Consider the following 72,089-nt stretch of genomic DNA (forward strand, 5'->3'; position numbering starts at 1 on the left):
GGGTAGTGGCCAGGCTATCAATGATAAGTAGGCAAGGACAGAAATGTCTCCAAGAGAAAGCTATCAATTTACTATTCTTAACTACACTTTCCTGACTTTTATTAGAATGTTAGAAAAAATCCCATTGGGTGGTGTACTTTCCCTTGCATCTTAAGTGGGGCATCCCATTAATTGCTGCTCATATCTCATGAGCTCTGGAGTAGCCTTACTGTCCAATACAATGTTAAAAATAGAAAACATAGATCAAATGCTACCACTTGGTCCAAGTTATTAACATTTAAAAAAAACATATAATACCAGTTATGTCATGCCCGAAACCATTTCATCATTTCAAATTTATCTCAAATCGAAACAGCAGTATTGTTATACTGACAGGTTTTGTCAATGTTCAATTTTATTTTTCCCACAAACCTTTCTCTTTATACACAGCGATCATCCCCGTTAACTTCCATTAGATTTTCCTTTCCCGAGTGTTTGAATTGTACTTAAGAGACCAAGGAGTTAATTTGTCAAATCATAATAACACCCAATATCTTTAATATTTAGCAATTCAAAAGTGGTTCCTTGCTGAACTAAGAAAACACCTGTCAGTGTAAGGGATTAACTTGTTTCTAGGTTTATAAGAACGCAGAGCAAACATTATCTGACGTCATTATGTCACTTCACATAATTTCTTTTTTTAAATAAACCTTTCCCGATAGAAAACCTTTTTCTCACAGTCTTTTACCTTCAAAACTTCCTCTCATGATTTGACACGTCAATTTCAATTTCAATTTCAAAAACAAGTGACAGTTTACAAAGTGTCTTAATGTTACAGACATCAGTGCTCACAATCCAAATGCTCGCAATTCATTTCCAAGGTTACGTCCATATCTTATTTTGACTCCCACAAATGGCATTGCTGTCTCTCATCAGAGAAAACAGCATTTTAGAATGTTTCAAATTTTTGATTATTTCCTTTAAAAAAGTTTCCAAACCCAAGATTTTCCAATACAAGCACAAGGCGAATCAGCTCAAATATCTCAAAATTCTACTTTAAATACTGCCAATCTTGTTTTAAATGTCGTTTACTGAACTAGAAATGTTCACGTAATTTAAAATAAAATAATCCAAACAACCAAACACCATTTCTTATTTTTCCTCGCAAAAATCCTTATCAACATAGGGTATTCCATTTTTTTTCAATGTGGAAATCTTATGTCCGGAATTAGGGACATTCACACTTTGAATTAGGGGTGCGTGCAATAAAGGTGCAGCAGTTATAATGGGTGACTTTAATATGCACATAGATTGGGCTAACCAAACTGGAAGCAATACGGTGGAGGAGGATTTCCTGGAGTGCATAAGGGATGGTTTTTTAGACCAATATGTCGAGGAACCAACTAGGGGGGAGGCCATCTTAGACTGGGTGTTATGTAATGAGAGAGGATTAATTAGCAATCTCGTTGTGCGAGGCCCCTTGGGGAAGAGTGACCATAATATGGTGGAATTCTGCATTGGGATGGAGAATGAAACAGTTAATTCAGAGACCATGGTCCAGAACATAAAGAAGGCTAACTTTGAAGGTATGAGGCGTGAATTGGCTGGGATGGATTGGCGAATGATACTTAAGGGGTTGACTGTGGATGGGCAATGGCAGACATTTAGAGACCGCATGGATGAACTACAACAATTGTACATTCCTGTCTGGCATAAAAATAAAAAAGGGAAGGTGGCTCAACCATGGCTATCAAGGGAAATCAGGGATAGTATTAAAGCCAAGGAAGTGGCATACAAATTGGCCAGAAATAGCAGCGAACCTGGGGACTGGGAGAAATTTAGAACTCAGCAGAGGAGGACAAAGGGTTTGATTAGGACAGGGAAAATGGAGTATGAGAAGAAGCTTGCAGGGAACATTAAGACAGATTGCAAAAGTTTCTATAGATATGTAAAGAGAAAAAGGTTAGTAAAGACAAACATAGGTCCTCTGCAGTCAGAATCAGGGGAAGTCATAACGGGGAACAAAGAAATGGCGGACCAATTGAACAAGTACTTTGGTTCGGTATTCACGAAGGAGGACACGAACAACCTTCCGGTTATAAAAGGGGTCGGGGGGTCTAGTAAGGAGGAGGAACTGAGGGAAATCCTTATTAGCCGGGAAATTGTGTTGGGGAAATTGATGGGATTGAAGGCCGATAAATCCCCAGGGCCTGATGGACTGCTTCCCAGAGTACTTAAGGAGATGGCCTTGGAAATAGTGGATGCATTGACAGTCATTTTCCAACATTCCATTGACTCTGGATCAGTTCATATGGAGTGGAGGGTAGCCAATGTAACCCCACTTTTTAAAAAAGGAGGGAGAGAGAAAACAGGGAATTATAGACCGGTCAGCCTGACATCGGTAGTGGGTAAAATGATGGAATCAATTATTAAGGATGTCATAGCAGTGCATTTGGAAAGAGGTGACATGATAGGTCCAAGTCAGCATGGATTTGTGAAAGGGAAATCATGCTTGACAAATCTTCTGGAATTTTTTGAGGATGTTTCCAGTAGAGTGGATAAGGGAGAACCAGTTGATGTGGTATATTTGGACTTTCAGAAGGCGTTCGACAAGGTCCCACACAAGAGATTGATGTGCAAAGTTAGAGCACATGGGATTGGGGGTAGTGTACTGACATGGATTGAGAACTGGTTGTCAGACAGGAAGCAAAGAGTAGGAGTAAATGGGTACTTTTCAGAATGGCAGGCAGTGACTAGTGGGATACCGCAAGGTTCTGTGCTGGGGCCCCAGCTGTTTACACTGTACATTAATGATTTAGATGAGGGGATTAAATGTAGTATCTCCAAATTTGCGGATGACACTAAGTTGGGTGGCAGTGTGAGCTGCGAGGAGGATGCTGTGAGGCTGCAGAGCGACTTGGATAGGTTAGGTGAGTGGGCAAATGCATGGCAGATGAAGTATAATGTGGATAAATGTGAGGTTATCCACTTTGGTGGTAAAAACAGAGAGACAGACTATTATCTGAATGGTGACAGATTAGGAAAAGGGGAGGTGCAAAGAGACCTGGGTGTCATGGTACATCAGTCATTGAAGGTTGGCATGCAGGTGCAGCAGGCGGTTAAGAAAGCAAATGGCATGTTCGCCTTCATAGCGAGGGGATTTGAGTACAGGGGCAGGGAGGTGTTGCTACAGTTGTACAGGGCATTGGTGAGGCCACACCTGGAGTATTGTGTACAGTTTTGGTCTCCTAACCTGAGGAAGGACATTCTTGCTATTGAGGGAGTGCAGCGAAGGTTCACCAGACTGATTCCCGGGATGGCGGGACTGACCTATCAAGAAAGACTGGATCAACTGGGCTTGTATTCACTGGAGTTCAGAAGAATGAGAGGGGACCTCATAGAAACATATAAAATTCTGACGGGGTTAGACAGGTTAGATGCAGGAAGAATGTTCCCAATGTTGGGGAAGTCCAGAACCAGAGGTCACAGTCTAAGGATAAGGGGTAAGCCATTTAGGACCGAGATGCGGAGGAACTTCTTCACCCAGAGAGTGGTGAACCTGTGGAATTCTCTACCACAGAAAGTTGTTGAGGCCAATTCACTAAATATATTCAAAAAGGAGTTAGATGAGGTCCTTACTACTAGGGGGATCAAGGGGTATGGCGAGAAAGCAGGAATGGGGTACTGAAGTTGAATGTTCAGCCATGAACTCATTGAATGGCGGTGCAGGCTAGAAGGGCCGAATGGCCTACTCCTGCACCTATTTTCTATGTTTCTATGTTTCTATGTTTCTATGAATTAACCAGAATTTCACCATGGCCACAATGAAAGTTGGGTTTTCATAGGTTAATTAACCTCAATAATTCCAATCAAAATTCAGACCAATATCTTATCAACTAAATACAATACAGCACAGATAATATAAAATAAAATAACAGAATAAGTTACATCACTTATCATATTCTTCTTCCTTCAGATGCCTTTCCAATTGACTGCAAAAATACTGAACATAACTGGAGAAACATTAGTTTTTGTATTTAACATACATCATGCACATTCTACACAAAAATAAAAAGAGGGCAGAGCTTCTGTTAGCTTGTAGTTCTGAGAAATTCATGCAGGCTTTTTTTCAAAAGGGGCAGGATCTTTCTCTTCTCCTTTCTTTATCTCATTCATAGAATAAATTTAGTATCTTTCAACCCAATGTAATCAATGATTATGTTTTTTGACAAGTAAGTGGGCATCTTGGGTTTGCAATAACCACATTGAAAAGACAGTGCTTTGTTACGATTCAGATTAATTTAAACCGAGACCATACATTTTTATTTAAACCATATAAGAAAATTGCAAAGTTTTACTGTAATCCGATTATAACATTCAAATTCATTTTTTTTAGCAACTTTAACTTCAAGGCTGAAGTTTATCTTTGTTAAACAAACCATCTTTTGTGCATTTCATAGCTGCATAAATCATAATGAAAATAAATCCGCACCTGCATTTCTAACTTAAAATGTAATTCAATTCTAGCTACATAATGACCATTTTAACACTCAAGTTATTCACACTTTGGTAAAACTTCCCACATCCATGACAAAAGGGTTAACCAGCTAGCTTTTGCACAGAAAAGTGTGTAGAGCTTAAACAAACATAACAGACACATTCTTTTAAAGACAGAAATTCACATAAACCTTTCACTTAACAAAGCTAACCTTTCTCTTTCTCGGCACAAAAGCTGCAGCTTCTGTGTCAGTTCCATTTTCTCTTTATATTTAGTATTCTCAGCAAATTATTTTCTGCTTTCCCACTCTATCTCCTACACTCTCTCCTGTACTTTATGCTGTTTCTCAAGTCTCCCCACTTCGCACAGAGGTGGGTTGTCTTAGCTTGATTCTAACTGGCTTCTTTAAGATTCTGCAGCACCGAGCCTACCTGGACTGCTTTCTGTTGTTGTATTGGAGGCAAGTTGGCCCTGCAGATGGTCAATCTGATTCTGTTGTTCAAGCATTCTATCCTTCTGCTTGAGGATAACAACACTATCTCTCTCCAGGCAGTACATCGCTGCAAATGCAATCAAACCTATTGCTTTATCTGCTTTCCATTCTTAGCCTTAACCTCCTTTTCGATGACCACAGCCTCCAAAGATACTTCCTTTCAAAGATTCCCTTTCGGCATCTTGGTTTACTGAAGAGATATTATTGTATAATTTAAACTAACTCTCCCTCTCACGAGGTTAACCCCACAAGAATTAATTGTTTGCCCCAACAAAACCCATGATGCTGCTGCCTTATTTACAATAAACCTGGTTTCAGTTGTGGTCAAAGACCCTTCGTGGTCGCCAGTTATAAGGTCTGTAAGATCTGGCAGAAGAGACTTTTCCGTGACTACAACAAACCATGCTGGGTACAGGTATATTTTTTATAAGCGCATCAGATTTTATTAAGTGGTTTACTTCCAGTACAAAGAAATAATACTTAACAATGCGATAGTCGACAGTCTGTTTGCTTGAAACCTCAATGGAAACCCACTGCGTGATTGCAGCATGGTCTCTTGCTATGTTTTGTTGTCTATACTTCTCTTCTAGTCTTCCTCTGTGTTCGCGCAGCCTTCGGGGTTCAATAGCTGCTTCTCTTATACTTTTTTCCATTTCAAGTGCTGTGATATCATGCAGCTGTCTGCGCACAACTATATCTCATTCTAACAATCCCACATCTGACCTTCAATAGCACAGTCTACCATTATCTTGCTATCCTCCCTTTTTGCACAAGGAACCATTTCTCTCTGAGAACTTTTACACAGATAATCTCGTATTATTTAGCATTACTGATAAGAAAATTATACATGAAGCAGAAGTTTATCTTTAATTAATAACTGTCCTTGGTTATAAGCTGGATTCTAACAGAGTATTCTCACTAATTCAGCACATTACAGCAGCCAACACAATATTGGCTCAATTTACCATGATGCTTTTCTTCTCAGTTTTTACCAAGGATAGCTAAACTTACACATATTTTAGTAACTTTTTTCATCTAACAGTTAAACAAAAGCATTATAAAAACACTTACAAAATTGGTGGGCATAGTCTATAGGCCCCCTAAGGGTAGCAACTCTGTTGGTCAGAGCAAAAACCAGGAAATAGTGGGGGCTTGTAAAAAGGGAACAGCAATAATCATGGGTGATTTTAATCTCCATATTGATTGGACAAATCAAATTGGTCAGGGTAGCCTTGAGGAAGAGTTCATAGAGTGCGTAAGAGATGGGTTCCTTGAGCAGAATGGAATGGAACCAACCAGGGGGCAGGCTATCTTGCAGCTGGTCCAGTGTAATGAGACTGGATTAATAAACAATCTCCTAGATAAGGATTCCCTCGGAATGAGTGATCATAGCATGAGTGAATTTCAAATTCAGATGGAGGATGAGAAATTTGGATCTCTAACCAGCGTACTAAGCTTAAATAAAGAAAACTATGAAGGCATGAGGGCAGAGTTGAGTAAAGTGGACTGAGAAAATAGATTAAAATGTAGGATGGTTGATGAACAGTGGTGTACATTTAAGGAGATATTTCACAACTCTCAAGAAAAATATAATCCAGTGAGGAGGAAAGGGTGTAAGAGAAAAGAAAGCCATCCGTGGCTAACTAAAGAAATAAAGGACAATATCCAATTAAAAACAAGGGCATACAAAGTGGCCAAAACTAGTGGGAGGACAGAAGAATGGAAAACTTTTAAAAGCCAGCAACGAACGACTAATAAAATTATTAAAGGGAAGATAGACTATGAAAGTAAACTAGCACAAAATATAAAAACAGATAGCAAGAGTTTCTATAGGTATATAAAAATGAAAAGAGTGGCTAAAGTAAATGTTGGTCCCTTAGAGGACTAGACCGGGGAATTAGTAATGGGGAACATGGAGATGGCAGAAACTCTGAACAAATATTTTGTATCAGTCTTTATGGTAGAGGACACTAACAATATTCCGACAGTGGGTAGTCAAGGGGTTATTGGGGGGGAGGAACTTAACATAATCACAATCGCTAAGGAGGTTGTACTCAGTAAGATAATGGGACTAAAGGCAGATAAATCTCCTGGACTTGATGGCTTGCATCCTAGGGTCTTAAGAGAAGTAGCGGTAGGGATTGTGGATGCATTGGTTGTAATTTACCAAAATTCCCTGGATTCTGGGGAGGCCCCAGCAGATTGGAAAAGTGCAAATGTAATGCCCCTAGTTAAAAAAGGAGGCAGACAAAAAGCAGGAAACTATAGATCAGTTAACCTAACATCTGTGGTTGGGAAAATTTTGGAGTCCATTATTAAAGAAGCAATAGCAGCACATTTGGAAAAGCAAAATTCGATCAGGCAGAGTCAGCATGGATTTATGAAGGGGAAGTCATGTTTGACAAATTTGCTGGAGTTCTTTGCGGATGTAACGAACAGGTGGATAAAGGGAAAACAGGAGATGTGATATATTTGGACTTCCAGAAGACATTTGACAAGGTGCCACATAAAAGGTTACTGCACAAGATAAAAGTTCACGGTGTTGGGGGTAATATATTAGCATGGATAGAGGATTGGCTAATGAACAGAAACCAGAAAGTAGGGTTAAATGGTTCATTCTCTGGTTGGCAACCAGTAACTAATGAGGTACTGCAGGGATCAGTGCTGGGACCCTAACTATTTACAATTTATATTAACGACGTGGAAGAAGGGACTGAGTGTAACATAGCCAAATTTGCTGATGATACAAAGATGGGAGGAAAAGCAATGAGTGAGGAGGACACAGAAAATCTGCAAAAGGACATAGACAGGCTAAGTAAGTGGGCAAAAATTTGGCAGATGGAGTATAATTTTGGAAAATGTGAGGTCATGCACTTTGGCAGAAAAAAATAAAAGAGCAAGATATTATTTAAATGGCGAAAGATTGCAAAGTGCTGCAGTACAGCGGGATCTGGGGATACTTGTGCATGAAACACAAAAGGATAGTATGCAGGTACAGCAAGTGATCAGGAAGGCCAATGGTATCATGGCCTTTATTGCAAAGGCGATGGAATATAAAAGCAGGGAAGTCTTACTACAGCTATACAAGGTATTGGTGAGGCCACATCTGGAATACTGCATGCAGTTTTGTTTTTCATTTTTACGAAAGGATATACTTGCTTTGGAGGCAGTTCAAAATGGTTTACTGGGTTGATTCCGGGAATAAGGAAAGTTCATTACTTATGAGGAAAGTTTGAGTAGGTTGGGCCTCTACTCATTGGAGTTCAGAAGAATGAGAGGCGATCTTATCAAAACATATTAGATTATGAGGGGCTTGACAACATGGATGCAGAGAGAATGTTTCCACTGATGGGGGAGACTTGTACTAGAGGGCATGATCTTAGAATAAGGGGCCGCCCATTTAAAACAGAGATGAGGAGAAATTTCTTCACTCAGAGGGTTGTAAATCTGTGGAATTCGCTGCCTCAGAGAGCTGTGGAAGCTGGGACATTGAATAAATTTAAGACGTAAATAGACAGTTTCTTAAACGATAAGGGGATAAGGGGTTATGGGGAGCGGGCGGGGAAGTGGAGCTGAGTCCATGATCAGATCAGCCTTGATCTTATTGAATAGCGGAGCAGGCTCAAGGGGCTGTATGGCCTACTCCTGTTCCTCTTTCTTATGTTCTTAACTTCAAGTAACATATCCCACTATCTGCACCACTAGTCCCACACACAGCTAAATGCAGCACACACACATCACTCACTTACTAACAATCTCTACAGAACATGACTCATGCCTCACATTCATAGCTTCATCTCACCCACACAAACTTACCACTGCTGCAATCTTCACACCGACATCACACATCTTGCAGAGTCAGCCAGCTATTCAACCATAACAGGCATATCATCCAACGCTTTGCACCACATTCACTGACAAACTTCTCTTTCTCTTGCAGACCTAGGTGGCACATAACAATTGTGAGAAGTACCAGACAGGCGGAGGGGAGGCATGTCTTCAGAATCTCACTGAGTTGGAGGAGACGGTGCTGGAGACGATTGGAGGGGCCATCAATGATGCTGTGGCAACCGGCGAGGTTGAAAGCATTGCTAATGATGGTAGGTTCATAACTAATCCGTCTTCTCACATCCCACTTCCTTCCCCTCATGGCAGAAACTTCTCTCACTTACAAGCTGCCGATACTGTAAGCATTTTGTTTTCCATGCCTGCCCTCACCACAATCCAACCATTGAGACTTTCTCCTTTCAGATACCCAAGAACTGGCCTAGTCCAGGCTGTCCCCGATATAGTAGAGGAGGAGAGTAAGGGAGAAGATTGTCACTCGATCTGACACTCCCAGACATCAGATCAGAAAATGGAACTGCACGTATTTTAGAGCAGAGTATAGAGGCAGGATCTGCAGGTGGTGAGTCACAGGCACGAGTGTGCTGCAGACAGGGCAGCGGCAAAGGGTAGCTCAACTTCCAGCTCCCTGGAGGGCAAAGTCACGCAGGAGTTCTGCTGCACAGAACTTTGATGATGACATCGATGGGGAGGCATTACGAAACAGGGTGATGGGCATGCACACAGAAATGCTTGGGGTAATGGCAGGGAGCCATTTTTATGTGTCAAGCTGCATGGAGGAGTCTGCCTCCAACATTGCACAGGACTTTGCATGGAGCCTGGGCCCTATGATTTCCAGGATGGAAGTAATGGGCAACGCCAGTAGAACACTTATGGACCCATCAGCAATGCTGGCTGTGATGGGCAATATTGCTGCTTCCATTGCAGCAAAAACAGAAGTGATCCAGCATCTGTATGCTGCACTGGACGCTCAGACAGCTTTCAAGCATGCTCTGTTTGCTGCCACGCAAGCGCAAACTGCTGCCATTAAGGCTGTGTTTAAGTGTGTGGAAATTGGCTCACTGGGTCTCACAGCTGTGCAGCAAAATGCAGGGAATAGATAGACGTTTCTGCAGCCGCAATCAAGACTCCAGGATGGTATGTTGCCTCCCTGGTGCAAGGGTCAAGGATATCTCGGAGCGGTCGCAGGACATTTTGAAGGGGGAGGGTGAACAGCCAGCTGTTGTGGTGCATATAGATACCAACGATATAGGTAAAAAACAGAATGAGGTCCTACAAGCTGAATTTAGGGAGCTAGGAGTTAAATCAAAAAGTAGGATCTCAAAGGTAGTAATCTCAGGATTGCTACCAGTGCCACGTGCTAGTCAGAGTAGGAATCGCAGCATAGCTCAGATTAATACGTGGCTTGAGGAATGGTACAGAAGGGAGGAATTCAAATTCCTGGGACATTGGAACCAGTTCTGGGGGAGTTGGGACCAGTATAAACTGGACAGTCGGCACCTGGGCAGGACCGGAACCAATGTCCTAGGGGGAGTGTTTGCTAGTGCTGTTGGGAAAGGGTTAAACTAATATGGCAGGGGGATGGGAACCTATGCAGGGTGACAGAGGGAAGTAGAATGGGGGCAGAAGCAAAAGATAGAAAGAAGAAAAGTAAAAGTGGAGGGCAGAGAAACCCAAGGCAAAAATCAAAAAGGGCCACATTGCAGCAAAATTCAAAAAGGGCAAAGTGTGTTAAAAAGACTAGCTTGAAGGCTCTGTGCCTCAATGCGAGGAGTATTCATAATAAGGTGGACGAATGAACTGCACAGGCAGCAATTAATGAATATGATATAACTGGCATCACGGAGACATGGCTCCAGGGTGAACACGGGTAGGAACTCAACATCCAGAGGTATTCAACATCCAAGAAGGATGGACAGAAAGGAAAAGGAGGTGGGGTAGCATTTCTGATTGAAGAGGAAATTAACGCAATAGTAAGGAAGGACATTAGCTTGGATGATGTGGAATCTGTATGGGTGGAGCTGCGGAATACCAAAGGGCAGAAAATGCTAATGGGAGTTGTGTACAGACCACCAAACAGTAGTAGAGAGATTGGAGACAGCATCAAACAAGGAATTAGGGATGCATACAATAAAGGTACAGCAGTTGTCATGGGCGACTTTAATCTACATATAGATTGGGCTAACCAAACTGGTAGCAACACAGTGGAGGAGAATTTCCTGGCGTGTATTAGGGATGGTTTGCTGGACCAACATGTCGAGGAACCAACTAGAGGGCTGGCCATTCTAGACTGGGTGATGTGTAATCTGTCTTGGTAGTCTGTCATATCCAACAAAGACATTGATGTGCTAATCATCAATAGCTTGTGTCTTCAAGTGGCTGTATTGGCCAATTCTGGATGCACTTCGTCTCTTGCATGTCAGACAAGTGAAGTTCAATGTGCCTGATGCTGACAGTACTGCCACCTGATGTCGTCTATCTCTAGTGTCCCGCAAGCATTGACATCGGCTTTCTTTGAAGGTCTGGCAGGCAGTCCTGAGGGTTGGCCACTGGATTTTATTAGCTGCTGAATTCTCGAGGTCCTTTGGTCGGATGCCACAGTACTGGAGGTTAGCCTTGATGCAATCTTTGTAGCACTTGCAGGGGCGCTGCTGGTGTCTTTGACCTTCACAGAGCTCGCCGTGAAGAAGCTGACGAGGGATCCTTGAATCATCCATGCGGATGACATGTCCAGCCCACCGGAACTTGGCTCACATGATCATCACCTCGATGTGTAATGAGAAAGGACTAATTAGCAATAATATTGTGCGAGACCCCTTGGGGAAGAGTGGTCATAAAATGGTAGAATTCTTTATTAAGATGGAGAGTGACAAAGTTCATTCAGAGACGAGGAACCTGAACTTAAGGAAAGGTAACTTCGATGGTATGAGACGAGAATTGGCTAGAATAGACCTGCAAATGATACTTAAAGGGTTGATGGTGGATAGGCAATTGCAAACATTTAAAGATCACATGGATGAATTTCAACAGTTGTATATCCCTGTCTGGAGTAAAAATAAAATGGGGAAGGTTGTTCAACTGTGGCTAACAAGACAAATTAAGGATAGTGTTAAATCCAAGGAAGAGGCATATAAATTAGGAAGAAAAAGCAGCAAACCTGAGGACTGGGAGAAATTTAGAATTCAGCAGAGGAGGACAAAGGGTTTAATTAGGAGGTGAAAAATAGAGTATGAGAAGAAGCTTGCCGGGAACATAAACACTGACTGCAATAGCTTCTATACATATGTGAAGAGAAAAAAATTAGTGAAGACAAATATAGCTCCCTTGCATTCACATTCAGGTGAATTTATAATGGAGAACAACGAAATGGCAGACCAGTTGAACAAATACTTTGGTTCTGTCTTCATGAAGGAAGGCACAAATAACCTTCCGGAAGTACCAGGGGACCGAGGGTCTAGTGAGAAGGAGGAACTGAAGGATATCATAATTAGCCGGGAAATTGTGTTAGGGAAATTGATGGGATTGAAGGCCGATAAATCCCGGGGCTTGATAGTTTGCATCCCAGAGTACTTAAGGAAGTGGCTCTAGAAATAGTGGATGCATTGGTGATCATTTTCCAACAGTCTATCGACTCTGGATCAGTTCCTATGGGCTGGAGGGTAGCGAATGTAACATCACTTTTTAAAAAAGGAGGGAGAGAGAAAACGGGTAATTATAGACCGGTTACCCTATAATCATTAGTGGGGAAAATGTTGGAATCAATTATTAAAGATGAAATAAGCGCATTTGGAAAGCAGTGACAGGATCGATCCAAGTCAACATGGATTTATGAAAGGGAAAGCATGCTTGACAAATCTTCTGGAATTTTTTGAGGATGTAACTAGTAGAGCAGACAAGGGGGAACCAGTAGATGTGGTGTATTTAGAATTTCAAAAGGCTTTTGACAAGGTCCCACACAAGAAATTGGTGTGCAAAATTAAAGCACATGGTATTGGGGATAATGTACTGACATGGATAGAGAACTGTTTGGCAGACAGGAAACAGAAAGTTGGGATAAACAGGTCCTTTTCAGAATGGCAGGCAGTGATTAGTGGGGTATCGCAGGGCTCAGTGCTGAGACCCCAGCTCTTTACAATATACATTAACAATTTGGATGAAGGAATTGAGTGTAATATCTCCAAGTTTGCAGATGACGCTAAACTGGGTGGTGGTGTGAGCTGTGAGGGGGACGCTAAGTAGCTGCAGGGTGACTTGGACAGGTTAGGTGAGTGGGCAAATGCATGGCAGATGCAGTATAACGTGGATAAATGTGAGGTTATCCAATTTGGGGGCATAAACACGAAGGCAGAATATTATCTGAATGGCGGCAGATTAGGAAAAGAGGAGGTGCAATGAGACCTGGGTGTCATGGTACATCAGTCATTGAAGGTTGGCATGCAGATACAGCAGGTGATGAAGAAGGCAAATGGTATGTTGGCCTTCATAGCTAGGGATTTTGAGTATAGGAGCAGGGAGGTCTTACTGCAGTTGTACAGGGCCTTGGTGAGGCCTCACCTGGAATATTGTGTTCAGTTTTGTTCTTCTAATCTGAGGAAGGACGTTCTTTCTATTGAGGGAGTGCAGCGAAGGTTCACCAGACTGATTCCCCGGATGGCTGGACTGACATATGAGGAGAGACTGGATCGACTGTGTCTTTATGCATTGGAGTTTACAAGGATGAGAGGGGATCTCATAGAAACATATAAAATTCTGACGGGACTAGACAGGTTAGATGCAGGAAGAATGTTCCTGATGTTGGGGAAGTCCAGAGCCAAGCGACACAGTCTAAGGATAAGGGGTAAGCCATTACGACTGAGATGAGAAGAAACTTCTTCACTCAGAGAGTTGTTAACCTGTGGAATTCCTACCACAGAGAGTTGTTGATGCCAGTTCATTGGATATATAAATAAGAACATAAAAATTAGGAACAGGAGTAGGCCATCTAGCCCTTCGAGCCTGCTCAGCCATTCAACAAGATCATGGCTGATCTGGCCATGGACTCAGCTCCACTTACCCGCCCGTTCCCCATAACCCTTACTTCCCTTATTAGTTAAAAATCCATCTATCTGTGACTTGAATACATTCAATGAGCTAGCCTCAACTGCTTCCTTGGGCAGAGAATTCCACAGATTCACAACCCTCTGGGAGAAGAAATTCCTTCTCAACTCGGTTTTAAATTGGCTCCTCCGTATTTTGAGGCTGTGCCCCCTAGTTCTAGTCTCCCCAACCAGTGGAAACAACCTCTCTGCCTCTATCTTGTCTATCGCTTTCATTCTTTTAAATGTTTCTATAAGATCACCCCTCATCCTTCTGAACTCCAACAAGTAAAGACCCAGTCTACTCAATCTATCATCATAAGGTAACCCCTCATCTCCGGAATCAACCCAGTGAATCGTCTCTGTACCCCCTCCAAAGCCAGTATATCCTTCCTTAAGTAAGGCGACCAAAACTGCACACGGTACTCCAGGTGCGGCATCACCAATACCCTATACAGTTGCAGAAGGACCTCCCTGCTTTTGTACTCCATCCCTCTCGCAATGAAGGCCAACATTCCATTCGCCTTCCTGATTACCTGCTGCACCTGCAAACTAACTTTTTGGGATTCATGCACAAGGACCCCCAGGTCCCTCTGCACTGCAGCATGTTGTAATTTCTCCCCATTCAAATAGTATTCCCTTTTTTTGTTTTTTTTCCCAAGGTGAATGACCTCACACTTTCCGACATTGTATTCCATCTGCCAAACCTTAGCCCATTCGCTTAACCTATCTAAATCTCTTTGCAGCCTCTCTGTGTCCTCTACACAACCCGCTTTCCCACTAATCTTTGTGTCATCTGCAAATTTTGTTACACTACAATCTGTCCCCTCTTCCAGGTCATCTATGTATATTGTAAACAGTTGTGGTCCCAGCACCGATCCCTGTGGCACACCACTAACCACCGATTTCCAACCTGAAAAGGACCCATTTATCCCGACTCTCTGCTTTCTGTTCGGCAGCCAATTCTCTATCCATGCTAATACATTTCCTCTGACTCAAGAGGAAGTTAGATATGGCCCTTACGGCTAAAGGGATCAAGGGGTAAGGAGAGAAAGCAGGAAGGGAGTACTGAGGTGAATGATCAGCCATGATCTTATTGAATGCTGGTGCAGGCTCGAAGAGCTGAATGGCCTAATCCTGCACCTATTTTCTACGTTTCTATGTGTCTATGCTCCAATGGATGGATAGGAATGCTGAGGCGCTGCCCTGGGGGTGTGGCAGAGGTGCCAATGTGCAAGAATCTATTGTACTCTGAGGATGGCAGCATTCCTATTCCCACCCCTGCCATTCCATCACGGCTCTTGCTGCAGCCTGGCAGCCTGTCAGTCCAGACTGCAGCCGCTCATGCCGAAGTGGTGCATTCAGACCTCTGCCTTCTAGACACTGAGCTGCAAGAGGTTGTCCTCCAAGGCCATCTGCAGTGTCCCCCATGGAAACTCAGCAGCCTTCCATCAGCCATGCTGCAACCACTAGGGTAGCACTGCTTTGGGGCTCTAGAGTAGACAAAGGAATACGAAAGACAGACACTGAAGGATTGGACAAGAGTGATTAGTTGACCTTGTTATGTTGTTTTGGATTGATTAATTTATAAATTTTGTTTTGGAATGTTTATTTTCTGATAACTCTCATTTCAGATTTGTGCCCAAGACGATGCTGTGATGTTCCACGACAGGGGGATGGTAAGGTGGGGAAGTGCTAAGCAATGAAGATCTGGGGTTTCATTCAGGAGAACCAGATACTGAAGCCGTGCGTACGGCACCCATCCAGAATGGGGATCTGCTGCCTGTCTCTTCCCTTCCTCCTCCTCCCCATCCTCCTTCTCTTCCTCCTCCTCCTTCTGAAGTGGTTGCAGAACCCATGGTGACAACATCTGTGCCTTCAAAATGGCCAAATTGTAGATACAGCAGATCGCCATGACATTTTGCACTGACTCTGATGTGCACTGGAGGGCTCCTTGTGAGCCGTCATGGCATTCTCCATCGTGATATGTTAGGTGTGTTTGCACATCACCTGCACGTTAAGTGAGTAGTAACCTTTGAGTTTCTGATACGTCTCAGGATTAATATACGGGGTCCGCAAAGCCACATGTGAGTATTAGATGGTGCCCTGCACCATGAGGAATCCTGAAATCCCATTAAAGCTACATGCATGAAACTTCTGCTTCTCTCTGTTCAGAGAGAAGACAATGGAGTCCCTTTTCCTTCAGTACCGAGCCTATGTACTGTCACAGATGCAGCGATGTACAGCGAATTCGGAGATGTTTCTTCAATGTCTCCTGCTGCAGACTGCAAGGATCCAGTGGGGAAGAAAATTTAGGGTTACCTTGACTTGGAGGGCCACTGGCAGTGCGGTCATTGCCCTGCAGTGAGGCTGCAGTTCAGGTTCCAAGAGGTGGCAAAGTTCTATAACTACCTCCTCGATGAAAGGTTCTATGACCACAGCCTTAGGAAAGCAAGGAGCGAGCATGAAAGACTGTTGGCAAGTAAAATCAGGGAACACCCATAGATGTTTTATAAATATATTAAGAGTAAGAAGATAACGAGAGAAAGAATGGGGCCTTTTAGAGGCCATAAGGAAATCTGCATATGGAGGCAGAAGACATGGGTATGATTCCGAGTGAGTACTTTGCATCTGTTTTCACAAAAGAGAGGGGCGATGCAGACTTTTCATGAGGGAGGAGGAGTGTGATTAAAAAATAGTGAGAGAGGAAGCATTAAGCGGCTTAGCAGCTTTTAATGTGGATAAATCCCCAGGCCCGGATGAAATGAACCCCATGCTGTTAAGAGAAGCAAAAGGGGAAATAGCAGAGGCTCTGACCATCATTTTCCAATTCTCTTTGGCTACAGATTTGGTGCCAGAGGACAGGAGGACTACTAATGTTATACCTTTATTTAAAAAGGGAGAAAGGAATGGACCGAGTAATTACAGGCCAGTCAGCCGAACTTCGGTGGTGGGAAAATTATTGGAAAATATCCTGAGGGATGGAATAAATCTTCATTTTGAAAGACAGAGACAGTCAGCATGGATTTGTTAAGGGAAGGTCGTGTCTGACTAAATTGATTGAATTTTTCGAGACGGTAACCAGAAGGGTCGATGAAGGCAGTGCAGATGATGTAGTGTATATGGATTTTAGCAAACTTTTGGTAAGGTCCCACATGGCAGACTGGTCATGAAAGTAAAAGCCCATGGGATCCAGGGCAAACTGGCAAGTTGGATCCAAAATTGGCTCAGAGGCAGGAAGCAATGGGTAATGGTTGATGTTTTTTTTTGTGACAGGAAAGCTGTATCCAGTGGGGTGCCGCAGGGCTCAGTGCTCAGTCCCTTGCTTTTTGTGGTATATATCATTGACTTGAACTTGAATGTTGGAGGTTTGATTCGGACATTTGCAGATGACACTAAAATAGGCTGTGTGATTGATAATAAAGAAAGCTGTGGATTGCAGGATGATATCAGTGTACTAGTCAGATGGGCAGAACAGTGGCAAATGGAATTCAATCCGGATAAGTGTGAGGTAATAAATCTAGGGAGGTCTAACGAGGCAAGGGAATTCACATTAAATGGTAAGACACTGAAAAGTGTAGAGGAACAAAGGGACCTTGGAGTGCAGGTCCTCAGATCCCTGGCGATAGCAGGCCAGATACATAAGGTGGTTAAGAAGGCATATGCAATACTTGACTTTCTTAGTCAAGGCATGAAATACAAAAGCAAGGAGGTTATGCTTGAACCGTATAAAACACTGGTTAGGCTGCAGCTGGAGTACTGTGTACGGTCTGGTCACCACATTACAGGAAAGATGTGATTGCACTGGAAAGGATGCAGAGGAGATTTAAAAGAATGTTGCCTGGACTGGAGAATTTTTGCTATGAAGAAAGATTGGAAATGATGGCTCTGTTTTCTTTGAAACAGAGGAGGCTGAGGGGAGACCTGATTGAGGTGTATAAAATTATTAGGGGCCTGGATAGAGTGGATAGGAAGCACCTGGTTCCATTTGTAGAGGGGTCACCAACCAGGGGCATAGATTTAAAGTAATTGGGGTGAGGTTTAGAAGAGATACAACGGAAATTTTCTTCACTCAGATGGTGGTGGGAGTCTGGACTTCATTTCCTGAAAGGGTGGTATAGGGAGAAACCCTCACAACGTTTAAAAAATATTTGAATGTGCACTTAAAGTGCTGAAACCTGCAGGGCTACGGACCAAGAGCTAGAAAGTGGGATTTGGCTGGATAGCTCTTGGTCAGCCGGCGGGGACAGGATGGGTCGACATGGCTGTAAATTTCTATGATTCTATGAAACAGAGGCTCCCAATACACTGCTCCTGGCTTAAGGGCTGGTAGGAGAAGTGCACTTGAAGACACTAGGTGGGAAATGCCCGGAAGCAAGCCATCCGATTTGTTTTTACTGAAAATGGCTTCAGCAGCCAGCACTAAGGGGGGGGGAGCGGATTTCGCGGCTGCATTGCTTACAATTAGGGTTAGATGAAGCAAGGTGGGAGGAATCTCGTGTGGAGCATAAACACCATCACAGACAAGTTTGGCCAAATGGCCTGTTTCTGTGCTGTTAATTCTGCGTAAATCGCCAGAACAGATACACGTGATCTGGGATTACTGTCTTATCTGAAGGAAAGCTTTGCCAGCAATGCAGCACTCTCTCAGTGTGGTTGATATGTTATCTTAGATTATACGTGCAAACTCGGAAATATCTGCTGAGAACAGCAGGGAAATGAAGTGTTGAACAGATTTCAGGTGCTTGAAATGTCGTGGCGAATAAGGCTGAAATGAGTAAGCAAACATTGCAGAGAATAAAGGAGTGCACAGATATAAGAAAATAAACTGGTGCAATCTGTGGACATTTCATAGAGATAAGGCGAATAGTACAGTGATTATGCCCCTTAAACTCAAATCAAATCAACCAACTCTCAATGCTCGCTGAAAGTCTGTTATTTTCAAGGTATAGCAAATGAACATTGTAGCTTTGCATCAATTTATTATACAGCAATACAATTAGAAACCACAGGCTATCTAATACATAGAAGTAATCATTTGAAGAGGAGTCTCGCCATTGGTCTCCATTTTATATTTAAAGTTGATTGAAAATTAGCATCAATTTCCGTTGCCATTTCCGTTTCTGAATATTTTTCTTTTATGGACTGAACCATGATAATCTGGCAAGGCGATAGGAATTAGGGAGCTAATGAATCTCAAAACAAGCGATCGAATTGATAAATCCATTGAAAATCTGCAGAGTAAAATAACTTCTGTGTAAAACTATTCTAGCGCCAATGTTTGTATTGTATTGATTTAATGTATTTGATACAAGTCACCCTGTGCTATTTGTTAATGTGCTTGTGAAATTTGTCTGTGCTGTATTTGTTAACATGTTCAGATGATTTTGTGCACTAATGTTTAATATGCACGGACGATATGTATTAACATGTTCAGATGGCTTTTTTGTTTGCTGTTTGCTAATCTGTACTGATGACATTTTATTGAGTTTACTGTTTGTTAAATTGTTTATGTAATATTCCTCCTGTGAACTACATTCATGTGACATTTTCTGCATGCTATCTGATAGTTTTGGGCCCCTATTTGTTATGTGGGTGTTGTTGGATTTTATATTTTATAGAGTGTTTGGGTGACACCCTGCTATTTTTCTGATGCATTGGGCTGACACTGTGCGATCTGGGTTGTGACATTTGAGTGAAATTCATGTTAGTACACTTGAGTGAAATTGCTTTTGTGTTATTTCCCAATACATGTGGGTGAACTTTCACTGTGTGCTATTTTTCTTAACTGTTTTGGCTACCATTTCTGCATGATATTTTTTAACACATTAGCTTGTAATTCCTCTGTGTGAAAATGTTCAGCTGGCATTCCTGTTGATGCAATTTCTTAAAACTTTTGAGCGAAATTGCTTGATACACAATTTTCAACAGACCGCCCTGGTATTTGAAATGAAAATTAGGCAGGTTCTGTATTGGGCGGCAGATCCACAACACCAGTTTTACTTTGTAATGTAGTCTATTTAATTTAAACACAAGAATAATATTTCCAAAATGCAGAACTGTTATGTGAACACCTTTATAAATCAGGGTAGACTCTCCAGGGTTGATCTTAATTGTGTGCGATATGTGAAATCAGCAAAATTGAGTTGGCAACCCGTTTTACATCTCTCCCGATTTTTACTTCCATTAACTTCCAATTGGGAGAGTTGGAGTTCCAGACATGGAGGGTTACTAGACTGGTAGAGACATGAGACAAGACATGGGTACTTGTAATGCATTTGTTTTGGCCCTAAATTCGACATTATAACATGGTGAATTGCAAAACTGAATTGGAACAAGTGGAATGTCACCAGAAAAGAATTGCTATTAAACTTCTGGATGGTTGGAACAATTCTGGTAACCTCATTTGTGACAGGGTAGAGAGCCTGCACCCCTAATTGGCATGGCCTACATGGGGCTCTAGTCCACTGTACGTGGTTGAATCTTAGTGCCCTCCTAAGCAGCCGAGAATAGAAAGACCACTGGCATCTTCTTAAGGCAACTAGTGTTTGGACAATAGATGTGGTCTTCGCAATACCAATTGCAGCCCAAAACAAAATGAACAGAAGAGTTTAGAACATATTAAACTTTGCATACATACTAATAATATTGGCCAAGTTCTGAAAGAATAATGCAATTTACTCGTGCTAAGCAGAATTATGACATAAACTCATTCTCATCCATGATACACATGTGGCATCGTTGGCATGTTGTAGGGAGGAGGATTACCATTGAACAGATGAGAATGATTCATTTGTGCAGATGGGTTGCTTTGCATCACAATGACCGGCTGAAAAAGAAACAACGACATGAAGATGTGGAATTTTTTTAAGTTTTAGCACAAAAGGAGGCCATTCAGACCTGTGCAGCTCCATCACCTCTCCAAAGCATTTGGAACCTTTCTCCTGTCACATTCCCTAAATGGCCACTAACGCTTATGCGTGCTCTCTGCCAGAGCTATCAGCATTTATCCCTCAACCAAAAACACTGTAAAACAGAATGGGCCAAAAATTGGGGGCAGATGCCTTGAAGAGAAAACTTTTTTACAAAAATACCTGGTGATCGCGGACGAACATAGACACGCTCCATGGCCTACATGCATAGCAAAGCACAGGGGCCCACATATTGCAGGAGTGTATTTGCTGCCTTGGATCACATCGGCCGGACCAACCAATGAAAATGGTGTATCCCCATTCACAGTAATGGTGAGCTCCGTTTGTGCAGAGATCACCATTTCTATGCATGGGGATACCGCCCAAAACATAAACATTTTAAATAAATAAGAAAAACACTTCACATATTTAAAATTAGTTGAAATTTAATTTAATTAAATGTTTTAGATGAAAAATTATTTTTTATAATTTATTTTGATATGTTTTAATATGGGTAAAACTAAACTTCCTTTAATACACAGGGTTTTTAATATCAAAATTATTTAAAACATTTAATTTTTCTATCTGTCATAGCTGTTATGCTGGTAAAAGGCCTTATGCCTGCTTTTGCCAGGCGTAAGATGTTGAATGGCATTCGCTTGGCAAGAGTTGGGCAAATACACCAAATCTCCGCCAGCAAATGTCCTTCTCTCGGGGATGCGTGGAACTTTCAACATAAATTTTGACAGTTCTCAAGTGCCAGATTGCAGCACATGCACATCGTGTGCCAAGAAACAGCACTTGGAAGGCCTCTGCGGGTGTGTGCGCACAACGTACCCACCCATAGTGACGGCAATTTTAGCACCTTATCTGGTCATTATCACAATGCTGTTGGTGGGCCCTTGTTCTACACAAATTGACTACAGCAGTTACTACATTACAACAGTGACTACACTTCAAAAGTATTTAATTGACTGTAAACTAATTTGAGACCTCCTGGGATCATGAAAAGTGCTATATAAATGCATATCATTCTTTGGCGTCATTCTTCTCCCTTTATTCCCACAAGTATTTGTCCACATTCCTTTCAAAATTTATCATGGACAGAGCTTCCACCATTGCTTTTATGAACCAATAACCTTCTGTATAAAATAATATCCCAAAGTTCTCACTTCATTCCAGGTGATCTGCAATTATGCCCTTTATTTAAGGAGTCACTGACCAGTGTAAATAAATTTCCTCAATTGACCTCATCGGAACCCCACATCTTTTTGAACATTGCGATCAAAGTTCCTCTTAACCTTCCCTATAATGTGACACTAGATAAAGAACTTTCAGCTTCAAGGAAATATATAGTCCATGAGAAGTTAATGAATACATTCACCATCCAATGCATAGCAACACACAGATGAACACAAAGCCAGTTATATATACACTGAAGCATCAAAATGCACATGCATCACTAAACAGCAAACAGGAATGGAGAGGTCAGAAAAACATAGTTGCCTAGGAATTCTGTGCTAAAGACAATTGTTAATTATTTTTATTAAAAACAGTTTAGAAAGAAAAAGGAAAAGAAAGAACTTGCATTTCTATAGCACCTTTCACAACCTCGGGACATTCCAAAGTGTTCTAAGACAATGAAGTAATTTTAAACTATAGTCAACATTGTAGTGTAGGAAATGCTGTAGCCAATTTGTACACAGCCAGTTCCCATCAACTGCAATGTGATAATGACCTGATAAGGTGTTTTTGTGATGTTGATTGAGGGATAAATCTTGACGTAGACGCCAGAAAGAACTCCCCTGCTCTCCTTCAAAATAATGTCATGGGTTTATTTACACCCACCTAAGAATCGAGAGGGGCCTTCGTTTTACTGTCTCATCTGAAAGAACAGCACCTCCAACAGTTCAGCACTCCCTCAGTACTGGCATTGAGAGTGCAAGCCTAGATTTTGTGCTCAAGTCTCTGGATTTGGACATGAACCTAGAACTTTGTGGCTCAGATGGCAAGAGTGCGACCAATTAACCACAGCAAACACCCGATCAGACTGCTATTGAAAAACAGGAAGAGGAAAAAGCAAACCAGTTCAGATTTGATTGGCCAAGTCATCGTTTGCTGCAGCCCACAGCACGTCTTTGGCTTAACTGTTATCTTGTGGAAGTGCTGGGTGGGGGATGGAACATAAAGATTTGGAGAGTTCGATTTTAACTACTCCTGTCGGGTATAAAGCGGATAGTAACACATTGGCTGCCTGTTTTATGTGCCGCCTTTCCATTGAATTCAGTCAGGTCGGGTGTAAAACAGGTGGTCGATCTGTTGACGCCCAATAGTTAAAATCAACCCATGCATGCTTTTCTAAAATAGGAGAGAGCTAACATACATGTATGCATATACAGTGCCAATAGAATCTTAGATCAATAGTTCAATGCATTATTTAGCTTACCACTGGTGTTGTATTGCAACAGTTCATAGCTTTACAGTTAAAGCTTGAAATTGAGATGGATATCGCTGCGTTAAGCAGTGTCAGTACTAAAAGTATGGCCATACATTCAACTGTGCCACTCTGTAAAGTGTAAAACACAAATACATTCAGTTGGACAGCAAGCATTTAAAATATTGCTTAATTATGGCTCAATATGAATATAATTTGACACTCACCTGAAATGGAATGCAGAAAATTGAGAAAGAACAAATTTGTAGATACGAGAGGTTTACAGAATAAAGTACTAAAGCGGGAAAGCAGGAAATGGCACTGATGATGTTCGATGATAGACAACCTTTGACCTGGAAACAGAATAATTACAGAACATATGAGAAAACAGGGAAAGAGGACCATCAAGCCTGCTCCTACTCCCCTGTCCCCAATGGCAGTCAAATATAATGCCTCGGTACTCAGTCATCCTAACTGTTACACTCATAATAAATGGTAAGACTGAGTACTGTGTGTAATGAGCAAGTGTGACCTTAGCTCCTTTATTAAGATTCCAGAGTGCAGTTACCTCGTGGGTGGCCTGCTTATATACTGTGCTCCCAAGGAATGCTGGGACCCCTTGGGACTCCAACAGGTGGGCCTTGGGTGGTCAGGTGTGATGCAGGTTATAAAGCGTTAAATACATAACATCACTCCCCCGTGAAGTCAACAGTACACTTATTTACAAGGTGAGACAATCTGGGGTTTTGCGCTCCCTTGTCGATCGTCTCTATACAAATACTGGTGTGGGTGGGTTGGTCAGTTCTTCACTGGGCTGTTGGGCAGCCGGCCTTGCCGGGTTGCTGGGGATGTTGAGTTCGGTTTTGTGGTCAACTATGATGTCAGTTGCCACTTGTGTGTGTTGGAAGGTCAAAGTTGGTGGCGTCCTCTTCAGGTTGTTCGTAGCTGTTGGTGAACCGCAATTTGATTTGGTCCAAATGTTTTCTGTGCGTTTGTCCATTGGTCAGTTTGACCTGAAACACTCTATTCCCCTCTTTGGCTGTGACCATGCCAGCGAGCCATTTGGGACCATGTCCATAATTGAGCACAAACACAGGATCATTGATCTCAATATCGCGTGACAAATTTGCGTGGTCATGGTACACACTTTGTTGATGCCGCTTGCCCTCCACATGATAATGTAGATTAGGGTGGACAAGAAAGAGCCATGTTTTAAGCACCCTTTTCATGAGCAACTCAGCTGGGGGAATCCCAGTGAGTGAGTGGGGTCTGGTGCGGTAGCTGACCAGTACACAGGACAACCGGGTCTGCAGGGAGCCTTCCGACATGCGTTTCAAACTTTACTTGATGGTTTGAACTGCCCGTTCTGCCTGGCCGTTGGATGCGGGCTTGAACGGGGTAGACATGATATGTTTGATCCCGTTGCGGGTCATGAATTCCTTGAATTCAGCGCTGGTGAAGCACAGCCCATTGTCACTGACTAGGACATCAGGCAAGCCGTGTGTGGCAAACATGGCTCGTAGACGTTCAATGGTGGCCGTGGATGTGCTTACAGACATTATTGCACATTCAATCCATTTTGAGTAAGCGTCCACGACAACCAAAAATATTTTGCCTAGGAATGGACCCACATAGTCTACATGGATTCTCGACCACGATTTGGATGGCCATGATCATAAACTTAGCAGTGCCTCTCTGGGTGCATTGCTCAACTGAGAGCAAGTGTTGCACTGGCGCACGCATGACTTTAAATCTGAATCGATGCCAGGCCACCACACGTGGGATCGGGCTATGGCTTTCATCATGGGTGGGTTTTGTGCAGTTCGCAAATAAATGTGTCTCTGCCTTTCTTGGGGAAGACTACGCGATTGCCCCACAAAAGACAGTCCGCCTGCAGGGACAACTCGTCTTTGCGTCTGTGGAACAGCTTAATTGCTTCCTGCATCTCCACTGGGACAGTGGACCAGCTCCCATGGAGGACACTTTTTTTTTAACCAAGGACAGTAAAGAATCCTGGCTGGTCCAGGTCCTGATCTGCCAGGCCGTAACGGGGGATTTCTCATTCTCAAATGCCCCCATGACCATGAGCAAGTCCGCTGGCTGTACCATTTCCACCCCAGTGGTGGGCAATGGTAGCCGGCTGAGAACATCTGCGCAGTTCTCTGTGCCTGGTCTGTGGCGGATTACATAGTTGTTTGCCAACAGCGTGAGCGGCCATCTTTGGATGCGGCAGAGGCATTGGTATTAATCCCTTTGCTATCCGAGAATACCGATATGAGCGGCTTGTGGTCAGTTTCAAACTCGAACTTGAGGCCAAATAAGTACTGGTGTATTTTTTTTACCCCGTAAATACATGCCAGAGCCTCTTTTTCAACCATGCTGTAGGCCCTTTTGGCCTTTGACAAACTCCTGGATGCATACGCAGCCGGTTGCAAAATCTCCTATTCATTAGCCTGCTGTAACACACACCCGACCCCGCAGGATGATGCATCGCAAACTAACACTAATCATTTACATAGGTTGTACAGGACAAGCAGTTTGTTAGAACACAATAAATTTCTGGCTTTCTTAAAGGCAGCCTCTTGTGAATTCCCCCATACCCAGTCATCTCCCTTGCGAGTAGCGCATGTAGGGGTTCTAGCAGGGTGCTTAACCCAGGTAGGAAATAACCAAAGTAGTTAAGGAGTCCCAGGAACGACCACGGCTCCGTCACGTTCAGTGGTTGTGGCACGTTCTTGATGGCCTCTCTCTTGGCGTCGGTGGGTCTGATGCCGTCTGCTGCAATTCTCCTTCCTAAGAATTCGACGTCCTGTGCCAGGAAAACAAACTTTGAGCGTTTCAACCTGAGCCCCACGAGATCCAACCAACTAAGAACTTCCTCCAGATTCTTCAAATGCTACATGGTGTCATGAGCTGTAACCAATATGTTGTCCTGGAAGACCACTGTGCAAGGAACCAACTTTAGCAGGCTCTCCATGTTCCGCTGGAAGATCGCTCCGGCCGACTGTATCCCGAACAGGCACCAGTTGTAGAGAAACAGACCTTTGTGCGTGTTGATGCAGGTGAGGCCTTTTCGAAGACTCCTCCAGCTCCTGCATCATGTCGGCCAAGGTCAGGTCCAGCTTGGTGAAAGTCTTCCCTCCAGCCAGGGTCGCAAATAGGTCATCTGCCTTAGGTAGCTGGTACTGATCCTGCAGTGAAAAACGGTTAATTGTTATTTTATAGTCCCCGCAAATTCTAACCGTACTGTCCTCCTTGAGTACCGGGACAATCAGATTGGCCCAGTCATTGAATTCCACCGGCACGATGATGCCTTCACGTTGCAGCCTGTCTAGCTCGATTTCCACTTTTTCACGCATCATGTACGGTACCGCCCGAGCCTTGTGGTGGATGGGTCGCGCACGGGGAACCAAATGGATCTGCACTTTCGCCCCCGAGAAACTTCCAATGCCTGGCTCGAATAACGATGGGAACTTGCTTAGAACCTGGGTACATGCGGTGTCGTCAACGGACGAAAGCGCTCGGATGTCGTCCCAGTTCCAGCGGATTTTTCCCAGCCAGCTTCTGCCAAACAACGTGGGGCCATCCCCTGGCACAATCCACAGTGGGAGTTCGTGTATTGCTCCATCATAGGAGACTTTGACTTCAGCACTGCCAATTACAGGGATTAGTTCCTCGGTGTAAGTCCTTAGTTTGGTGTGAGTGGGCCTGAGCTTGGGCCTGTGTGCCTTCTTTCCCCACAGAATGTCAAGGCCTATTTACTCATTATGGACTGACTTGCCCCCGTGTCCAGCTCCATAGATACTGGAGTGCCGTTCAGTTCAACTTTCAACATTATTGGTGGGCATCTCGTTGTGAACGTGTGTACCCCGTACACCTCTGCCTCCTCAGTACGAGTTTCCAATTCAGTCTGATCCACTGTGGATCGATCTTCCTCTGCAATGTGGTGGTTTGCAGGGTTTGCAGCTCGCCTGCACATTTGTTGGAGATGTCCCATTGTTCTGCAACCATTGCATGCATAGTGCTTAAAGCGGCATTGATGGGACCGATGATCACCCCCGCAGTGCCAACAGGGTGTTAACTGCCTCGCATTAACAGATGATGGTGGACACTGGGTCAATTGAGTTCGGGCCACAGCAGCCGGCGTGTACGCTCTGCCATGTACATTTCTGCTCAAAACCGATGTTACTTTATGCACAGTACTGGCTGAAACTTCTTTGTTCTGTGAAATCTGCTTGGTGTTGTCGCTGGTGGACATAAATACCTGTGCTATTGTTATGGCTTTACTCAGATTCAGAGTTTCTACAGGCAACAGTTTGCGAAGGATTGTCTCATGTCCGATGCCCAATAGAAGAAAGTCTCTGAGCTGTTGTTCTAGGAATCCGTCAAACTCACAATGTCCTGCAAGGCGCCTTAGTTCGGCGAAGTAGCTCACCACTTCCTGACCCTCTGATCGTTGACACGTATGGAACCGATATCTCGCCATCAAAACATTTTCCTTAGGGTTTAGGTGCTCCTGGACCAGTGTACACAATTCTTCGCAGGATTTCTCTGTTGGTTTTTCCGGGGCCAGGAGATTCTTCATGAGGCCATAGGTTGTTGCCCCACAGACAGTTAGGAGGATCACCCTTCGTTTGGTGGCGTTCTCATCCCCTTCTTGCTAATTGGCCAGAAAGTATTGGTCGAGTCTCTCCACGAAGGCCTTCCAATCGTCCCCTTCTGAGAACTTCTCCAGGATGCCGACTATTCTTTGCATTTTCGCGCAGTTGTTCGTTACCTCGTCGCCAATTGTTACACTCATAATAAATGGTAAGACTGAGTACTGTGTGTAATGAGCAAGTGTGACCTTAGCTCTTTATTAAGATTCCAGAGTGCAGGTACCTCGTGGGTGGCCTGCTTATATACCGTGCTCCCAAGGGATGCAGGGATCCTTTGGGACTCCAACAGGTGGACCTTCTGGTGGTCAGGTGTGATGCAGGTTACAAAGGGTTAAATACATAACATTAACATCTATACTTCTGGCAGTGTGTCCCACAAACAATAATCCTGCTCCCGCAGCAATACAGGTAACAATCGAATCTATTATATTTTGCTTCTGTACTGGTTAACATGTTCCCATAAAATTGTTTTCTGCACAGTTTTTATCATAGAATCTTAGAATAGTACAGCACAGAAGGAGGCCATATGTCCCATCGTGTCTGTGCCAGCTCTTTCGAAAAGCAAGGCAGTTACTCCCACTCCCCGGCTCTTTCCCCATATCCCTGCAATGTTTTTCACCATAAAGTATTTATCCAATTTCATTTTGAAGACTACTATTGAATCTGTAGGCACCACCCTAACAGGCAGTGTATTCCAAATTACACCACTCATTGCGTAAAGAAGTTTTTCCACATGTCGCCTGTGCTTCTCTTGCCCATCATCTTAAATCTATGATCCCTGGTTAGCAACCCTTCAGTCATTGGAAACAGTTTCTCTTTATTTACTTTATAATGCAGTATTAACTTATTTAATTTATAATAAATCCAGAATTTCTCCATTAATGTACATCAGACATTAACTGAACATAAACACATTAACCAATCTGCTACTGCAGGCAAATAAATACTTATGTCTTCGGGCACCTTTAGATTTAAGAGAAGTAAGGATGACAAAAGGCCACTAGGACCATCCAAATTCATTCGTCCAGTGTATTGCCTCTCCCAAAATGGTATCTAATTGTATTTTGAGTAAGATTTGTCATGTGAAGGTTGATTTCCACAATTATGACAGAGGTCAAACATATGAAAGCTTGTTTATCTTGTGATCTACCTCTGTCCTCAATAGGCCAGCAATTCCAATATCAGGCATTTAAGGTGTAAGGAAATGTTAAGGTGCTCCAACTGCCATGTTTATATAACACATTGCGTCTAAAATTACAGGCCCGCCGAGTCCGTACAGAATACCATGGCCAGGCCCCGCAAAAGCCAGTTTTCAGTGCGCCATGCGCATACACCGAAAACCGGCTTTTCCCATCTGTCAAGTTTAGGTTTGATAGATCGCACGCATCCCCACAGCCTGTACATTCACATGGGTGAGATTAGGCTATTTGCCCAACTCTTGCCCACAGAACGTCCTTAAAACTCTTGCGCCTGGTAAAAGCAGGCGCATAGCCTACTTTTACCAGCATAAGCGTTTTAAAACATATAAAATAAAAAATGAATAACACATTTTTATGTTAAAAACCCTATCCACAAAGGTAAGTTTATCTTAAACCCAATTAAAACATTTTAAACAAAAATCCCCCCAATTTTTTTTTCTAAATCATTTAATGAACATTAATTTCAATTAATTTTAATTATGTGAGGCGTGTTTTTTATTTTTTATGTTGTGTTTAGTGTGGTTGGGTTTTTTTTCTCATTACTAGCAATGAGAATTCGTAGATACAGAGTTCTCATTGCTATTAATCAGAATACTGTACTGATTTGTTGTGCAGTCACACAAGGACGGGAGCGCGTTCCAAAGATTGGGAAGAGAAGGCCCCCCCAGCAGAATCGCAGGTGCCTCCGGGACTACCAGGTAAATTCATTAAAAATTCTCGGGTCAGAGGCGTTCATCCGAAGGAAGCCTCTGATCCGAATATCAGGCCCAGGATTAATGTGGAAAGGGGGAAATGACACTGATAATTTTGGTTGCCAGATAACTTCTAATCGGAGAACAAACACATTACAGAGCACAATAACATTGTAAAACATGGAAGGAGACAAAGGCCATTTGGCCCATCAAGCCCAATCCTTCTCCAGACTACATGTAAACTATTCTATTTTTTTTAAAGAGGAGACATTCAGGTGAAAAACTGAAGTTTTTTTCAAGAATATGAAAGGAACTGACAACACTGATGAAGGCAAATACTCGAAGTGGCAGAATTTTAAAAATCAAAAGGTAATTCGGTGAGTTTCTGGAGTGCGAAATGATTAATTTAAAATGTTGATAAGTTGATGTCAATATATCAAAAAAGACAGGATCTATTGAACATAATGAATGACTTCTGCCTATACTAACAAGTTTTAAGCTGTCATGTATCTAAGGAAGCTGCATGCACTGTTCGATGATTTTGATTGAGTTGGTTGAGAAGTGCAACTCTAATTATTCCAATAAATATTTTTATGCCGACACACATTGCAAGGATAGTAGAGTAGCCATCTTTCTGATGTCACTATAAAGACAACAATGTCAGTTTCAGATTACGAGAGGATGTTACAGAGTGAACTCTGCAGGTAAAATGCAATATACCTATTCTATGGGTAGTTCATTTTGATACTGCGAACCTGAAATGCAATATTTTCCATTCAACAGTGCTATCACTTTTGTTGAATTATGTATTCCTCACGGTGAGGGATATGACTGCTGGCAAATGGAAGACTTTCTATTTCAGGAGTCCAGTGGGCCCATCAAGTACTCATACATTATGCTCGGCACCGGCTAGATGTAGACTGAACTTCTCACTACACTGCCCCTAACAGTCCCAGTTCAGGTACAGCATCAGTTCGATGCAGAATAAAGTTGCCTCTACACTGCCTAATTAAACAGTCCAAGGGCAGGTACAGCACGGGTTAGATACAGAGTAAATATCCCTCTACACTCTCCCATCAAATATTCCTAGGTCAGTTACAGCATGGGTTAAATACAGAGCACAGATTCACCAAATTGTCCCATTGAGCACTTCCGCGTTAAGCAAAGCACAGTTTAGCTGCACCAACTACTCCAACATTGGACAAAATTGTCTTTCCTCATCTATCTGGCTGCATTTGTACCCAAGTTCGAGAGGAGGAAGTACATTGTCTCAACTCATCCATCACTTAAGTGCGCTGACAGAAAGGCAACTTTCATCCACTTTAATTGGCTAGATTTGAATCAAAGACCAAGATGTGGGCCCACTGCTCCATCTTATCCATTTACTCTATTTTATACTGTTCAGGTTGTGCAAAGTCAAATAACAACGGTATAGTGTGAGTTAATAACCAGTAACAACATCCTGTTGGTTTGTCATCCTGAGTGACAATACTATTTGTAAACCAACAATGTCAAAAATATCCTTTGAGCAAGTACCTACCATACAATCAGTTGGTGACTTCTCAACAGCTACAGCAAGGGACCCTGCAATAACAAACTTTAGAAACATTTCACATTAGAGAGAAAACATAGAATAATTGAATAGCCATTGAAATGTGGTACTTTATCTTTTCAACATCTCCGCCACACCCCTCAAGGTACAGACTTGTGTTAGACCTTGTTTCCATACACTCTCTGCCTCCCTCTGGTTCCTCACCAATAGTTATTCTTCCTGTTTGAAGCTTGAAAGAGAGTGAATGGAGGCAGTGGATTGGGCCACAGGGGCGAGGGTGGGGGCTTCACAGCTGAGACTGACCCTGTTGTTACTTGAATATTCTTCCAATTGGAGTTGATGAATAATGATCAGAAGGAGGAACCCAGAAGGGTCTTCCTTTCTCTAGACCTGGGAACTGAGACCATCATAAACTCTCTATTATGGTGCTAGCTGAGATCAGGCAACTGAACACAGGCAGGGAATAGAAGTTAAGGGGGGGGCGGGGGTAGAAATTGGTACTGCCCATTTTCAGGTCTGTAACCAATGTGCATCGAGCATCATCTGAATACTTTCTACATGCTGTTGGCACCTGTAGCACCTCCAACTGATTCATTTGGGGCCATGTGCCGCACTGGCAGAGGCATTGAGGTAAATCCCGGGGTAAGGCGAGGACATGGATGAGGAGATCCAACACCACCTCCAGTGCGCAGCCTTCGGCCGCCTGAGGAAAAGAGTGTTCGAAGACCAGGTGCTCAAATCTACCACCAAGCTCATGGTCTACAGGGCTGTAGTAATACCCGCCCTCCTGTATGGCTCAGAGACATGGACCATGTACAGTAGACAGCTCAAGTCGCTAGAGAAATACCACCAACGATGCCTCCGCAAGATCCTACAAATCCCCTGGGAGGACAGACGCACCAACATCAGTGTCTTCGTCCAGGCCAATATCCCCAGCATTGAGGCACTGACCACACTTGATCAGCTCCGTTGGGCAGGCCACATTGTCCGCATGCCAGACACGAGACTCCCAAAGCAAGCGCTCTACTCGGAACTCCTTCATGGCAAATGAGCCAAAGGTGGACAGAGGAAATGTTACAAAGACACCCTCAAAGCCTCCCTGATAAAGTGTAACATCCCCACCGACACCTGCGAGTCCCTGGCCAAAGGCCGCCCTAAGTGGAGGAAGTGCATCTGGGAGGGCACTGAGCACCTCGAGTCTCAATGCCGAGTGCATGCAGAAAACAAGCGTCGGCAGCAGAAAGAATGTGCGGCAACCTGTCCCACCCTCCCTTACCCTCAATGACTGTCTGTCCCACCTGTGGCAGGGACTGTGGCTCTCGTAATGGACTGTTCAGCCACCTAAGGACTCATGTTAAAAGTGGAAGCAAGTCTTCCTCGATTCCAAGGGACTGTCTATGATGATGATAGTGGGGCAGCTGGTGTAGAGAAATGGATCTGAAGAGTGCTTCTTGAGCCAGGAGGAGTACTCCTGGCTCTACGTCAAGCTGCAGTTTGCTTGGCCGCATCGATGACAAGACGACACGAGAGGAGCAGACTGCTCATTAAGTCCAATTTGGCAGAGGCTTCCTAATACATGGGCAATGTTCTCTCATTAACATATGCGAGGGGTCTTATGCCTGTTTTAGAAACTGAGGACCCAAGTTGCCCCACGGTCCGATCGGGCGTGGAAATCTTCCGGGACAGGGATTTTATCACCTGGCCCTGAAGTCCCACCCCGACACGTACGGCCCTTCATGGAAGTGGGGCACTGTCTCCGGGTCTCCGCTTCCTTGGAAGGGTGATTCCGGAGCGGGACGGAGTGCTGATTCCAACGCTGAGCTCAGTAGGCCAGTGCTATGCGGAGCATCTGCATAGTGCTAATGCGCTACAACGCCCCTCTACTTCATTTAAAAGGGAGCGCCGCTGTGCAATCTGTAGGTCCTTTCGTGGCCAACCACTGCATCACTAGGGATGCGATCGACCGGGCCAGTGTTCTGTTGCCCACAATGGAGTGCTGTGCTGCAATAAGACAGCCCAGTCGATGTGAGGGCAACCATTGTTGAGCCAACACAATAGTCGGCCGACAAATTAAAATGGCATCCGTCCGTGACAGGCTCACGGCCTGCGGGGCAGTTTGCCAATGGGGCGCAAAGGGGTTGGTGCGAGGCGATGACATCATCAGCATGTGTGTGCTGGCCCAAGGCGCTAATCGCGGGGTACGGTGCTTCCGGCACGTCAACCACAAACCTCCGGGGCAATTTCATGGGGGGCGCAATCAGCCCCCTCGCTCGGGCAAAAACTTCATTGCACCTCGTTAACGCCCCAACCCCCTGCCTGAGTCACTAACGTGGCTATAAAAAAGGGCAATTTCGGCTGTTAGTACCGTTCTTTGTAGAAAGTTGGCAACACACAATTTTTGCAAAATGTTCCCACCGAATGGCAGTAAGACATAGAGAGCCTTGCAATGTAATGTTCTTGTATTCATTAGTGGTACTTACTGCAACTCCAGACCACCAGGGTGTCCCAACTACTATAGATATGCCAACGTAGGGATAAAAACTATTTGCTGCACGGATGACTTGTACCGTTCCAATGATTATGCTGATGATACCCGTCAGAATCTCCGTTATCTGCAAGAATCAGAAAATTGTGCCAAATTATAAAAAGGCAGGAGTGGTATAGTTTCAACTTGCCAGCTTGGCAAGTCTGATTTTCACTTCTATTGATTTCTAGCCTGCGCAGTTTATCCCACACATTCCCAACTTGAAAATCCTGAATTTAAAATCCTGAAACCAAAAAAAAAGCATCAGAACAGAATAATTCATAGACCACTTCTAATCTTTATAATTAATATGTGAATGTAAAGTTAATGCTGTGCCAAAACTAGGAATAGGTATTTGGTAATCGCTTAGGGTATGGAGGCGAAACTTAACTTTTGAAATGTTTGACTTATTCTGCTATATTTTTGACTGGGTGGAGCGTACAATGCACTCCCACTCTCACCTCTCTGGATTCGGCCTCTTTCACTGTTCCAACAAAGCTTCGCGTAAGCACGAGGAATAGCAACTCATCTTTCGATTAGATGTTTTTCAACCTTCTGGACTCAAGATAGAGTTCAACAATTTCAGACCATGACGTCTGCCCATATTTTTCACGTGGCAGCTGATGATGATTCTGACATTCCAATTTACACCTCTTTTTGACTCATTTTCTGTTTCTTTACTTTCCCATTACCACCTTCTATTGCTTTGTACTATCATACATTTTGTCATTTAAACTTTCCTGCCTTTCACCCTATCACAGACCTTCCATTTAATTCTTTCCTCCCCTCCTCCGATTCCTTGCCCCTGCATTTGCTTAAAATCTGTTACACCTCTAACTTTTTCCACTTCTGATGAAGTGTCATCTACCCGAAATGTTAACTCTATTTCTGTCTCCACAGATGCTGCCTGTCCTACTGAGTATTTTCAGCATTTTTTGTTTTTACTTCTCCACTTCCTGATTCCCTGTCTGTGAGAATTCTGCATTGTGATTGATTGCTTAGACAGATTGTTGACGCCACATCAGCTTGCACTAGAGAGTCCCCATTATTCTACACTGATCGAACTGACGCGTCGCAAAAGGCTACCTTCTCTTTGGCTTTCTTCGAGGCCTGCGGCGAAAATTTTCGCCAACCGCAAATTCCGTTCCAAAATATATTAGAGATGCAAAATTTGAAAACCTACTCATATATTATTGTTTTCTAATTTTCACTTCTCCCAACACCCCTATTGACCTTTGATATATGACCTATGTGGCTGCACTTCATGTGTAGACCAAGAGAGTAACTGCAGCCAAGCTATTCGCCTATGGTGGTATCACTGCCAAGCCCAATCCTGTCCTGATGCTACATGCGTCTTGGCACTTTTCACAGCAGGGGTCACTAAATAGCCACCCAATTTTCTTTCCTTGCTGCGAATGTTGAACCCTGTTGGAGGCTCCATGTTGCCATTCCAGCTGAGGGCAGCTAACGCATCATAAAGCACAGATACCAAACCTGGGATCTTTCAAATCTGTACAGTTGGCTAACACCCTGTCTAACATCAAATAGCAAAGTCATCCAAATTACATCAACTCCGTTTTATACTGCAACATTAGCCCTTAAAGTTTCTCTGAAATGTATTTATCTAAATTATAAAAAATATTTCCCACTTTGGAGCATAAGCTTACACCCAGTCCCTTGAGTTTTCCATTAAACATCGACTGTACACCAGAATTATTTTCAGCGACTCTTGGAGCCATGCATTGGTTCAGTTGACGATTTTCCAAGTATGGCATCAATCCAGGTGCGCTGGGCAGCGGCTGTGATTCTGGGAGATAGGCTGGTGCAAGTACAATTCCATCATTCTTTGTCAAGTAAGCCATTTCCGTTGTGATTGTCTGAAAGACAAAACAGAATAAAGTTGAGTCTTTCTGAGTTGTAAACCAATCTTCTATTATTTATCTCAATTCACAGTCAATAACTACAGTAGTGACATTCTGAGCATGTTTCTGAATAAAACGCAAATAGAGAGAAATAGAAGTGCTGGTATTTTGTAAACTTTGAGTGAATTGGGTTCAGAGAAACAGAAATCCTACTATTTGTCTCGGAGAAACAATATCCAGGAAAACTCTTCTCTTGATCTCAGGATTGCAGGAGTAGGGGACACATTTATGAGGTGTGTGTTCAAAGTGCGTACATTTAAGCAGCATTTCTCCAGTATGAGCATGATGGAACTATGGAAGAGATTACCAGTGGGGAGGTGGAACTGAAAACCATGGTAGGATTTGAAAAAGAACTGGATGAATTCCTGTTAGAAAGGGGCATTCAAGAGTTATTAGAGCTGGAATCATTGCAAAGCTGGGACGTTGAAAGAGAAGGCTAGATGGTCATTCTCTGCCCAAAGCATTCTCAGGGCTGGGAACTCAACATCCATGGGTATTCAACATTCAGGAAGGATCGAATAAAATGAAAAGGAGGTGGGGTAGCATTGCTGGTTAAGGAGGAGATTAATGCAATAGTTAGGAAGGACATTAGCTTGGATGATGTGGAATCTATATGGGTAGAGCTGCAGAACACCAAAGGGCAAAAAACATTAGTGGGAGTTGTGTTCAGACCTCCAAACAGTAGTAGTGATGTTGGGGAGGGCATCAAACAGGAAATTAGGGGCGCATGCAATATAGGTGCAGCAGTTATCATGGGTGACTTTAATATGCATATAGATTGGGCTAACCAAACTGGAAGCAATACGGTGGAGGAGGATTTCCTGGAGTGCATAAGGGATGGTTTTCGAGACCAATATGTCGAGGAACCAACTAGAGGGGAGGCCATCTTAGACTGGGTGTTGTGTAATGAGAGAGGATTAATTAGCAATCTCGTTGTGCGAGACCCCTTGGGGAAGAGTGACCATAATATGGTGGGATTCTACATTAGGATGGAGAATGAAACAGTTAATTCAGAGACCATGGTCCAGAACATAAAGAAGGGTAACTTTGAAGGTATGAGGCATGAATTGGCTAGGATAGATTGGCGAATGATATTTAAGGGGTTGACAGTGGATGGGCAATAGCAGACATTTAGAGACCGCATGGATGAACTACAACAATTCTACATCCCTGTCTGGCGTAAAAATAAAAAAGGAAAGGTGGCTCAACCGTGGCTATCAAGGGAAATCAGAGATAGTATTAAAGCCAAGGAAGTGGCATACAAATTGGCCAGAAATAGCAGCGAACCTGGGGACTGGGAGAAATTTAGAACTCAGCAGAGGAGGACAAAGGGTTTGATTAGGGCAGGGAAAATCGAGTATGAGAGGAAGCTTGCAGGGAACATTAAGACGGACTGCAAAAGTTTCCATAACTATGTAAAGAGAAAAAGTTTAGTAAAGACAAACGTTGATCCCCTGCAGTCAGAATCAGGGGAAGTCATAACGGGGAACAAAGAAATGGCAGACCAATTGAACAAGTACTTTGGTTCGGTATTCACTAAGGAGGACACAAACAACCTTCCGGATATAAAAGGGGTCAGAGGGTCTAGTAAGAAGGAGGAACTGAGGGAAATCCTTATTAGTCAGGAAATTGTATTGGGAAAATTGATGGGATTGAAGGCCGATAAATCCCCAGGGCCTGATGGACTGCATCCCAGAGTACTTAAGGAGGTGGCCTTGGAAATAGCGGATGCATTGACAGTCATTTTCCAACATTCCATTGACTCTGGATCAGTTCCTATGGAGTGGAGGGTAGCCAATGTAACCCCACTTTTTAAAAAAGGAGGGAGAGAGAAAACAGGGAATTATAGACCGGTCAGCCTGACATCAGTAGTGGGTAAAATTATGGAATAAATTATTAAGGATGTCATAGCTGCACATTTGGAAAGAGGTGACATGATAGGTCCAAGTCAGCATGGATTTGTGTAAGGGAACTCATGCTTGACAAATCTTCTGGAATTTTTTGAGGATGTTTCCAGTAGAGTGGACAAGGGAGAACCAGTTGATGTGGTATATTTGGACTTTCAGAAGACTTTCGACAAGGTCCCACACAAGAGATTAATTTGCAAAGTTAAAGCACATGGGATTGGGGGTAGTGTGCTGACATGGATTGAGAACTGGTTGTCAGACAGGAAGCAAAGAGTAGGAGTAAATGGGTACTTTTCAGAATGGCAGGCAGTGACTAGTTGGGTACCGCAAGGTTCTGTGCTGGGGCCCCAACTGTTTACATTGTAGATTAATGATTTGGACGAGGGGATTAAATGTAGTATCTCCAAATTTGCGGATGACACTAAGTTAGGTGGCAGTGTGAGCTGCGAGGAGGATGCTCTGAGGCTGCAGAGTGACTTGGATAGGTTAGGTGAGTGGGAAAATGCATGGCAGATGATGTATAATGTGGATAAATGTGAGGTTATCCACTTTGGTGGTAAAAACAGAGAGACAGACTATTATCTGAATGGTGACAGATTAGGAAAAGGGGAGGTGCAACGAGACCCGGGTGTCATGATACATCAGTCATTGAAGGTTGGCATGCAGGTACAGCAGGCGGTTAAGAAAGCAAATGGCATGTTGGCCTTCATAGCGAGGGGATTTGAGTACAGGGGCAGGGAGGTGTTGCTACAGTTGTACAGGGCCTTGGTGAGGCCACACCTGGAGTATTGTGTACAGTTTGGGTTTCCTAACTTGAGGAAGGATATTCTTGCTATTGAGGGAGTGCAGCGAAGGTTCTCCAGACTGATTCCCGGGATGGCGGGACTGACATATCAAGAAAGACTGGATCAACTGGGCTTGTATTCACTGAAGTTCAGAAGAATGAGAGGGGATCTCATAGAAACGTTTAAAATTCTGACGGATTTCGACAGGTTAGATGCAGGAAGAATGTTCCCGATGTTGGGGAAGTCCAAAACCAGGGGTCACAGTCTAAGGATAAGGGGTAAGCCATTTAGGACCGAGATGTGGAGAAACTTCTTCACCCAGAGAGGGGTGAACCTGTGGAATTCTCTACCATAGAAAGTTGTTGAGGCCAATTCACTAAATATATTCAAAAAGGAGTTAGATGTAGTCCTTACTACTAGGGGGATCAAGGGGTATGGCGAGAAAGCAGGAATGGGGTACTGAAGTTGCATGTTCAGCCATGAACTCATTGAATGGCAGTGCAGGCTCGAAGGGCCGAATGACCTACTCCTGCACCTATTTTCTATGTTTCTATGTTTCTGTGTTCCGATCTCAAATTCAGAGCATTCATTGAGGTGCTTTAGTCTCAGAACATCCGGGCTATCGGATAAAGAACTTTGCGTCCTCAGTTTGTTCTTGCTAATTCACGTCTCCTCCCTTCGGACCCAGAATTCTTGCTGGCCTGGGTACAGCAGGGCTGCAGGCGCACCCAGATGGCTAGCATTCATCTGCGTACCTGCATACAGAGTGTGGGCTGGAGCTTGGACATTAGACCCTGGCCTCTCCTCATCGTGGACCTGGTCCCTTTCCTCACCCTACATCTGCACATGTGCAGGAATCACTGGACGACCATTGGAAGGGCAAACTCGCTCAGCCAGAGGCAGATAGGCTAGTCGTAGCACCCCTCGCTGACTGTAATTAGCTGGTTCAGCAGATTGGGATCGATCTTGTTTATTTCCGTGTGGCTCAGCTACTCACTAGACCAGTTTGCACACCCATAGCATCATGCCAATGACTTAAAATCAGACAAAAGGCATACTGACATTCCTTGGATTTATAAGATTGACTATCCATTCGAGTATCCTTGAGTCACTCTGCACTCTGGGATGAATCCTTCAATTTTTTTGATACAAATCACAATTAAATCAAATCAAAACAAATCAAAAAAATCTATCTATCTGTGACTTGAATACATTCAAGCAGTTGAGGCTAGCTCATTGAATGTATTCAAGTCACAGATAGATAGATTGTTAACCAATAAGGGAATTAAGGGTTACGGGGAGCAGGCGGGTAAATGGAGCTGAGTCCACGGCCAGATCAGCCATGATCTTATTGAATGGCGGAGCAGACTCGAGGGGCTAGATGGCCTACTCCTGTTCCTAATTCTTATGTTCTTATGTTCTTTTAAATTGTCCCTTTAGTTCTGGCGAATCGCCGAAATGGTTAGTGATTTCAGTAGATGTGGGCAGCATCAAGATTTGAGTTAACGACTTCTCTCAACCCGGGACGGGAGCTACCGCCCAAGGCATTCGTCCATTGAGGTAAATTCATGTCTGGGGGAAGCAGATGGAATTGGTTTGACAACTCGTTGTGCTCTGTGACTATGCATAATGTTTCGTGGCAGAAATATCTATCGACTAACATCCACTGACAGTTCAGTAAATTCCATGTGACATTACTAACTGTGATCCGCCAGTATGCATCCATCAGAACAAAGCGTATCCCAAGTCGGAAAATTAACTAAATGCAATCCCAGTAAATCCAAATCCATATAGCCTTTGTCCGACTGGTAGGTGCCAGGAGAGTTCCAGCATGTAATGTGCTAATATTTGTACTGCTGATCTATACGAGCTGCGCGACTGAAAATAATTAGCGTTATAAATAAAACCGCCCCGCCCTGTGCTGATCAACCGCTCCCCACACCTCCCAGAACAGAATCGGAACTTCGAAACGGAATGAGGCCATCCAGCCTCTTGGGTCTGCTCCACTATTTAATTAGATCATGGCTGATCTGCACCTCTATTCCATTCTCCCACATCTGTTCAATATCCCTAGATAGCCTTATCTAACAAACATGTATCTATCTCAGTCTTGAAATTTCCAATTGTCCCAGCATCCACAATTTATTAAAGAATGTAGTTTCAAAGTTCTACTCTCCCTTTTATGGAAATAGTACTTCCTCATTTCACACCTGAATGGTGTAGCTCTAAATTTTAAATTTTAAATACCTTGATCAGATTCCCCCTCAATCTTCTATATACTAGAGAATAGCAGCCAAGTTTATTCAACCTGTCCTCATAATTTCAAACTGTAAACCCTGGTGTCATTCTGGCGAATCTGCGCAGAGCCCCTCCCGAGGCTAATATATCCTTCCTGAAGTGCGGTGCCAGAGCTGAATGCAATACTACAGATGGTTCTGACCAAGGCGCTATATAACTGAAGGATAACTTCCTCCAGTTTGTATGCCAGCCCCATTGTGATAAAGGCCAGCATTCCAGTAGCCTGTTTAATGATTTTTGTACCTGTCTAGTGGCGTTTAAAGATTTGTGTCCTTGGACTCCCAAACCTCTTTGCTCCTTTACCGTTCCTAGTTTCTCACCATTTCAAAAATATTTCAATTTATCTTTCTTGTGTCCAATGTGGATAACCTTACAGTTGCTTGCATTGAACTCCATTTACCATAGTTTTTCCCACTCACTTAATTTTATCTATGTCCATTTGCAACTTTCTGCTCCCATTTGCATTACTTGCTGCCCCTCCTAAATTACTGCCATCTGCAAACTTGGATTATACAACTCTCTGTTCCTTCATCCGGATCATTAATAAATATGATGAAAATTCAAGGCCCCAGAGCTGATCCTTGGGGAATGCCACCTGTACACCCCACCAATCAGAGTATCTAATCTTTCCAATATTTGTTCTCTCCCTCCCAACTAATTTCCAACCCAAATCTAAAGGTTACCTCTAATTCTGTACACTCACATGTTTGCTAATAATTTCTGGTGAGGAAACTTATCGAATGCCTTCGGGAGATCCATATATATAACATCCATAGACACTTCCTTATCTACCTTGTTAATGACTTCAGCAAATAAATCAACTAAATTAATCAGACATGAGTTACCCTTAACACAGGTCATATTTGTTCAAGTGCTCAGTTACTCTGTCCCTAATAATAGAATCTAGTAGTCTCTCCATAACTGACACCAAATCGACAAACCAGTAGTTTCCAGGTTTCTCTTTCCCTTCTTCCTTAAATAACGTAGTGACATTAGCAAATTTACCATCGAATGGCATAGTTCACGCATCAAAAGAGCTTTGAAATATTATGACTGACACTTCTGCAATCCACTCATCTCTTTATTGTAATATCCTGGGAGCAAACGATCAGGTTCAGGAGATGTATTTATTTTACATCCCACTATTTTCTCAATTACAAATTTGTTACTAATATTTTCTTTCTGTTCTTTTGTTACTTCACATATTTCTCCAAGTCCGCTGGATTGATACTTTTTTACCATTTATGTAAACAACTTCTTTAGGTTTAAACTATGCCTTACCTTATATGTTGACCACGATTTATTGTCTGTACAAGTGGAACTAGTTCCCTTTAGGGTGGATAGATTTTGTACAAATTACTTCCTTGAAGCCCTCCCAGGGTTTTGCAATAGTTTCACCTGTTACCAGCTCATCCCAGTTAAACGTGTTCATCTTATGGCTCCTTCCTTCTAAGTTAGCCTTACATACGTTTTAACCCTTGGTTTGTGAGTTATCTTTCTCCTTCCCAAATGAAACGTCAAGCACTAGCACTATACATTCACGGTTTTCCAGATGCTGCCTGACTGTCAGATTACTAATTAATTCGGGGTGCTTACTCATTACTAAATCTAGTATGGTGTAGACTCACTGGGGAACAAGCATCCCTTCAGGAGAACAAGGTACCAGCAACGATCAGAAAAAGTTAAAAATTATCTTATTCTTACCTGAGTGCCAGCAATCTTTCCCGGAGTCTGTGGTTCGGGTTTACGTCCTGGGCAAAGAGTCTCCAGCTCACACTGGTATCAGTATGTTGCAAACACATCTGAGTGTCGTGACAAATTCCACCAATCATACAGATAACTGTATTAACTGTGGTAATATTATCAATTGGATCTCACACCACCCTTCCTGTTCAGCAACTATAGTTCTCTTGAGGCTATGGTTTGAATCTTGATTCGTTTGTCACGCAAGGAAGCTTCTTTACTCGGTTAATACCGCAAAAACGACATAGAAAATCATCAGCATCATAGGCAGTCCCTTGGAATCGAGGAAGACTTGCTTCTACTCTTAGAATGAGTCTTTAAGTGGCTGAACAGTCCAACACGAGAGCCACAGTCCTTGTCACAGGTGGGACAGACAGTCTTTGAGTGTAATGGAGGGTGGGACAGGTTTCTTTCCGCTACCTGCGCTTGACTTCTGCATGCTCTCGGCGATGAGACTCGAGGTGCTCAGCGCCCTCCCGGATGCACTTCCTCCACTTAGGGTGGTCTTTGGCCAGAGACGCCCAGGTGTCGGTGGGGATGTTGCACTTTATCAGGGAGGCTGTGAGGGTGTCCTTGTAACATTTTCTCTGTCCGCCTTTGGCTCATTTGCCGTGAAGGAGCTCCGAGTAGAGCGCTTGCTTTGGATGTCTCGTGTCTGGCATGCAGACAATGTGGCCTGCCCAACAGAGATGATCAAGTGTGGTCAGTGCTCCAATGCTGGGGATGTTGGCCTGGACGAGGACACTGATGTTGGTGCATCTGTCCTCCCAGTGGATTTTGGAGGCAACGTTGGTGGTATTTCTCCAGTGACTTGAGGTGTCTACCTTATATGGTCTATGTCTCTGAGCTATACAGGAGGGCGTGTATTACTACAGCCCTGTAGACCAAGAGCTTGGTGGTAGAATTGGTAGGATCTTTTCCTCAGGCAGCCAAAGGCTGTGCTGGTGCACTGGAGTCAGTGTCTGCTAATCAATGTCTGCTTTTGTTGATAAAATGCTCCCAAGGTATGTGAAATGGTCCACGTTGTCCAGGGCCGCGCCGTGAATCTTGATGACTGGGTGGCAGTGATATGCTGTGAGGACAGGCTGGTGGAGGACCTTTGTCTTACAGATGTTTAGCGTAAGGCCCATGTTTTCGTACGCCTCAGTAAATACGTCGACTATGTCCTGGAGTTCAGCCTCTGAATGTGCGCAGACGCAAGCGCCGTTCATATACTGTAGTTCGACGACAGAGGTTGGGGTGGTCTTGGACCTGGCCTGCAGGCGGCGTAAGTTGAACAGCTTCCCACTGGTTCTGTAGTTTAGTTCCACTCCAGCGGGGAGCTTGTTGATCGTGAGGTAGAGCATGGCAGCAAGGAAGATTGAGAAGAGGGTTGGGCGACGATGCAGCTCTGTTTTACCCCGGTCCGGACGTGGATTGGGTCTGTAATGGATCTGTTGGTAAGGATCACAGCCTGCATGTTGTCATGGAGCAGGTGGAGGATGTTGACGAACTTTTGGGGGCATCCGAAACGGTGTCAAAGGCCTTTGTAAGATCGAAGAAGGCCATGTATAAGGGCTGGTGCTGCTCCCTACATTTTTCCTGCAGCTGTCGCACTGAAAAGATCATGTCTGTTGTGCCCCGTAAATCGGACATGATCTTTGCAGCACAGTAAACAGACCAGTCGGTGTTGGTGTTTATAATCCACACGAGTCTCCTACCTGTTACACAATAGCAAAATACTGCAGATGCTTGAAATCTGAAATCAAAACAGAAAGTGCTGGTAATACTCAGCAGGTTAGGCAGCATCTGTGAAGAGAGAAACAGAGTTAGCATTTCAGATTGATGACGTTTCATCAGAACTGGGAAAGGTTAGAGATGTAACAGATTATAAGCAAGTGCAGAGAGAGGGGAGAAGAGGAAAGGACAGAAGGAGTCCGCTCCATCCATGATAGAAGTACAGGCTTAGATAAGTACATCCTAGAAGGAAGCCATTCAGCCCATCAAGTCAGCACCGGCTCTTTCAAAAAGCAATTCAGTTAGTCCCATTCCCCGCTCCTTCCCCATATCCCTGCATTTTTTTCTCCTTCAAGTATTTATCCAATTCCCCTTTGAAGGCTACTTGTGGACCTGTTTCCAAAGCATTATCAGGTAGTGCATTCTGAATCCTAACCACTCCTTGCAAAAAATTGTTTTTTCTTCATATTGCCTTGTCCACTCCCCAATCACTCAAAGTCCCCTCCCCTTCCCAGGGTAGCTTCCCGTGCAAGTGCAGGAGATGCAACAGCCTTGATTGTGCATTGTTTAACTACTGCCCATTTACCTGCTACTTTTTCACCATCCAGGAGCCCAAACACACCTGACAATCTGTCCACAGATTCTCCTCCATGCATGTAAGTTTAAAAAGTAAATGAAAAACGGCTCCTAAGTGCCTGTAAACTACATGATAATCCTCTCAATTGGGTTCCTCACCGCTGCCAGTCGGGTCATCATCACGATGACAGATGCACGTGTGAGAAAGGCACTTGGGAACGAAATGACAGTGGGTTCCCCACCCGCTCAAAAATAACATCTTTACTACGCAATCCGCCACCGATCGCGCCCGCTACCACCCTGAAAAATTCCGGCCTAATTGTCTGCCTTTCGTGTTCCTTCGCCTAATGAAGAGCTCTTCAGCAGTGCTCACCCCATGGCTGCGGTATGGCTAGTGGAAGGCTGCTGAGTTTCCATGGGGGAGACTGCTGATGACCTTGCAGGACAACCTCAAGAAGCTCTGGGCCCAAATGGTCCCGTTGTATATTGCACCACATACTGCATGGGCAGCAACAGTCTGGGCTGGCTGGCTGTCAGGCAGCAGCAAGGGCACTGGCGGATTGACAGGGGTAAGAGTAGGAATTCTGTCATTCTGAGCGATGACAGCAGGTGTTTGCATCATGGAGCCAATGCTAATCCCCTGGAACAGTGCCTCAGCCTTCCTAGCCATCTGTTGGAGCACAGATGGCTGAACTCGTCTGAGACACTGCAAGACCCTTTCCACAATCTAAACCCAGCCATGAAGGCAGCAGTCTGAGCTTGCGTGGCAGCAGGCTGAGATTGCATGAGAACAGGCTCAGCTTCCATAGCAGCACTCACATGTTGTTTCATTTCCGCTTGCGCTGCAATGGGAGCAGTAACATTGTCCATCACGCCCAGCATCATGGGTGGGTCTACAATGATCTAATCGACTTGCCCATCACTTCCATCATGGAACTGAGTCCTGCGCAAAGCCGCATGCAATGCTGGAGCCAGACTTCTCCATGTGCCTTGACACAGACAAGAAGTTCACCAGCAGGCCTAGCATTTCTTTGTGAATGTAAATCTCCCTTCCTCTGAATGTCACCCCATTAAATTCATTATCTGAGACCATGCAGCAGGACTCATGCATGAACTCGCCCTCAGGGGATGTACAACCTGAGCTAGCCTCTCCCCCCACTCTGACTGCAGCCCGCTCAATCATCAACAAAGTGCTGGAAGGTGTCGTCGACAGTGCTATCAAGTGACACTCAGTCACCAATAACATGCTCACTGATGCTAAGTTTGGGTTCCGCCAGAACCACTTGGCTCGAGAACCCATTACAGCCTTGGTCCAAACCTGGACAAAAGAGCTGAATTCCAGAGGTGAGGTGAGAGTGACTGCCCTTGACATCAAGGCAGCATTTGATCGAGTGTGACATCAAGGAGCCCTTGTACAATTGAAGACAATAGTAATCAGGGGGGAAAATGTCCACTGGTTCGAGTCATACCTAGCACAAAGGAGGTTGTGGTTGTTGGAGGTCAATCATCTCAGCCCCAGGATATCGCTGCAGGTGTTCTTCGGGGAAGTTAGATCTATGTTTTCTATCTTTAATATTGTATTGGACAATAATGTTCCTCCAGGGCTCAAGAATGAGATAGAATGGTAATTCATGGAATGCCCCATTAATATGTAATATATAGAGAGGATTAGTTTCATTACACAATTAAAAAGGGATTATTTTCTAAGTTGAATTGAAATAAATCAGCTGGGTGAAATTCACCGAAAGCTATCAATCTCATATTTATGTACATTATACTGAATGTCAGGAAAATGTATGTAAGATTAGTAAATTGATAGTTTCCTGTTGGAGAGTTTTGTTTCCATACCTATGAACTTTTTAAGAAAACTGAATTTGTTAGTCTGGCTACTCCCGAGACATCAGGGCCATGCAGTGGGAAATGAGCAAAGATGATGTCAGGATGTCACAAGAGGAGTACCTGACAGGGGCAGGTGGGATTATTAGGTACAGTGCATCCCTTTAATTGGACAGGGGCTTTCAGGTGTAAGTCAATGATTGGGTTAACTGGTCCCCATAGGCTTTTCTGGGAAGAACTAGTATAAGAAGGGCTCACTCAAACACTTAGGTTTTAGAGGCATTCGGCAAGAAGCCTGGGAACATCCAACAGACAAGGCGAGGAGAGATTCAGGTTGGCGGTTCAAATTGGGCGGCCGAGCGAAGCCAGGGCCAATGGGGGTTGACCCGTGGAGATTGCGTCTTCTACCCAGGGCATAACGGGTAATATAAGCCTTGATTGTGCATTGTTTAACTACTGCTCAGATGCAATAAAGTATTTTAAATCTCAAGTACACTGAAAAAAATATAATGACTGTCATTAACATGAGTCAAGTCAAATCTTTGGGTACTTAAGAGTGAAAGGATTAATTATCAAAGAACCAGACACTCGAGACTGGTTTGGAAACCTTTGACGATGGGGTTTTCCAAGCTATTTAGCTGATCAAGATACATCTAACAATTGTCAGAAAATACAGTGCACAAATCAACAATCAATGTTGAGCCCTTAGTTTAGGAGATGGCAGAAAATGTAATACCATTGGTAGAATAAACATCAACAATGAAGTGAAGGGTTTTATGAAAATATCAATGGACTGATCAGATGGGCAGAAAAGTGGCAAATGGAATTCAGTCTGGGGAAGTATGAGGTAATGCATTTGGGGAGGGCTAACAAGGCAAGGAATACATAATAAAAGGTAGAATGCTGAGAGGTACAGAAGAGCAGAGGGACCTTGGACTGCATATCCACAGATTCCTGAAGGTAGCAGGACAGATAGATAAGTTCGTTAAGAAGGCATACGGGATACTTTCCTTTATTAGCGAGCCATAGAATATAAGGGCAGGGAGGTTATGCTTGAACTGTAAAAAACACTGGTTAAGTCACAGCTACAGTAATGCGTACAGAAAACAAGTGATTGTACTGGAGAGCACACAGAGGAGATATATTTCTTCGGAACAGAAGTGATTGAGGGGAGACATAATTGAGATGTATGAAATTATGAGTGGCCTAGAAGGAGTGGATAGGAAAGATATATTTCCCTTAGCAGGGAGGTCAATAACCAGGGAGCACTGACTGAAAGTAATTGGAAGAAGGATTAGAGGGGATTTGAGGAGAAATTTTTTCACCCAGAAAAAGTTACGTTTTTGACGTCGTTCCAATGGACGTTCATGCTCAGTACAGCTCAGTTGAGGCAATTGGCCATTTTTAAAGAGCCAGTTGTGTGCGTGAGGAGTGCTGTGGGAGAGCATTGGGAAAATTGCAGCTGCAGAAAAACAAGATGCAACATAGAAACATAGAAACATATAAAATAGGTGCAGGAGTAGGCCATTCGGCCCTTCGAGCCTGCACCGCCATTCAATAAGATCATGGCTGATCATTCCTTCAGTACCCCTTTCCTGCTTTCTCTCCATACCCCTTGATCCCCTTAGCCATAAGAGCCATATCTAACTCCCTCTTGAATATATCCAATGAACTGGCCTTAACAACTCTCTGCGGCACAGAATTCCATAGGTTAATAACTCTCTGAGTGAAGAAGTTTCTCCTCATCTCAGTCCTAAATGGCCTACCCGTTCTCCTAAGACTGTTTCCCCTGGTTCTGGACTTCCCCAACATCGGGAACATTCTACCCGCATCAAAACTGTCACGTCCCATCAGAATCTTATATGTTTCTATGAGATCCCCTCTCATCCTTCTAAACTCCAATGTGTAAAGGCCCAGTTGATCCAATCTCTCCTCATATGTCAGTCCTGCCATCCCGGGAATCAGTCTGGTGAACCTTCGCTGCACTCCCTCAAAAGCAAGAATGTCCTTCCTCAGATTAGGAGACCAAAACTGAACACAATATTCCAGGTGAGGCCTCACTAAGGCCCTGTACAACTGCAACAAGACCTCCCTGCTCCTATATTCAAATCCCCTAGCTATGAAGGCCAAAATACCATTTGCCTTCTTCACCGCCTGTTGTACCTGAATGCCAATTTTCAATGACTTATGAACCATGACACCCAGGTCTCGTTGCACCTCCAGACAGAAAGGAGATGAAGAAAAGTGGAGGGCAGAGAAACCCAAGGCAAAGAACAAAAAGGGCCATTGTACAGCAAAATTCTAAAAGGACAGAGGGTGTTAAAAAAACAAGCCTAAAGGCTTTGTGTCTTAATGCAAGGAGTATCCGCAATAAGGTGAATGAATTAACTGTGCAAATAGATGTTAACAAATATGATGTGATTGGGATTACGGAGACGTGGCTCCAGGATGATCAGGGCTGGGAACTCAGCATCCAGGGGTATTCAACATTCAGGAAGGATAGAATAAAAGGAAAAGGAGGTGGGGTAGCATTGCTGGTTAAGGAGGAGATTAAGGCAATAGTTAGGAAGGACATTAGCTTGGATGATGTGGAATCTATATGGGTAGAGCTGCAGAACACCAAAGGGCAAAAAACTTTAGTGGGAGTTGTGTACAGACCTCCAAACAGGAGTAGTGATGTTCGGGAGGGCATCAAACAGGAAATTAGGGGTGCATGCAATAAAGGTGCAGCAGTTATAATGGGTGACTTTAATATGCACATAGATTGGGCAAACGAAACTGGAAGCAATACGGTGGAGGAGGATTTCCTGGAGTGCATAAGGGATGGTTTTTTAGACCAATATGTCGAGGAACCAACTAGGGGGGAGGCCATCTTAGACTGGGTGTTATGTAATGAGAGAGGATTAATTAGCAATCTCATTGTGCGAGGCCCCTTGGGGAAGAGTGACCATAATATGGTGGAATTCTGCATTGGGATGGAGAATGAAACAGTTAATTCAGAGACCATGGTCCAGAAGTTAAAGAAGGCTAACTTTGAAGGTATGAGGTGTGAATTGGCTGGGATGGATTGGCAAATGATACTTAAGGGGTTGACTGTGGATGGGCAATGGCAGACATTTAGAGACCGCATGGATGAACTACAACAATTGTACATTCCTGTCTGGCATAAAAATAAAAAAGGGAAGGTGGCTCAACCGTGGCTATCAAGGGAAATCAGGGATAGTATTAAAGCCAAGGAAGTGGCATACAAATTGGCCAGAAATAGCAGCGAACCTGGGGACTGGGAGAAATTTAGAACTCAGCAGAAGAGGACAAAGGGTTTGATTAGGGCAGGGAAAATGGAGTATGAGAAGAAGCTTGCAGGGAACATTAAAACGGATTGCAAAAGTTTCTATAGATATGTAAAGAGAAAAAGGTTAGTAAAGACAAACGTAGGTCCCCTGCAGTCAGAATCAGGGGAAGTCATAACGGGGAACAAAGAAATGGCGGACCAATTGAACAAGTACTTTGGTTCGGTATTCACGAAGGAGGACACAAACAACCTTCCGGTTATAAAAGGGGTCGGGGGGTCTAGTAAGGAGGAGGAACTGAGGGAAATCCTTATTAGCCGGGAAATTGTGTTGGGGAAATTGATGGGATTGAAGGCCGATAAATCCCCAGGGCCTGATGGACTGCTTCCCAGAGTACTTAAGGAGATGGCCTTGGAAATAGTGGATGCATTGACAGTCATTTTCCAACATTCCATTGACTCTGGATCAGTTCCTATAGAATGGAGGGTAGCCAATGTAACCCCACTTTTTAAAAAAGGAGGGAGAGAGAAAACAGGGAATTATAGACCGGTCAGCCTGACATCGGTAGTGGATAAAATGATGGAATCAATTATTAAGGATGTCATAGCAGTGCATTTGGAAAGAGGTGACATGATAGGTCCAAGTCAGCATGGATTTGTGAAAGGGAAATCATGCTTAACAAATCTTCTGGAATTTTTTGAGGATGTTTCCAGTAGAGTGGACAAGGGAGAACCAGTTGATGTGGTATATTTGGACTTTCAGAAGGCGTTCGACAAGGTCCCACACAAGAGATTGATGTGCAAAGTTAGAGCACATGGGATTGGGGGTAGTGTGCTGACATGGATTGAGAACTGGTTGTCAGACAGGAAGCAAAGAGTAGGAGTAAATGGGTACTTTTCAGAATGGCAGGCAGTGACTAGTGAGGTACCGCAAGGTTCTGTGCTGGGGCCCCAGCTGTTTACACTGTACATTAATGATTTAGATGAGGGGATTAAATGTAGTATCTCCAAATTTGCGGATGACACTAAGTTGGGGGGCAGTGTGAGCTGCAAGGAGGATGCTGTGAGGCTGCAGAGCGACTTGGATAGGTTAGGTGAGTGGGCAAATGCATGGCAGATGAAGTATAATGTGGATAAATGTGAGGTTATCCACTTTGGTGGTAAAAACAGAGAGACAGACTATTATCTGAATGGTGACAGATTAGGAAAAGGGGAGGTGCAAAGAGACCTGGGTGTCATGGTACATCAGTCATTGAAGGTTGGCATGCAGGTGCAGCAGGCGGTTAAGAAAGCAAATGGCATGTTGGCCTTCATAGCAAGGGGATTTGAGTACAGGGGCAGGGAGGTGTTGCTACAGTTGTACAGGGCATTGGTGAGGCCACACCTGGAGTATTGTGTACAGTTTTGGTCTCCTAACCTGAGGAAGGACATTCTTACTATTGAGGGAGTGCAGCGAAGGTTCACCAGACTGATTCCCGGGATGGCGGGACTGACCTATCAAGAAAGACTGGATCAACTGGGCTTGTATGCACTGGAGTTCAGAAGAATGAGAGGGGACCTCATAGAAACATTTAAAATTCTGATGGGGTTAGACAGGTTAGATGCAGGAAGAATGTTCCCAATGTTGGGGAAGTCCAGAACCAGAGGTCACAGTCTAAGGATAAGGGGTAAGCCATTTAGGACCGAGATGCGGAGGAACTTCTTCACCCAGAGAGTGGTGAACCTGTGGAATTCTCTACCACAGAAAGTTGTTGAGGCCAATTCACTAAATATATTCAAAAAGGAGTTAGATGAGGTCCTTACTACTAGGGGGATCAAGGGGTATGGCGAGAAAGCAGGAATGGGGTACTGAAGTTGAATGTTCAGCCATGAACTCATTGAATGGCGGTGCAGGCTAGAAGGGCCGAATGGCCTACTCCTGCACCTATTTTCTATGTTTCTATGTTTCTATGTCTCCCCCTTTCCTAATCTGCTGCCATTCAAATAATATTCTGTCTTTGCGTTTTTGCCCCCAAAGTGGATAACATCACATTTATCCACATTATACTGCATCTGCCATGCTTTTGCCCACTCACCTAACCTTTCCAGGACATTCTGCAGCCTCCTAGCGTCCCCCCCCCCACCCCCACAGCTCACACTGCCATCCAGTTTAGTGTCATCTGCAAACTTGGAGATATTATACTCAACTCCTTCATCCAAATTGTTAATGTATATTGTAATGAGCTGGGGTCCCAGCACTGAGCCCTGTGGCACTCCACTAGTCACTGCCTGCCATTCTGAAACGGACCCGTTTATCACGACTCTCTGCTTCCTGTCTGCCAACCAGTTCTCTATCCACGTCAGTATATTACCCCAATACCATGTGCTTTGATTTTGCACACCAATATCTTGTGTGGGACCTTATCAAAAGCCTTTTGAAAGTGCAAATACACCACATCCACTGGTTCTCCCTTGTCCACTCTACTAGTTACATCCTCAAAAAATTTCAGAAGATTTGTCAAGCATGATTTCCCCTTCATAAATCCATGCTGACTTGGATCGATCCTGTCACTGCTTTCCAAATGCGCTGCTAATTCATCCTTAATAATTGATTCCAACATTTTCCCCACTACTGATGTCAGGTTAACCAGTCTATAATTACTAGCTTTCTCCCTCCCTCCCTTTTTAAAAATGGTGTTACATTAGCTACCCTCCAGTCCATAGGAACTGATCTAGAGTCGATAGACTGTTCGAAAATGATCATCAATGCATCCACTATTTCTTGAGCCACTTCCTTAAGTACTCTGGGATGCATACTATCAGGCCCCAGGGATTTATTGGCCTTCAATCCCATCAATTTCCCGAACACAATTTCCTGCCTTATTCAGTTCCTCCTTCTCACTAGACCCTCGGTCCCCTAGTACTTCCGGAAGGTTATTTGTGTCGTCCTTCATGAAGACAAAAGTATTTGTTCCATTGGTCTGCCATTTCTTTGTTCCCCATTATAAATTTGCCTGAATCCAACTGCAAGGGATCTACGTTTGTCTTCACTAATCTTTTTCCCTTCACATATCTATAGAAGCTTTTGCAGTCAGTTTTTATGTTCCCGGCAAGCTTCTTCTCGTAATCTATTTTCCCCCTCTTAATTAAACCGTTTGTCCTCCTCTGCTGAATTCTAAATTTTTCCCAGTCCTCAGCTTTGTTGCTTTTTCTGGCCAATGTATTTGCCTCTTCCTTGGATTTAACACTATCCTTAATTTCCCTTGTTAGCCACGGTTGAGCCATCTTCCCCATTTTATTTTTACTCCAGAAAGGGATGTACAATTGCTGAAGTTCATCCATGTGACCTTTAAATGTTTGCCATTGCGTATCCACCGTCAACCCTTTAAATATCATTTGCCAGTCTGTTCTAGACAATTCACGCCTCAAACCATTGAAGTTATCTTTCCTTAAGTTCAGGGCCCTAGTTTCTGAATTAACTGTGTCACTCTCCATCTTAATAAAGAATTCTACCATGTTATGGTCACTCTTCACCAAGGGGCCTCGCACAACAAGATTGCTAATTAGTCCTTTCTCATTACACATCACCCAGTCTAGGATGGCCACCTCCCTAGTTGGTTCCTCGACATATTGGTCAAGAAAACCATCCCTAATACACTCCAGAAAATCCTCCTCCACCGCATTGCTATCAGTTTGGTTAGCCCAATCAATATGTATATTAAAGTCACCCATGATAACTACTGTATCTTTAGTGCATGCATCTCTAATTTCTTGTTTGATGCTGTCCCCAACCTTACTACTACTGTTTGGTGGTCTGTACACAACTCCCACTCACGTTTTCTGCCACTTGGTATTCCGTAGCTCCACCTACACCGATTCCACATCATTCAAGCTAATGTCCTTCCTTACTATTGCGTTAATTTCCTCTTTAACTAGCAATGCCTCCTTTTCCTTTCTGTCTATCCTTCCTAAATGTTGTATACCCCTGGATGTTGAGTTCCCAGCCTTGGTCACCCTGGAGCCATGTCTCCGTGATGCCAATTACATCATACCCGTTAACTGCTATCTGCGCAGTTAATTTGTCCACCTTATTCCGAATACTCCTCGCATTGAGGCACAGAGCCTTCAGGCTTGTCTTTCTAACACATTTTGCTCCTTTATAATTTTGGTGTAATGTGGCCCTTTTTGATTTTTGCCTTAGGTTTCTCTGCCCTCCATTTTTACTTTTCTTCTTTCTATCTTTTGCTTTTGCCCCCATTCTACTTCCCTCTGTCTCCCTGCATAGGTTCCCATCCCCCTGCCATATTAGTTTAACTCCTCCCCAACAGCACTAGCAAACACTCCCGCTAGGGATTGCAAGGACCAAGAATTTCTTACAGGAAGAAGTGGAGGCACTAGTTACTGTGAATGAGCACAGATGGCAGGAGCTGTACACCAGCAGAGGTCACATAAGTTTTCCACCCAAAGAAATGAAGAAACGCTGGAACCAAGTTGCAGAGGATTACTGTGCAGTGGTGACCACCATGAGATCTGGAGATCAGTGTAAAAAGAAATGGCAGGACCTTAGTCAAGTAGTTAGTGTAAGTAATATTTTCATTTATTCATTGGAATTGCAATTGTAAATGTGACTATCTGTATATGTCCCACCCAGCTGAAAGGCACCCTCTCTAAAAAGTTGCATTTTCATCTTTGCAGAGGAAGGTGGCATATAATAAAAGGGAAATAACTCGAACAGGAGGAGGCCCGCCAATTCTGCACCCACTGACTCCCTTGGAAGAGAGGGTCGCTGCTTTGATAGGTCCTGTCTGGAAAATATCAATCACTACTGCACAAGCTGGGCCCACACTCGAGGGACAGGGTAAGTCGTAAGTCCTGCAAATTTTGCGCAGCCTTCAAATCAACCTGCTGCCTGGCCTGCGATGTGTGGGCCTAGTCATGCCACCCATCCTGCCCCCTCCTCTGCTGCTAACCATTTGACTGTTCTTTTATATTTTGCAGAGCTTGAGGCCAACCCTGATGATGCAGAAGAAGATTCAGACGCGGACAAGCCTGAAGAGGAGAACATCTTCCAATCCATCCCTCCAGACCAAGAACATGGGGGTGAGGGGAAGGAGTAGTGGATGGAGCTGGATGAAGCTCCTACTGTTGTACTGAGGAGGAGGTGCCTCTCATGAAGGTGACAGCCCCTTCCGTGATTAGTGCCTGTGAGTGTTGGTGGGACATTCCATGGTTTCACAGATTTCACAGGTTGCGGGTCCAGTGGTGTGGTGCGAACCACACCCAAGGGGAGGAGGGGAAGGAGAGCTTGACCGCACTCTCCAGATGTGGTTCAGATGATGTCTGAGTGCGGAGAGCATTGACCTTACCCGATCACTACTGGACGCCATCAGTGGGGTGAGTGATGAGGTAGCAGGACAGTCGGGAAAAGTAACAGCAATGACACAAGAAATGGGAACAATATCCGGGACCATCTCAGTGAGGGAATAGTGGCCATTAGGGAGGGAATGTTGCAGGTCGTTCAGAGGGCTTTGCTCAACATGAGGGAGGGAATGTTGCAGGTCGTTGAAACACAGTCAGCACACATGAGGGAAGTCATGTTGGAGTTAGCTGCTGCATTAAGGGAACACGCCCAGACCCCGCATCCAAAGACAGAATCAACTGCTACTCCCACTCCAATCCCCACGCCAGTCTCTGAAGAGCTCAATGCCGGGCCCTCCAACTTGCCACCTGATGCTGATGCCCCCCACCCTCAAGAGGTGCGCACTACCCAAGGCGTTCGAAAGAATAAGCTTGGTATCAAGCCCAGAAACACTGAGCCACGGCCTGCAGGCAGGGGTGGTGGAGTGTCCTAGACCAAGCGCAGTGGGCGGTCTTAGAATAAGAGGAATGAGAGATGGGTGCAGCCTTTCTTTGCTGCTGTTGTTGTTATTATTATTGTTACTGTTCTCAAATTTAAAGTTTTTTTGTAAGTTATGTAAATTTACAAGTCTATAAGCGATTTTAAAGTTTGTAAGCTATCTTAAAGACTGATATTAAAGTAAAGTTTGATACAAGAATAATTTTATTAAAGTTAAGTACATTGTAAACTTTTGAAAAATTATATTTTACATTAACACATTATGGAACAGCTCCAAATAATAAATATGTCAATGTGGAATAGTTGTCGCTGAGCCCTCAGGCATCAGTAAAGCGTTCACGTATGAGTTGCTGGCACAAGGCTCAAGCAATTGTTGAAGGAGCACAATGGCCTGCCCTCCTCCGCTGTCAAGCTCCGGCCTCAGGCACTTGCATGGTATCCTCATCCTCATCGTCCTCCTCCTCCTCCTGCTCATCATCTGCATTTACCACATCATTATCATCAGCGACTCTCACCGCAGGTGGGTCTTCCACTACAAGGTGTTGCTGCCTCATGATGGCTAAGTTATGCAGCATGCAGCACACAACAGTGAGCTGACGTACAATCTCAGGGGAGTACAACAAGTAGCCTCGGAATAGGCCAGGCATCAGAAACGCTGTTTCAATATGCCAATGATCCTCTCAATGATGCTCTGCGTTGCAATGTGCAACATGCTGTATTGATGGTCAGCTTCTGTCCAGGTTACGCGTAGGGGTGTCATGAGCCAGGTGGCAAAGCCATACCCTTTGTCACCCAGTAGCCAGCTCTTCGCTTCTGGCTGCTGCTGCAGAACATGACAGATATTGGAACCAGTTCTGGGGGAAGTGGGACCTGCACAAAAGGGACGGTTTGCGCTTGGGCAGGGCTGGAATTGATGTCCTGGGGGTAACATTTGCTAATGCAGTTCGGGAGTGTTTAAACTAATATGGCAGGGTGATGGGAATCTATGCAGCGAGACAGGGCGAATTAATATGGAGTCAGAAACAGATGGTAGAAAGGTAAAAAGCAATAGTGGAAGGCCGAGTAAATAAAGGCAAGAAACAAAAAGGGCCATACTACATCATAATTCTAAAAGGACAAAGGGTGTTAAAAAAACAAACCTCAAGGCTTTGTGTCTTAATGCAAGGAGTATCCATAATAAGGTGGATGAATTAACTGTGCAAATAGATGTTAACAGATATGACGTGATTGGGATTATAGAGACATGGCTCCAGGATGATCAGGGACGGGAACAACAGCCAAGGGTATTCAACATTCGCAAAGGATAGAATAAAAGGAAAAGGAGGTGGGGTAGCATTGAAGGTTAAAGAGGCGATTAATGCAATAGTTAGGAAGGACATTAGCTTGGATGATGTGGAATCTATATGGGTGGAGCTGCAGAACACCAAAGGGCAAAAAACGTTAGTGGGAGTTGTGTACAGAGCTCCAAACAGTAGTAGTGATGTTGGGGAGGGCATCAAACAGGAAATTAGGGGTGCATGCAATAAAGGTGCAGCAGTTATGATGGGTGACTTTAATATGCATACTGCTAACCAAACTGGAAGCAATACGGTGGAGGAGGATTTCCTGGAGTGCATAAGGGATGGTTTTCGAGACCAATATGTCGAGGAACCAACTAGGGGGGAGGCCATTTAGACTGGGTGTTGTGTAATGAAAGAGGATTAATTAGCAATCTCGTTGTGCGAGGCCCCTTGGGGAAGAGTGACCATAATATGGTGGGATTATACATTAGGATGGACAATGAAACAGTTAATTCAGAGACCATGGTCCAGAACTTAAAGAAGGGTAACTTTGAAAGTATGAGGCATGAATTGGCTAGGATAGATTGGCGAATGATACTTAAGGGGTTGACAGTGGATGGGCAATGGCAGACATTTAGAGACCGCATGGATGAACTACAACAATTGTACATCCCTGTCTGGCGTAAAAATAAAAAAGGGAAGATGGCTCAACCGTGGCTATCAAGGGAAATCAGGGATAGTGTTAAAGCCAAGGAAGTGGCATACAAATTGGCCAGAAATAGCAGCAAACCCGGGGACTGGGAGAAATTAAGAACTCAGCAGAGGAGGACAAGGGTTTGATTAGGGCAGGGAAAATAGAGTACGAGAGGAAGCTTGCAGGGAACATTAAGACCGACTGCAAAAGCTTCTATAGATATGTAAAGAGGAAAAGGTTAGTAAAGACAAACGTTGGTTCCCTGCAGTCAGAATCAGGGAAAGTCATAACAGGGAACAAAACAGTGGCAGACCAATTGAACAAGTACTTTGGTTCGGTATTCACTAAGGAGGACACAAACAATCTTCCGGATATAAAAAGGGTCAGAGGATCTAGTAAGAAGGAGGAACTGAGGGAAATCCTTATTGGTCGGGAAATTGTGTTGGGGAAATTGATGCGATTGAAGGCCGATAAATCTCCAGGGCCTGATGGACTGCATCCCAGAGTACTTAAGGAGATGGCCTTGGAAATAGTGGATGCATTGACAGTCATTTTCCAACATTCCATAACTCTGGATCAGTTCTATGGAGTGGAGGGTAGCCAATGTAACCCAACTTTTTTAAAAAGGAGGGAGAGAAAACAGGGAATTATAGACCGGTCAGCCTGACATCGGTAGTGGATAAAATAATGGAATCAATTATTAAGGATGTCATAGCAGCGCATTTGGAAAGAGGTGACATGATAGGTCCAAGTCAGCATGGATTTGTGTAAGGGAAATCATGCTTGACAAATCTTCTGGAATTTTTTGAGGATGTTTCCAGTAGAGTGGACAAGGGAGAACCAGTTGATGTGGTGTATTTGGACTTTAAGAAGGCTTTCGACAAGAGATTAATGTGCAAAGTTAAAGCACATGGGATTGGGGGTAGTGTGCTGACATGGATTGAGAACTGGTTGTCAGACAGGAAGCAAAGAGTAGGAGTAAATGGGTACTTTTCAGAATGGCAGGCAGTGACTAGTGGGGTACCGCAAGGTTCTGTGCTGGGGCCCCAGCTGTTTACATTGTACATTAATGATTTAGACGAGGGGATTAAATGTAGTATATCCAAATTTGCGGATGACACTAAGTTGGGTGGCAGTGTGAGCTGTGAGGAGGATGCTATGAGGCTGCAGAGTGACTTGGATAGGTTAGGTGAGTGGGCAAATGCATGGCAGATGAAGTATAATGTGGATAAATGTGAGGTTATCTACTTTGGTGGTAAAAACAGAGAGATAGACTATTATCTGAATGGTGACAGATTAGGAAAAGGAGAGGTGCAACGAGACTTGGGTGTCATGGTACATCAGTCATTGAAGGTTGGCATGCAGGTACAGCAGGTGGTGATGAAAGCAAATGGCATGTTGGCCTTCATAGCGAGGGGATTTGAGTACAGGGGCAGGGAGGTGTTACTGCAGGCCACACCTGGAGTATTGTGTGCAGTTTTGGTCTCCTAACTTGAGGAAGAACATTCTTGCTATTGAGGGAGTGCAGCGAAGATTCACCAGACTGATTCCCGGGATGGCGGGACTGACATATCAAGAAAGGCTGGATCAACTGGGCTTGTATTCACTGGAGTTCAGAAGAATGAGAGGGGATCTCATAGAAACGCTTAAAATTCTGACAGGTTTAGAAAGGTTAGATGCAGGAAGAATGTTCCCAATGTTGGGGAAGTCCAGAACCAGTGGTCACAGTCTAAGGATAAGGGGTAAGCCATTTAGGACTGAAATGAGGAGAAACTTCTTCACCCAGAGAGTGGTGAACCTGTGGAATTTTCTACCATAGAAAGTTGTTGAGGCCAATTCACTAAATATATTCAAAAAGGAGTTAGATGTGGTCCTTACTACTAGGTGGATCAAGGGGTATGGCGAGAAAGCAGGAATGGGGTACTGAAGTTGCATGTTCAGCCATGAACTCATTGAATGACCTACTCCTGCACCTATTTTCTATGTTTCTATGTTTCGATATAATGCTGTCACGCAGGATGAATGCTTCATGGGTGGCTGCCAGAGTATCTTGCATGTCATAGAAACATAGAAAATAGGGGCAGTAGTCGGCCATTCGGCCCTTCGATTCTGCAACGCCATTCAATACGATCATGGCTGATCCTCCATCTCAACACATATTCCCGTTTCTTCCCCATACCCCTTGATGCCTTTTGTTTCTAGAAATCTATCTATCTCCCTCTTAAATATATTCAGTGGCTTGGTCACCACAGCCTTCTGTGGTAGAGAAATCAGCCTTCTGTGGCAGAAAGTTCAACACTCTCTGAGTGAAAACATTTTGCCTCATCTCAGTCCTAAATTTCCTACCCCTTTGAGACTGTGACCCCTTGTTCTAGACTTCTCAGCCGGCGGAAACATCCTCCCCGCATCCAGTCTTTCCAAACCAGTCAGAATTTTATACGTTTCAATGAGATCCCCTCTCTTTCTTCTAAACTCAAGTGAACATCGGCCTAGTCGACCCAATCTCTCCTCATACCACAGTCCTGCCATAGAAACATAGAAACATAGAAAATAGGTGCAGGAGCAGGCCATTCAGCCCTTCTAGCCTGCACCGCCATTCAATGAGTTCATGGCTGAACATGAAACTTCAGTACCCCCTTCCTGCTTTCTCGCCATACCCCTTGATCCCCCGAGTAGTAAGGACTTCATCTAACTCCCTTTTGAATATATTTAGTGAATTAGCCTCAACTACTTTCTGTGGTAGAGAATTATACAAGTTCACCACTCTCTGGGTGAAGAAGTTCCTCCTCATCTCGGTCCTAAATGGCTTACCCCTTATCCTTAGATTGTGACCCCTGGTTCTGGACTTCCCCAACATTGGGAACATTCTTCCTGCATCTAACCTGTCTAAACCCATCAGAATTTTAAACGTTTCTATGAGGTCCCCTCTCATTCTTCTGAACTCCAGTGAATGCAAGCCCAGTTGATCCAGTCTTTCTTGATAGGTCAGTCCCACCATCCCGGGAATCAGTCTGGTGAATCTTCGCTGAACTCCCTCAATAGCAAGAATGTCCTTCCTCAAGTTAGGAGACCAAAACTGTACACAATACTCCAGGTGTGGCCTCACCAAGGCCCTGTACAACTGTAGCAACACCTCCCTGCCCCTGTACTCAAATCCCCTCGCTATGAAGGCCAACATGCCATTTGCTTTCTTAACCGCCTGCTGTACCTGCATGCCAACCTTCAATGACTGATGTACCATGTCACCCAGGTCTCGTTGCACCTTCCCTTTTCCTAATCTGTCACCATTCAGATAATAGTCTGTCTCTCTGTTTTTACCACCAAAGTGGATAACCTCACATTTATCCACATTATGCTTCATCTGTCATTCATTTGCCCACTCACCTAACCTATCCAAGTAACTCTGCAGCCTCATAGCATCCACCTCGCAGCTCACACTGCCACCCAACTTAGTGTCATCCGCAAATTTGGCGATACTACATTTAATCCCCTCGTCTAAATCATTAATATACAATGTAAACAGCTGGGGCCCCAGCAAAGAACCTTGCGGTACCCCACTAGTCACTGCCTGCCATTCTGAAAAGTACCCATTTACTCCTACTCTTTGCTTCCTGTCTGACAACCAGTTCTCAATCCATGTCAGCACACTACCCCCAATCCCATGTGCTTTAACTTTGCACATTAATCTCTTGTGTGGGACCTTGTCGAAAGCCTTCTGAAAGTCCAAATATACCACGTCAACTGGTTCTCCCTTGTCCACTCTACTGGAAACATCCTCAAAAAATTCCAGAAGATTTGTCAAGCATGATTTCCCTTTCACAAATCCATGCTGACTTGGACCTATCATATCACCTCTTTCCAAATGCACTGCTATGACATCCTTAATAATTGATTCCATCATTTTACCCACTACTGATGTCAGGCTGACCGGTCTATAATTCCCTGTTATCTCTCTCCCCCCTTTTTTAAAAAGTGGGGTTACATTGGCTACCCTCCACTCCATCCCAAGAAGCAGTCTGGTGAACCTTCACTGCACTCCCTCCATGGCAAGTATATCCTTTCTTTTGTAAGGAGACCAAAACTGCATACAATACTCCAAGTTCAGTCTCACCAAGGCCCTGTATAACTGCAGTAAGACATCCTTGCTCCTGTACTCAAATCCTCTTGCAATGAAGGCCAACATACCATTTGGCTTCCTAACTCTTTGCTGCACCTGCATGTTTGCTTTCAATGACTGGTGTACAAGGACACCCAGGTCCCTCTGTACATCGACACTTGCCAAGCCATCACCATTTAAATAATACTTTATCCTTATGTTTTTCCTACCAAAGTGGATAACTTCACATTTATCCACGTTATATTGAATCTGCCATGTGTTTGCCCATTCACTCAACCTATCGAAATTGCCTTGCAGCGTCTTTGCACCCTCCTCACAACTCACAACCCCACCTAGTTTTGTGTTATCAGCAAACTTGAAAATATTATATTTGGTTCCCTCATCCAAATCATTTATATCTATTGTGAATAGCTGGGGCCCAAGCACTTATCCCTGTGATACCCCACTAGTCACTGCCCGCCACCCCAAAAAAGACTAATTTATTCCTACTCTCTGTTTCCTGTCAGTTAACCAATTTTCAATCCATGCCAAAACATTACCCCCAATCCTATGTGCTTTAATTTTGCACACTAACCTCTTATGTGGGACTTTATCAAAGGCCTTCTGAAAATCCAAATACACTACATTCACTGGTTCTCCCTTATCTATTAACATAAGAACATAAGAAATAGGAACAGGAGTCGGCCATACGGCCCCTCGATCCTGCTCCGCCATTTAATAAGATCATGGCTGTTCTGATCATGGACTCAGCTCCACTTCCCCACCCGCTCCCAATAACCACTTATCCCCTTATGGTTTAAGGAAGTGTCAATTTCTGTCTTAAATTTATTCAATGTCCCAGCTTCCACAGCTCTCTGAGGCAGCGAATTCAATAGATTTGTAACCCTCTGAGAGAAGAAATTTCTCCTCATCTCAGTTTTAAATGGGCAGCCCCTTATTCTAAGATCATGCCTTCTAGTTCTATCAGTGGAAGCATCCTCTCTGCATCCCCCTTGTCAAGACCCCTCATAATTTTATACGTTTCGATAAGATCACCTCTCAGTCTTCTGAATTCCAATGAGTAGAGGCCCAACCTACTCAACCTTTCCTCATAAGTCAACCCCCTCATCCCCAGAATCAACCAGTGAACCTTCTCTGAACTGTCTCCAAAGCAAGTAGATCCTTTCGTAAGTATGGAAACCAAAACTGGACGCAGAATTCCAGGTGTGGCCTCAACAAAACCTTGTATAGCTGTAGCAAGACTTCTCTGCTTTTATACTCCATCCCCTTTGAAATAAAGGCCAAGATACCATGTTTGTAGCTGCATACTATCCTTTTGTGTTTCATGCACAAGTACCCCCAGGTCCCGCTGTACTGTGGTACTTTGCAATTTTTCTCCATTTAAATAATAACTTGCTCTTTGATTTTTTCTGCCAAATGCATGACCTCACACTTTCCATCTGCCAAATTTCTGGCCACTCACTTAGCCTGTCTATGTCCTTTTGCAGCATTTTTGTGTCCTCCTCACACATTGCCTTCCCTCCCATCTTTGTATCGTCAGCGAACTTGGCTACGTCCCTTCTTCCAAGTCGTTAATATAGATTGTAAATAGTTGGGGTCCCAGCACTAATCCCTGCAGCACCCCACTAGTTACTGGTTGGCAACCAGAGAATGAACCATTTATCCCAACTCTCTGTTTTCTGTTCGTTAGCCAATCCTCTATGCATGCTAATATATTACCCACAACCCTGTGAACTTTTATCTTGTGCAGTAACCTTTTATGTGGCACTTTGTCAAATGCCTTCTGGAAGTCCAAATACATCACATCCACTGATTCCTCTTTATCCAGCCTGTTTGTTACATCCTCAAAGAACTCCAGAAAATTTGTCAAACATGACTTCTCCTTCATAAATCCATGCTGAATCTGCCTGATCGAATTTTGCTTATCGAAATGTCCTGCTAATCCTCAAAAAACTCCAGAAGATTAGTCAAATATGATTTTCCTTCATAAATCCATGTTGACTTTGTTTAATCCTATTGATATTATCTAAGTGTGCTGTTATCACATCCTTTATAATAGACTCCAACATTTTCCCTCCTATTGATGTCAGGCTAACCAGTCTGTAGTTCCACGTTTTTTCTCTCCCTCTTTTTTTAAATAGTGGGGTTACATTTGCCATCCTGCAATCCGCAGGAACTGTTCCATAATCTATAGAATTTTAGAAGGTGACAACCAATGCATCTATTATTTCCATGGCTATCTCTTTTAGTACTCTGGGATGCAGGTCATCAGGTCCTGGGGATTTATTTGTCTTCGGTCCCATTAGTTTTTCCAGCAGTGTCATCACAAATGAGCTGAACATTAATGAGGTGGAAGCCTTTTCTGTTCCTGTACATCTCAGAATCCTTCAAATGTCCTCGCAAGAAGATGTGGGTACAATCAATGCAGCCTCTGTACCTTTGGGAAGCCAGCATCCTGGATAAGCCCACAGCCCTGCCATGGATTGCTTGGGCGGTCATGGGGAACTTTATGAAGTCATTCCTACACGCGTACAGTGCAGCCGTGACCTGGCGAATGGAGACATGTGTTGCATGTTGAGAGATGGCGCGCACATCCCCAGTGTGAAATGATCCAGAGGCATAGAATGAAAGTGCAGCTGTAACCTTCACTTCAACTGACAAAGCAATCCTCTTGATGCTTCTAGGTTGCAGGTCTGCTTTGACCAACTCACAGTTCTCACTTACAACTTCTTTGTGGAAACTCAGCCTTCTGACACAGTCTGCATCACTCAGGTGGAAGTGCAAATGCCTGTCTCGATATACCCGAGGTGGGTAAGGCCTCCTGCCCAGCACCCTACGGGCTCTGATGTTCTTGATGCGATGAAGTCAAATCAATTGTCTCCTATGTAGCACCATGATGCACAAGGCTCGCACAAGGTATGGCATTGTCAGTATTGCCCCCATAATTAAATTTAACCTTTGAAAGAAGTTCAAAATGACAGGAAAACAGGCAGTATAGGTTCGCAATTGTATCTCTCCAGGTCTATATGGATGGACCACACCCAAACGTCTTGCTACTTCTCCTCTCTCCCTCCCCGTGAGTTTTGTGACTTCTCCCCCTCCCTTCCAGGGCTCCAAGCCTTCCGATCGGCACCTCTCTCTCTCTCTCTCTCTCTCTCTCCTCCCCCCCCACCCCACTTCCTCAGCCTTTAATAATTGGAGTCTTGTGACTTCTCTCTCTCTCCCTCCCCCTCACCCTCCCCGGGCTCCAAGCCTTCTGATAGGCACTTTGCTCTCTCTCTCTCTCCTCCCCCTCCGCCACAGCTTGTTTTGTAGCTGAACCCCAAGCTGCTGTGTCCGGACACAAGTCCGATTCTGCCGACCAAACCTACGACCTTCCAGCCCTGCTTCAAGACATTCGCTGGTGGCGTGTGAGTGAATAGAAAAATGAGAAAACTTCTGAAATCCAACAAATTTACACTTCTATGTTGACAGGTAAATAAAAGTTGAACTTTATTATTGATTTTGACAGTGTTCTTGACTCCATCCAAAATTATCGATTTAAAAACAACCGTGTCTTTCAGTGCAGATTTGTGAAGGTGTGCTGGCTTTCTTAACTCACCAGAAGGTTTATCGGGAGTGGCCAGATACGCCAACCTAAGGGAAAAAAACATTGGCCAAATTGCGAACAATTGAAAAAACCGACATAAAAAAAAACCGGCCTACAAAAATCGTAACTAAGCCAGTTACGCCGGTGCAGATCACAGGGGGAAACTTGGGGAAAAAAAGACACCAGAAAAAATGGCGCGCAAATGACCATGGAGAATTGAGCCCAATAAATCCCGTGTCGGACTCAGTGAGGATACATTTAAAAATTGCAATAAAAATTAGAAAACTGACTTTGTTTCAAACTACACCTGAAAATGTGGTGGTAATTCTAAGTGAGTCTCTGAACAAGTGCAACTGAAGGAAACTCGTATAGGAGGCTCTATAACCTGTGGCCGGAACTATTTATGGGTGGGATTGCGTTTGGGTGGAAGGATCAATAAGGCTATAAAATGTCCAGACCTGGGCATATTTTAATATACCCATAACTCACTTATGCCCAAATTTCCGACCAATAGTTGATTAGCGTATCGATTAAGCGTACCTCTGGACACAAATATGGAGGAAATTCAAGGCTTGCAGACTGTGCTGCAAATTAATATGTGTATAATCCACACTTGCAGAAAGACCTGTGGTAGAAGAGCTGATATTTCTGCTATAATTTATCTTCCACCAACCGTGGCATTTCCGTAAAGAATACATCGACTCTCAGTAGTTCTTTTCCATTTCAATACTCAATACTGTTGAGTTTGTTCCCTCATTGTATGTCAGCAATTGCTGTTGATTACTGGTAAAACAACCAGCAACTGATACCGCATTTTTGTTTGTGTCATTTTTACTTCCTCATCTGGCAGCATATTAAAGTGGTGGCTGGTATTCTTTGGGGACTTTTTGGCCCAGAAATCCTGGTTTCTTCTTCCCGCGGGCGTTCGACTAAAAATAGGAGAAATGATGCGCACTTACCTTTTGGTCGAATGTTCGCCAGAGATCCCGGACTCAAGGCCTCCTCTTCTTGCGCAACAGAGCGCGTTCATGTTGGGACATCCGTAGGAGTCACGTGGGCCTGGACACCCAATCACAGTAAAGTATTTTCTCATTCATAGTAATGGGAGTATCGTAAGTCCGAAACTCCTATCACTACGAATGGGAAACACCCCCAAACACCCAAACACTACATAAAACATTAAAAAAACACCTCGCATAAATACACTATCGAAATGAAAGTTGATAGGAATGTTTTTGAAAAAAAAAATATTTGCCGATTTATTAAAAATGTTTTAATTATGGTTTAAAGTAAAATTACCTGAATGTTCAGGGTATTTAACATAAATATGCATTTTTAAATTTTATTTTAATAGATTTTTGATATGTTTTTAAACTCTTACAGTGGTAAATGTAGGCTATGTGCCTGCTTTTACCAGGCTCAAGAGTTTTAAGGACATTCGCAGGGCAAGAGATTGGCAAATAGCCCAATCTTTGCCGTGGGAATGTCCTTGCTCCCGAGATGCGGGAGATCTGTCAAGCCAGAAACTTGACAGATCGGAAAAGCTGGAAAAGCATGCGCATTGCGCGCCAAAAAACGGCTTTTCCGACGCCTTCAGCAATTCAGCTTGTGCAGTTGCCAGGGAAATGTGGCGATATATAGGCCAAGAAACTTGAGTATGCTAGAAACCTGTTGGTAACAATGCTGGTGGGCAGCACCGGTTTAGTTCACGGAACGATTGTGGTGCATTGCGCTCTTTCTGGTGCTAAGCTCAGCAAGAGGCCGAAGATCGCATCTGTGTCCCATTGCATTTAAGGAGAATGGGGAAGAAACCAGTCAACCTGTAGCCCATGTCTGCAACAGTTGCCGTATTTAATACAATAATTTACCTGCCACCTGCTCACCAATCAATGTTACAGCATTGCACTCAGCTTTTGTGTAGAAAGCTCTTGTGTAAACCGTTTCAAAGTGACACAAGAAAAGCTCTGGAACTTACCTATGGAAGTAATCTCTTAAATCAGCTCAGGCTCAGGCTTGCAAACATTTCTACAGATGGAAAAAGGGGTTGGCAACTTGTTTGTGCATTTGAGGGTAATTTGTCGACCTTGCCGGAGAAGTCTGTGCTTTCATCGTATTTTGGGATTTTATGGGATGATAGGAGAACGGGGGGACGGTGTAGGTTTATAACAGGGCAAATTTAATATCATGTATATACTAAAGTCTGTACCACCCACTGCACAGAAGAGGGCCTGGAGCATTCAGTGCTCTCTGCGAACACCATAGCTGAAAGGAAACAACGTTTTTCTTACATTGAGCTAAGATTGTCCATTAAATGCATTCAAGGACTCTCCCCGATCACTTTAGCAGCACGTTTTGAGCCTGTTTTTATCAGGCGCAAGAGTTTTCAGGACATCTGCTGGGCAAGATAGGCGTAAATACTGCACACTTGCCCATGCGAATGTCCTGGATGTAGAGATATGGGCCCAGAAATTCCTCTCGAGGACTTCCCGCAAGCAAAGCACTGTAGAATAGAAATAAAATGCGCACTTACCTTAAACTGCTGCGCCGCTTGAGATCTCGGTGCGGAGGCCTCTCGTGACTGCGCGTCACAGCGCGTTCACGTTGGAACGTCCGCAGGAGTCATGTGGGCCTGGACACCCAATCACAGGTAAGTATTTTCTCATTCATAGTAATACGAGATTCGTAAGTTACGTATCTCCTATTACTATGAATGAGAGAACATCCAAAACGCACAAACAATATATAAAACATTTTAAAAAACACCTTACATAATACATTAACAGCAATTAAAGTTGTTACATAAATATAATAAGAATAAGAGGGTAACTAAAGAAAGGGTAAGGCCTATTAGAGACCGTGAGGGTAATCTTTGTGTGGAGGCGGAAGATGTTGGGAGGGTTCTTAACAAATACTTTGTATCTGTTTTCACAAAGGAAAGGGGCAATGCAGACACTGCTATCGAGGAGGAGTGTGATATTCTGGATGAAATAAATATAGTGAGATAGGAAGTATTAAGGTGTAGCAGCTTTGAAAGTAGATAAGTCCCCAGGCCCAGATGAAATGCATCCCAGGCTGCTGAGCGAAGTAAAAGAGGAAATAGCAGAGGCCTTGACCATCATTTTCCAGTCCTCTTTGGATCTGGGGCATGGTGCCAGAGGATTGGAGGACCGCTAATGTAGAACCCTTGTTTAAGAAGGGAGAAAGGGATAGGCCGAGTAATTACAGGCCTGTCAGCCTAACCTCAGTGGTGGGAAAATTATTGGAAAAAGTACTGGAAGACAGGATAAATCTACATTTGGAAAGACAAGGTTTAATTAGGCACAGTCAGCATGAATTTTTTAAGGGAAGATTGTATTTGACTAACCTGATTGAATATTTTGAGGAGGTAACCAAGAGGGTTGATGAGGGTAGTGCGTACGATATAGTATATATGGAATTTAGCAAGGATTTTGATAAGGTCCCACTTGATAGACTGGTCCTGAAGGTTAAAGCCCATGGGATCCAGGACATGGTGGCAAGTTGGATCCAAAATTGGCTAAGAGGTAGGAAGCAAAGGGTAATGATTGATGGATGTTTTTGTGATTGGAAGGATGTTTCCAGTGGGGTTCCACAGGGCTCAGTACTAGGTCCCTTGCGGTTTGTGGTATATATCAACACTTTAGATTTGAATATAGGGAGTATGATTAAGACAACACTAAAATTGGCTGTGTGGTTGATAATGAAGAAGAAAGTCATGGGCTGCAGGAGGATATCAATCTACTGGTCAGGTGGGTAGAGCAGTGGCAAATGGAATTTAATTCAGAGAAGTGTGAGGTGATGCACTTTGGGAGGGCTAATAAGGAAAGGGTATACATATTAAGTGGTAGGCCACTTAATAGTGTAGATGAACAAAGGGACCTTGGAGTGCTTGTCCACAGATCCCTGAAAGTAGCAGGCCAGGTGGATAAGGTGGTTAAGAAGGCATACAGAATGCTTGCCTTTTTTGGCCGAGGCAGAGAATATAAGAGCGTGGAGGTTATGCTTAAATTGTATAATACTTTGGTTAGGTCACTGCTGGAGTATTGCATGCAGTTCTGGTTGCCGTGTTATAGGAAGGATATGATTGCATTAGAGAGGGTACAGAGGAGATTTACTAGGATGCTGCCTGGAATGGAGAATCTTAGTTATGAGGTCAGATTGGATAGGCTTGGTTTGTTCTCATTGGAACAGAGGCGGTTGAGAGGAGACCTCATTGAGGTGTGCAAAATATTGAGGGGCCTGGACATAGTGGATAGTAAAGGCCTATTTCCATTGGTGGAGGGATCTATTACGATGGGGCATAGTTTTAAGGTGGTTGGGGGAAGATTTAGAGGGGATTTGACGGGGGACTTCTTTACACAGAGGGTTGTGGGAATCTGGAACTCGCTGCCTGGAAGAGTGGTAGATGCAGAAACCCTCACCACTTTTAAGAGATGGTTGGATGGGCACTTAAAGTGCCGTAACCTGCAGGGTTACGGACCTCGAGCTGGTAATTGGGATTAGACTAGATGACCTTTTGTTGGACGACACAGATATAACGGTAAGTACTGCAGGGAATAGAATACGGCCAGGGTGATCTCCTGGACTAGTTTCGATTGCCTGGATGGGTCGGAGAGGAATTTTCCCAGATTTTTTCTCCCTAAATTGGCCTGGGTTTTTATCTGGTTTTTGCCTCTCCTCGGCGATCACATGGATCTGGTTGGGATGGATTATAGAATGTTTCAGTATAAAGGGGTGTCACAGTTGTTTGAGGCGGAATGGTTGGGCTGGGTACTCTTTGCCTTTCCGGCATTGTTCATAGCTTTATATGTAACCTTTAGGGCTGCTGATCAAGGGCCGTGCGGCTCTTTGTCGACTGGCGTGGACATGATGGGCCAAAATGGCTTCCTTCTGTGCTGTAAATTTCTATGTTTCTAACTTTCTATGTTATAAATGTTTTTTAAAGAAAAAAAGTTGCTGATGTTTCAAATAAATTAGGCTTAAGGTTTAAAATAGCATTATGTGAGTGGGCAAGGTTTTAACATAATATGTTTTTTAAATTTTATTTTAATCATGTTTTTGATATATTTTTAAACTCTTACTCCTGTAACAGTAGGCTATCCGCCTGTTTTTATCAGGCGCAAGAGTTTTGAGGACATTTGGCGGGCAAGATATGCGTAAATTCCGCAATCTTGCCCGTGCTAATGTGCTTGCTCACGAGATGTCTACGATATGTCAAGCTCCAGCTTGACAGATCGGAAAAGCCTGTTTTCAGCGCATGTGCATTGTGCGCTGAAAACAGGCTTTTACAATGTCTTCCCGGGACCATACATACTCCGTACGGACCTGGGCTCTATTGAAATCCAGTCAAAAGCCTTAAAATGCAAGATGTGAGTGGACCCTAAAAACTGGCTAAAGCATTTCAAGCTAATTGAGAGTATTGCTTAACATTTGAGTTTTCTGACATGTGACACCACATAACAGGGCCAATTGTTTAGTCGATGAAAATATATGAATTATTTGGATGCTTTTGCTTATGGGGTTACAGATACATGTGTGGCAATTTATTGCTGATGTATCTTTCAGAAACGAAACCCGGCGACTTAAAGGCAGTTTCACAGGACCAGACCAACAGTGTTGCTGAACGTAAGGTTAACGAAAAGCCACCTAACACCCTGATGGAAATTTAAAAGTAAGTTATTCCAGTGGTGAGGTAACTCCGAGGTTAGTTCTCTGTGAAGTCTAAGGTCAACTCAGTGTCAAAAACTGCAAGTGCTTTTTGGGCATTTGCTTGGAATACCTAAGATACTTCTGAAAAATCAAACTCTCAATGATTAAAAAATCACCTTCGCAATACATCGATTGTTATATGTTAAACCCAGCCGTCATAAAATATGGAAGCTGACTTTAATTCTAGTGCACTAAAAATAGGTTAGCAGTGCTGATATGAATTGTAATGTGTTTAGTTTCTATTTGTTTTTTTGTTGGCATTGCTGATAGGTAAAATGCACAATGGGAGTGGAATTGGCTTAGAGCTAAATTGTTAACTATTGTGGAACATCTGAGCTGTCTAAATTACTTGAAGCTGTTCAATATGACAACTTGAAAAGCTCACCTTATATTTTTCCACTCAGAGTTCAGGCACTATTGATTTTGGTTTCTTCCCCAAGGGACCTCGCACAATGAGATTGCTAATTAATCCTCTCTCATTACACAACACCCAGTCTAAGATGGCCTCCCCCCTAGTTGGTTCCTCGACATATTGGTCTAGAAGACCATCCCTTATGCACTCCAGGAAATCCTCCTCCACCGTATTGCTTCCAGTTTGGCTAGCCCAATCTATGTGCATATTAAAGTCACCCATTATAACTGCTGCACCTTTATTGCATGCACCCCTAATTTCCTGTTTGATGCCCTCCCCAACATCACTACTACTGTTTGGAGGTCTGTACACAACTCCCACTAGCGTTTTTTGCCCTTTGGTGTTCTGCAGCTCTACCGATATAGATTCCACATCATCCAAGCTAATGTCTTTCCTAACTATTGCATTAATCTCCTCTTTAACCAGCAATGCTACCCCACCTCCTTTTCCTTTTATTCTATCCTTCCTGAAGGTTGAATACCCCTGGATGTTGAGTTCCCA

The 72,089-nt window shown here is 43.8% G+C and overlaps 1 protein-coding gene across 1 annotated transcript; it reads right to left on the reverse strand.

Annotated features, from left to right (window-relative positions):
* Nucleotides 1-18,560: 18,560 nt before the first annotated feature.
* On the reverse strand, nt 18,561-42,205 carry LOC139266280 (membrane-spanning 4-domains subfamily A member 15-like). Its single transcript, XM_070884107.1, has 8 exons — nt 42,134-42,205; nt 36,038-36,148; nt 35,529-35,738; nt 33,818-33,949; nt 31,326-31,382; nt 23,464-23,589; nt 23,249-23,368; nt 18,561-18,659 (listed from the first exon to the last, which is right to left on the reverse strand). The coding sequence occupies exons 1-8, from the start codon at nt 42,203-42,205 to the stop codon at nt 18,561-18,563; spliced, it is 927 nt and encodes a 308-aa protein (XP_070740208.1).
* Between the last annotated feature and the right edge of the window lie 29,884 nt (nt 42,206-72,089).

This window comes from Pristiophorus japonicus, chromosome 6 (assembly GCF_044704955.1).
Source record: "Pristiophorus japonicus isolate sPriJap1 chromosome 6, sPriJap1.hap1, whole genome shotgun sequence".
In the NCBI taxonomy this organism is placed as follows: Eukaryota; Metazoa; Chordata; class Chondrichthyes; family Pristiophoridae; genus Pristiophorus; species Pristiophorus japonicus.

Coding starts and splice junctions, on each gene's coding strand:
- LOC139266280 (XM_070884107.1), bottom strand. CDS start 42,205: ATGAACACGTTTAACTGGGATGAGCTGGTAACAGGTGAAACTATTGCA. Junction 23,590..31,325: donor AGTCACCAACTGATTGTATG/GTAGGTACTTGC, acceptor TTCTGTTTCCAG/GTCAAAGGTTGTCTATCATC. Junction 23,369..23,463: donor TTTTCTGCATTCCATTTCAG/GTGAGTGTCAAA, acceptor TACACTTTACAG/AGTGGCACAGTTGAATGTAT.